We start from the raw sequence: 72,089 nt of genomic DNA on the forward strand, positions 1-72,089 counted from the left end.
TGTTGTGCCACCACATCAAGGTGCTCTCTAGTGTACGGCTCTTTGTATAAGTCCCCAAAGGCTTTTGCCTTATCCTCGTCGGCGTGCTTTAGGATTCCCCTGGAGTCCATTATACACCCAATGTACTCTTTTTTCTCTCTTTTCTCGCAACTGTCGTGTGAGATGAGAACCTTTCTTGTTGCCCTGTGCATAGGAAACATGACACATCCGTAAAAGGGTATACTCTGCCCTATTAGCATAGATTGCTTTCACTTTTCCCCTTAAGATACTCAGTTTGTGTTGCAGTGGGCGAGATGTGATAGCCACCCGCAGTTCATCCCTCATTATTTTGTTTCTCGTCAGGGAGACCGGAAAGTACAATTTTTGCGTCTTGGAAGATCCCCTTTCCCAATTTAAACTAATCGTGACTAAGTTGTGATCAGATATCGAGATTGGCAGGATTTTTGCACCTTGGAGGGACCCCAATAGCCCTTGACTTATAAAAATATAATCCAATCTTGAATAGTTTTTTTTTTTTTTAAGTTCAATTGCATTTAATTTATTTATTTTTTATTTAAAAAAAAATCTTTTTATTGCAAATGTTACAAAATTAGGTGGTCATCACATACAGGGAATACACTTTTTACATAGTCTTCATCAGAGAAACACATCAAACACGTCCGTCTTGCTCAGTATATGTCTAAAAGGTGCCAATTCAGCTACGAGTCACATTGTAATCAGCTCATCAACGGGGGTTGTTCGAGGGGGTTCACATAAGTTACCACGGAATTCATTCCAGTTGGACCACACCGCAATCTTGAATAGGTTTGATGAACATGAGAGAAAAATGAATAGTCTTTGGTGTCAGGTGTATTTACCTCCATGCATCTAATAAACCCATAGAGTGTATGGAGTGTTTAACAGATTTGGGGAAACTGCCTGTGGGAGCTCTATGTGGATAGGTGCTGTCCACGTCTGCGTGCCAAGTGAGATTGAAATCCACCATCAATATTGACGGACCTTCAGCACATCCACCCAACATAGTGAGTAGGGAAGACATGAACGCCTGGTGGCTCATGCTAGGGACGTATGCCGAGATGAACGTACACAGCCTTCCCCTCAGAAATCCCTTCACCATGATAATCCTCCCCTCCTTGTCTGACTTTATGGCTTCAGGTTGAAATTTCAAAGAATTGTGAAATAGTAAAGCAACCCCCTCTGTTTCGTAGTTGCTGAGGATCTGTAGAATAAGGCATAAGTTTTATGGCGCAGCCTGAGCTCCTCCTCCCGCTTTAGGTGTGTTTCCTGTAGGACCACCACCTCAAAGGAGTGATTCAACAGATATTTCCATATTTTTAGGCATTTGAGGGGTGAATTCAAGCCAATTTCGTTCCAGGAAGCTGTTGCAATCTGTATAATCCCAACTTAACCCCCACCTGGGGAGAGGTGTGGCGCCGCGGCCAGGGCGACTGACGCTGGAATCTGGGGATCACGGTTCGATCCCCGGCTCCGGCGGCAGATTAGCCCAGCACCATGTGACTCTGGGCAATAGCTCGCTTAATCTTCCCGACGGCCCCCAGCGCCTAGAGACCCTTACGGGTGATTGTGCGCTTTACAAATGTGGACTTTACTTTTACTTTACCTGTGGAAGCTGGACCTGAAGCCAGAAAATCAGCATCCCTCCATACTTTACTACGAAGGGAATAAACATTGCTTCTTCAGATTTTGAAAACACTTAGGGAGCCAGTGACGATGCGTGTCCAATGTCCCTAAGAGACTACATTTCACCCCCGTATTACCGCCCCACCCCAACAGTTAACATAGCTAAGTAGCTAAAACCTGCGCCGGGCAGCTCATGCTCCCTCGGCCAAAGAGTCTTGGAAGATAGAGTTCATGATGTAGGGTGTCCGACCCAGGTCCAGTGCCCCGGCTGTTTCTCAAAAACAATTATCGATCGCCAAAACATCTTATAGAACCGCAGAGTTTGAGTATAGGTGCTGGTAGAGACTTCAAAGCGATACCTGTCTTCTCACTGACCTCTGGGTGAGGTCTCCTCTCTGTAAAGATTGTGAACCATGATGGACTACTTTCACCATTTCCTTAACATCAGGAGATCCAGATTGAATTATTCTAGTCCTTCGAATGAAGACCTTTAGAACTCACGTTCCACTGGGAAGACTCGTTGCTCTCTTTCCCACTGGAAGGGCTTCCCGTGTGATCTTCTGGTCCCGGAGGGAGCCCTACGAGTTTCAGACCTTACTCAAACTCCGTAACATGCTTCTTTTTATTGTTTAATTCGAAGGCCGGACCGAAAGGGTAAGTACATCTATATTTAATTTTGTCCGCTCTTAGTTTTGTGGTGAGGGGTCGAAATTGTCACCGCCGAAGAATGAGATCTCGTCTTTTTCCCTAGCATCCTGCAGGATGGCCTCCTTTACTTTAAAGGAGTGAAGTTTTACAAGAATGTTGCGAGTGTGACGTCGCTCTCCACCTGGCTGAGGTCCCACTCAATGTGCCCGCTCAATCCTAATCTTCATCTGGTTCACCCCCAGGATTTCTGCGAAGAGACCCTCAAGAAAAGCCTCTAGGTCTGGCCCCTCCGCCCCCTCTTCAAGGTCCTTAATCCAGATGTTATCTCTTTGTGCTCTGTTTTCTATATCCTCGGTCTTTAGCAGCGCTGATTGTAACTGGGTGTGAAGCTCCTGCATTCTATCATGGGAGGCGACATTCTTTTATCTAGTTCTTGAGCTTGCACCTCAACCTCTAGAACTCATGTACCTACTAAGTCCAGGTCCTGTTGGAGCATTGTCATCCGCTCTGAGAGATCGGCTTTCAATTGATCCATGGAGGATTTGATCTCCACTTTAATCTCTGCGTGGAGCGCCGCCTTGAATTCCCAGAGGGATGCAATTAGATCCTCCTTGGTGAGAGCCATGGCCGTGGTGTCGTCAGCCCGATCCTGCAGTAATTTCTTCTCGGAGGTAGTGAAATAGCTGGAAAACTTAGCAGGGCCTTTTTTTGGTGGCATAGATGCAGCCTCCTCACCTCTTCCCTCCGTGGATGGTGGAGCCTTCACCCCTTGTTCGTGGAGTCTCCCAGACACCGTTCCCTCCTGCGATGCGCTCCTACAATTCCCTGGGGACGCTCTTTCCCCTCCAAAAGGACTACGCGTGAGCCCCTCACCAGCACTGTAGCACAGGGTAGGCTCTTGTCAACTTCATCAGAGTTGCACCGCTCTATTGTGCAGGGGTAAAGACATCAAGTCTCCTGTTCGCTGTCTACAACCACCGCTAGTCACTCCCAGGGGAAGTTTCCTATTGTGGTAGTTAACTCCACTCCCGCATGCACCTTTACTTCTTAGTGGTGGGCGCCATGTTGAAGTCAAGTAAACCGTGTCTGGGTGCACCTGCTGCACATCTCAGCCCCCGGGCTCCTAATCTTCATTTATAAGGGTTTTACCCCAGGCTGTCCTCTCCACGTACAGGGGTCGCTCGTGCTGGCAATCTCAGAACTTCTCCCGGCAGAGTTCATGAGGCTTCAGGTGCGCGTACACCTACTCACTTGTTCTGGCACGGATGCCTCCGGTCTCCTCAGTCTCACCTCGCTGCCCACCACAGCTATGCCAGATCCATGAGGAGTCCCACGTCGCAGGTCGGGGGAGTTGGTTGCTGCTAAGAATAGTATCAACGGGCGCCCTGGGCGCCGCTGCCATTTTGCGCAGCTCTGCATCTCCCGCCCGTAACTCACTGGGTGTCTAAATTCTGGTACTGCTCTCCTTCTTTACAAGGTACCTGCTACACCTCATGGATCCCCTCACTCTCTGCTCTTGTCTGGGATCAACAAACCTCTACAGAAAGCACTTCAGACAACTCTTGGGCACCGGAGCCAAGGTGAATCACGTCCACCCGGCCATCTTGCCTGGCCACCCTCAATTTTTTAAAATAAATCTGCAATATTGATTTAATTCACTATGTAGCCTAGTCTGCCAATGGACCTTCAAGCCAGTAGGCCTCCTAGTGCTAGTCATGGGTGCATGAAACAACTGTTTCTGTGGTGTCTGTTCAATTTGAAATATCATTTAGGCCATGGATGGATTTTGATTGAAATACAAAATGGTGTTTCTTTTGCAGTATTTCATGTTTTATTTTCCCTGCAAACAGTGTTTAGGTGGGTTAATGCCTTTGGAGGATGTGTGTTGCTGTAAACATTATTAGCCCTTTTAATTTTAATTTTTGGCATTGCTGAATTAATGCCATGTTCCCTGTGTTGCCAATGCCTCCTTTGGCCAGTGTGTGTTTGCCATAGGCCACCATTTGGCTTTGTTCCGCATTTTGTATAGTAAGCGCCCATAAGCCTACATGTGTTCCTTGTTTTCCATGCCTCTTGCTTGTTGTTATGGCCATATGGCTGGCAGCCATTTTATATAGCCAGCCAGTGTTATTTTGCCATATGCCTGCATGTCTTCTTTGTTATGGTCATGCCTCCTTGCTTGCTGTTCAACCATGTGGTCAGTGGCCTGCTGCCAGGGAAGAGGGCAGGTAGCACTGGACATAAAATACCAGTGCCCCCACCTCTACCTTTGAAAACAAAGCACAGGGCTGCACCCCTTCCTGGCGCCACCTTCCACAAGGAAGGCGACTGCTGCCCTTTTTTTCCCCCTGCTCTGCTGTGGGTGGGGGAAAGAGAGGAAAACAATAAACAGGAAAAATAACTAAGGAAGGTAAAAAAATAAGGAAGTAAAGAACTAAAAAACATCAACATGTACAAAAAACGTAGAGCCACACTCAAAAAGATAAAAGGAAAGATAATAAATAAAAATGAGGGGAAAAAAGATTTAGAAGACAAGGATTAAATAGATTGAAACAGGATCAAAACGTAGGCCCCAGCACTATAAACAGAGTGAGAAACATGATGGCTCTACCCATGCACACCATGTGGTGCAGTTTGTGTGATAACGCATTTCAGCTTGAAGTACGGCTTAAATGTCACGCGAACGGGCGGAACAAGGGAATTCCACCCGATTGCAGAACTCCGCATAGCGCAGCAGAGTTTTTTTAACAACTTCGCAGAGGCCTACCTTACTCTGACTAGAAGGAAGGGTCCCTACTTGGACAAATGTACATACTTCTGCCAGCTAGAGACCCCCGGTTCTAACATTTGCGGTCAGTGATGAAGATTTGCGAGCCCTGCTGTCCGCAGGGTAGATCGAAGGCAGTAGTCGGTACAGACATATGTCTGCGGAGCTGTGCCGCTGGGTTCACAGGGGGCCTGTGCTGAGGAGGCCCGCGGTCATGGCGGCAGCCACATGCCAGGGTGAGGGCCACCGCTCTGGCAGATTGGTTGGTCTTCCCACAAGTGACCCACCCCCAGGGCCTGGCCTATTTATTCATACTCCTACACTGGAGTGACGTATGTTGGACCAGCCCACTCTGCTTCCGCTTTCAGGGGGGGACAACACAGCTACATGACCTAGATCTTCCCCACTGCCTGAGGTAACATGGTTGCGTCCACTGTGCACTACACTACAAGTATCAATAGTATATCTTCACATGGAGAGATTTGTGCTTTGCATAGTGAGGCCTGTGCAGCGCATCAGCGTTACACTTGGCATTGTGTGCATTATTATTGATGGGTGACTTGCCTCCTTCATATATAGTTGGTTGCCACATCTCCCAACATTCAGCTATTGTGTGGCTGAGGGGCCATGGTGTTTTGGGAAGGTCCGTTTTCCTGTTTTGCGCTGCCTCGGTGGTAGTAGGAGGGGTGGTCCGGGGGGAGGTTCTGGTAATGGTGGCGCTGGGTATTGTGTCCTTGTTGGGTGTCGGAGCTGCATGATCAGTAGCTCTATCACGTGTTGGTCTTTAGATATGGCTGTGAGTTCACGCAGTAGATAATAAACCTCCTTACACCAGTTAAACGTTGATTTTAATTTGTTACTGCTAACTCAGCTAATCGCCTGCTTTTTGGATCGCATTGCAGATTTGGCTGGTCATTAAAAATATAGGGAAGTGGTATTTTCATGTTTTTTTGGCACGGGAACACCTACTTTGCATATCATTAGCATTAGTTGTGGTTCTCCTTTGTGGCAATTTTGTTGGCGGAAGGTATCGATGGAAAAGTGTTGAGATTTGCAGTTTTCACCAGGTTGAGAATGGGAGGATAATTAAAAATCACAGAAAAAAAGATAGGTTTAATGAACATTATAATTAGAAATTAGCATTTAAAAAACCTTTGAAATTCACTGAAGAAAACAAAGGTTTCAGGCACGTTATAGTTAGAAATTAGCATTTAAAAAACCTTTGAAATTCACTGAAAAACCATAGGTTTCAGGCACGTTATAAGGTGAGCTTAGTTGCCTGTAATTTTAAACAAAACATATGCCATTACCATGCTTGCCTTAACCACAAATTTTTAAGTATTGTACGGGTAAATATACATCTATTTTATTTATATATATATATATATATATATATATATATATATATATATATATATATATATATATATGAGAGACCACAAACTCCGGTATTGAAGGAAGCCGTCTAGCCGGGCGGTCCGTGTTCAGGGCACCGGCAGCCCTGTGTACTATCACTCAGCACTCCCCGACTCCAGGAAAGACAACACGGACACCTTGCTTGGTTTGCAGTAAGTTTAATCGAATATCCGACTGCACAGCTGTGCAGTCGGATATTCGATTAAACTTACTGCAAACCAAGCAAGGTGTCCGTGTTGTCTTTCCTGGAGTCGGGGAGTGCTGAGTGATATATATATATATATATATATATATCAAAGAAGAAAGGTTGCCCCCAATGGAAAGGTCGCTCAGTGAAGAGTTACCGCACTCGCATCCCCGGCGGTGACAAAGTTGCTGCCTTAGCTCATTCCCCTCGATTCACCAAACGCATTTCGGGCGGTGAGCCCTTGATCACTGGTGCAGACTGAGACACGGAGGCAGTGTCAGGAAACCATTTTATTTTGCTTGAGGACCCGCCCCAGTGGGCGAATTCAGGCATTGCATTGTGGTAGATGCAGTCTATATGCTTGTAAAGGACCCCAGGTTTGTCCAAAGTACACCCCAGTGGGCGTCGCTGCCCCCGTTGCAAGTATGAAAATGGGCTTAAAGCAGATCCTTTGGCATCAATATCCCCCGAAGATGAGGCCTCCTCACTTCCACATGGTGCTGTGTTTGAACACCAGGATCCGCTAAGATTAGCGGCGGGACCTCTCCGCGACCGGGCCGGCCGCATAACATCAAAGAAGAAAAGTTGCCCCCAATGGAAAGGTCGCTCAGTGAAGAGTTACCGCACTCGCATCCCCGGCGGTGACAAAGTTGCTGCCTTAGCTCATTCCCCTCGATTCACCAAACGCGTTTCGGGCGGTGAGCCCTTGATCACTGGTGCAGACTGAGACACGGAGGCAGTGGCAGTGTCAGGAAACCATTTTATTTTGCTTGAGGACCCGCCCCAGTCGGCGTATTCCGGCATTGCATTGTGGTAGATGCAGTCTATATGCTTGTAATTGTATTGTATATTTGTAACCCGGGGGCGCTCCCGGGGTGCGTACCGGTGAACGCACAGGTAAGCGCAATGTTACGGCGCGTACCGGGGAGCGTCCCGTTAGCGTTATTCTCACGAACGAAAACAACATTGTGACGTTTCGCGTAACCGCGTGATGTGTCATATGACGCAGAGCGTAATCGCAACCGAAAGCACGCGATCGCATACGATCGCGAAACGTCCTGACGCGCTTACGCTACGCACCCGCGGGCGCGCCCCGGAGCGCGACTACGGGCGCGCCCCGGTGCGCGTAGCGTAAGCGCGTCGGGTCATGTGTCCTGAAAATAACACGTTCTATTGGTGCAGAACAGTTTTGGTTTCCAAATGAGTATAGCCTGGGTCTTGTGACCAGCCTGGGTCTTGTGACCTGAAAATAACACTTTCTATTGGTGCAGAACAGTTTTGGTTTCCAAATGAGTAAAGCCTGGGTCTTGTGACCTGAAAATAACACTTCTGATTGGTTCAGCACAGTTTTTTTTCCAAATGATAAAAAAACCCACCTTTCTACCTCACTCTGACTTTGTCTTTTGACTGAGGAAGACCTGTTTCATCTACAGAGACAATTCTTTTGTACTTTGAAATGGCTACTGTAGCAGCAGCTGGAGCATCTGCACCACCACCACCACCACAACCACCAAGAGGACCACCACAACAATACATTGCTGGTGGAGAAGAGGAGGAGGAGGAAGAGGAAGAGTAGGAGGGGAGCAGATGGCTGCCGGAAGAAATTACCCCATACAAGCCAAAAGAACACATTGTACGGGAGTTTTTTCTATTCCAGAGGGCAAGAAAAAAGTTAATGCGGCCAAGGTAACGTGTCGAATCTGTGGTGCAGAACTCTCAAGGGGCAATCCAAAAAAAAAATATTCATTTGGGAATCATACCATGATTCGGCATATGACCCGGAAGCATCCTGCTAACTATTCTCGTGCAGAGATCAGGGAACTGGCCAGTCACCTCCCCCAGTGTTCAAGGACCAGCTCAAAAAGAAAGCAACCCAGTCAATCGGACCCAGAAACAACGGAGACGATGCCTTGCATTCAGCAACAATTTGGTACTTTTAGAATCACTTGTACTGAATGTGGCAAGCTCATTGCCTATGGTGAAAAGAGCGTAAAGCTGATTGTCCTTGCTGGTCAGAATCACATTTGCCCCAAACAAAAGAAGTAATTTTTTTCGTTTTTTGTTTTTTGCTCCAGTTGAGCCATTTTCAATTCCCTTTCTCTTTGTTTCTTCCCATAAAAAATATAAAACTGTTTTGAAAAGCCAAAAAAAGTACAAAATGTTCAAAAAACATAAAAAAAAATAAAACAACAAAAAGAATAAAAAAAAAGTTCTTTTCAGAACTACCTTTCATTTATAAAATTAAACCTATATTTTTAAAGGATCTCTGTCAATTTTTTGTCCTTAGGGTACGCGTACCGGGGCGCGCCCCGTAAAAAAATAGAAAAAAAAATTTCATGAAGCAGTTACCATGAGGGAAGGACACAAAGAGAGTTATGTTAAGAGAAAAAGAGCTACAAGATGACCACAGAGGGATTGTTTATTACATAGTAAAAAATAGAGAAGGTGTAATTGGATGAAAGTGAGAAAAGTAAAATGAGTAAAGGAGCGAAAGAAAGGAAGAGAGAGGAAGAACACTAAAGTAGAGATAGTGTGAGACTGTGATTGGCTGTTAAGAGAAAAAAAAGGACAGTAAAAAATGGACAATGAAGGGTAGTGGCGGAACCACGATAAATGAAGAACGATGAGGGAAAGTGAGAAAAGACCAGGTAGTATAAGTAAAGAGGGATGAAAGAGGGAGAAAAATTGAATTAGGATAACACATGGGGAGTGACAAAGAGAGAGGACAAAGAGAGTAAAGGAAACAGTACCTGAATGGACTTGAGTAAAACAGTAAAAAAAGATAAGTAATGCAGTGTGTGTGACTTATAGGGAGTCAGTGGGTGTAGGTCGGAGTGTGGGTGTGTAAAGTGTGTCTGTGGGTGTGGTTGTGTGCAGTGTTTTGGTGTGGGTGGAGGTGAGGGTGTGTGAAATATGTGTGAGAAGTGTATGAGTGTGGGGTGTATATGTTTTCGATGTATGTGTGTGTATGGAATGTGTGTGTTTTTGAGGAGTGTGTGTGGGAGGTATTTTTGTGTGTATGAGGTGTGTGTGTGGTGTGTGTGTGGGGTGTATGTTAGAGGTGTGTGTATGTGTTGGGAGGGGGATGAGGTGTATGTGTAGGAGTAAGGTAAATAATTAAGAAAAAGAGAATGAGTGAAGAAGCAAAGGAAGAGAACAGAGGGTAAGTGAAGTAAAGAATAGGGATCGAATGAAGTTGAATATGAGAGTGTAAATAGGGAAAGGGGAGTAAACATGTAGAATTAAAATAAGTGAGAGAAGCAGAGTAGAGACACAGGAGTGAGGTAGATTGAGAAAATGTTAGTGACCTTAAAGCAAAGGGTGATGACAAACTACATTTTTTTGGTCATACTTACCATATAATAAATGTCAGTTTAATTAAATTTTTTTACTACAGTTTGTATCTGTGAAAGAGAGAAGAAAAAATAAGTTATAATTAGTAAAATATGTATTTTAAATTAAAAGATACAAATGAAGAGGTTAAAAATCATAATGCTCTATTTACAAATAAAGTTAGAGTGAAGGACACAGAAAGGGAGATAAACTAAGGTAGAAGGACAAAAAGAGAGAAAAAGAAATAGAATAAGAGCAAATTACTAAGAGTAAGGCATATAGATTCACTGACACAGAGGAAGAGAAGAACAGAGAAATGAACTAGGGGAAGAAAGATACTAAAACAATGTGAGTTAGCAAAACTAAATCAGGAAACAGTAGTAAGTAAAAAGATAATGACTGAGACAGAAAACAGTCTAATTAAGGATGCATTTAGAAGAATGAGGAATAGAAGATAACTGAGAGTAAGTGAAGAATAGTCATAGAGTGAAAGGATGAAGGGAGAGAGGATAATATACAACGATTGAGCGAAATGGACTGAGGAAGTTAGAAGGCAGACACACTAAGAGAAAAACTGAGTGAGGTGGAGTACAATGAGTGAGAAAAGGAAATGAGTAAGGGAGCAAAAAAAGGAGAGGCGAAGACGACTAAAACAGTGGTACTGAGAGAAAATAATTTGGTGATGAAAGTAAAGAGAAGGACATTGAAAGAAAGAAAATCAGGGATAGTAATAGAATCAGAGTAAAAGAAATGGGATGAAGAACGATGAGAGAAGAGCAGTGAAGTTGTTCTAAAAGAAATGATAGAAGGTAGATAAACGCAAGTGAACATAAGACAAGGACAGTGAGGCACTGAGGACATAGAAGTAGTGAATGAAAAATAGAGAGAAGAGGTCAAAAGTAAGGATTAAACAAAGATAAGCAAGGAAGAGTGGGTGATTTATAGTGATAGAGTGCGACAATACTGCTAAAGAGGAATTACTAAAAGAGCAAAGGAGTAAAATACGGAAAAGGGAAGTAAAGCAGAGAGACTGAAAGCTGAAAAGTTATGCAAGGGAGAGAGGGGATGCACACAGTTGAAATGAGAATGAGGGGTTGTCAAAGAAGTGGAGTAAAGGAACGGGGGTTACAGACAGTGAGAGAAAGACATTATAAGTGAGTAAAAAGAGCTGAAAGAGGACGGAAAAAGAAAAGTGAGTGTCAGACAATGGGAATACAATTTAATTTACACAATCCAAAGTATACAATAACTTGTAAAACATGTTACATAGTTTATTTTTGCTGTTCTCAGAATATATTGAATTTCACTTAAAACAGTGAGTTCAAATTACTCATCATATGACAGCGGGAAAAAACCCCACAATCTAAAAGATTGTGTTTTAAAAAAAACCTTAGATACTGACAAATCACAAATGTACACTAATCTTGGATTGACTTACTTTTCCTTGAGGGCAAATAGTGTATCATGGAGGTCCTTTTCTCGTTGCAAAGTACTTTGCTGTTCACTTAAAAATCCATTTAATTGACTTTCTATAAGAAAAGCTCCAAGAACATCTGAAATATTTTCATTATTTTCATATACTCCTTTTTTTCAGTCATGACTCTTTACTCATTCCTGCACCTTTCCATTTGGCCAAATAGTGTCAGATGTATGAGTATATATGAGTACTCCTCCCGTCTGCATAGGCCAATTACCTTTACCTAAATGTTGGCTGTAAAAACACTAGGTATGAATTTATAAAGCCAAAAGGCAAACGTTGTTTGAAAGTCAAATGAGTGTCGTTACATTGGGTCCAACCTTTAGAAGTTTTTAAATAGCATGTGTAATGCCCTGATGTTGTAGAAGGACCGTCATGAAAAATAATAGCTACAGTTGTAAAGGTTCTTCCTGATATCGATAACTGAGAAGCCACGAAATTTTTAATAGAAGTTGTCAATTTAGTTCCATCAGGTCTACATCGTTGGAACATTAAAATGACATAGTGACCATAATTTTGTAGAAATAATGTGGACAGCATTGCAGACTTACATTGGGTAAACACCATATTGTGATCCGCTGCTTTAACTAGATTATTAAAAGGCACTGATTTGCAGTCTGGTAAAGTCAAATATATAAATCTTTCAGGGTCTATTCTAGTAGTACTTGATGAAGCACAGTTATCACAGTCATGTTGCCATTGATAAGAAAGGTTAAAAAGATTTTTTATATCTACTCCTTCATCTTGCAATACATCAAACATATACATTAAAAATTCCTGACAATCCTGCTGAATATTCTGTGAAAATTGATTTTGACCTGAACATATGTCTAGAAGATTTCTAATTTCTGAAACACTTTCTATTTTTGCTCTATCACTACTACATTTCTCTAACACAGAATTCAATAAACAGCACAATGTTTGTTCCCAATTTTCGACAATCTGTTTTTGTAAATTTTGAAGAAAAAAAACAACATTAACTACTACATTAGCATAGCAGTTGACACCAGAACTGTTTTCAAACTGAAATCCAACAACATCTTCAACAGAATCCTTTTTCTTTCTCTTTACTATTACACTTTTATCTACTTTATTCCTTTTTTCTGATACCTCACTGCAATTACTCTCATTTCTTCTTTTTCGGCCTACCACACGTTTTTCAATCAGAGGATATTGAGGCAAATGTGGAGCATACTCTCTTCTTAACCTATTGTATTCTTTAACACAATCTAGATCTGCACAAATCTTTGTTTCATCACACTCAATCAAGTACAATCCGGATAAAGTTCTGACTCGTGATAATGCCACATATGCCATACCCTCTTTAAACACAGAACTTCCAATGTTCACCAAAGCGCTATCTACACTTAAACCTTGAGACTTATGAATTGTCACCGCATATGCCAAACAAATAGGAAACTGTTTTCGGCGAACATATAAGTCTTTCACGAGCAAAAATCTAGCTGAACAACGACAAATTTGTTCTATTTCATCAATGCCATCAAATTAAATTTTTAAAATTTCAATTCCATCTCTATTTTTGTAATTCACAAAACCAACAACATGACCCATTGCTCCATTTACCAGACCTCTTTCAACATTTAAATTCCTTCTCAAAATGATACGACAATTTAAACACACATTCAGAGTCTTTTTAAAACCAGCAGTTTTAGATATAGTCTTCTCTAATGAATCCAATTTTGATTTCAAATTTTCAGACAAAATAATTGTTGCTCCCATAAGCTCTATTTTATCTGTAGCTTCCAGTTTCACTATCTCTTCATTTTCTAACTGTAACATTTTGTTATTGAACATGGAACATTCTTTCAGAGTTGGCATCAAACATATGCCAGATTTCTTCTCGTTAATTTTCTTAAAAATATTCTCTGGAAGAATGTTTTCATTTGGGTACAAATTTGAAATTAATCGTCCATGTAAAGCTTCTTTCCCTTGCTCACTTAGTTTTCCGATTCTTACATCTTGTAAAATATTTTTATAATCTTCATCCTTTGCCTGCCGCATATTTTGAAGCAGTTCTGCATATTTGAAGTTTAACCATATATTATCGTTTCCAATGCTCCCTAAGCACTTCCTGGTATCTTCATGCGTGAGCATTTTGAACACAGGTTGTCCTTTCACTGGAGTCAACTGCAGAAGATCTCCAAAAACAATAATATGTTTTCCTCCAAATAAGACATCATAGTCTGTTCTAAGAATTTCTTGCATTCTCAAATGCACAAAAGCAAGCATTATATTTGACACCATGTTTATTTCATCAATGATAAGAAATTTCATTTTCTTCAGGACTCCCGAAACTTCGGAACACGCATCTCCAGATAGCTTGTGATACTCCAATTTGTTATCATGCTCCAATGGCAGCATCAGTAAACGATGTAAAGTAATCCCTTTAATGTTATGTGCTGCCAGCCCAGTTGGAGCGGTAACAACACAAGACAGCGATGATTCAGTCCTTTTCTGCAGATAAGTTGCAATTGCTTTAATCAGAAAACTTTTTCCAGTTCCCGCTTCTCCACTCACGTACAGTTGGACAGCCTTAAATGATGTACATGAGCACTCTTTTTTCTTATGACTGAATCCATGTTCAATCTGTTCTGTGACTTCGTCATATATCTGTTTCTGCTCAAGGTTTAGTTGTTTCACCAAATCTTCTAAGTTAACTTCATCATCTTGAGCTTGTTCCATAGCTCTTTCCACCTCATCCATGGCAGTGGCAGCTTCATTTTGGATAATTGGCCCTCCAAGTGGATCCTGCTCAATGAAGCAGAACTCTGACTGTCTTGAGAACTGTCTCTAGCAATCTCTGCAGCAATTGTGGCTTCTTGCTCTATTTCTTCGTTCAACATTTGCAGATAATTTGGAAAACCAGGACATTCTATGGTATCCTTGGTTGCATTAAAAGAATCTTCGTAACAGAGAAAATCTCCAAGTAGTTCCTCTTCTGTATGCCATGGCTTAAAGAGTTGCAAAAGAGCTAAATAGTAAAATTCCCTTTTCTCTGGATTTTCGCAACTCAATTTTCGATGATTAATCAAATGGCCTTTTTTCTGTCTCACTAGACATCCTTCACACCCAATGATAGCATATATTCCATTGTTAATATCTTCTCTGATGGTTCTCTTATAAATATAGTTTTGCAGAACTTCATACAAACAAACGTTCTCAAGATGACTACTTCTATTTGGATAGTATGTATCCAACATGTTGGTCTTCAAAATATCTGTACTTTCTGGTTCTTTCTCCGCCAAATACTCTATTTCTTGTACAGATTTCAAAACTCGATTTCGTGTTGCAGCAAGACCTAGACTCACCCAAATGATGGTTCTAGATTTGGCATATAGATTTGCTGATGACAATCGATCAGAACATTCATATGCTCCAATTTCTTGATGCGACAACATCTTCAGACTGTAACTGTATAATTTCTTGCTTAGACTCTTTTCATGTGAAATGTCCTCCCACATTTCCTTCAGTTCTGTCTTTTCTTTTTTTGTGATGTAAGACGTCACATATCGAGCCACGCCAATAGAGTTGTCAGCAACGAATTGAATATCCATGTTAGCATTCCACATGGACAAAATCACTGGGTTGTAGTCGTTGATGTACTTGGACTCTTCATTTCTTTTTAAATTGTATGCATTTTTTAGTGATTTCCTCGTCACAGTATGTCGCAGAGAAGACATCAAATTATTTACTCTTCCTTTAGAAATCACTGGTCGTGGAAAGGCGAAACGACATTTTGTGTAGAACTTGTCCTTGTTTCTGAATTTTCGACGACAGTACTTTCCACAACGATGGGATTGAAAGCGTAAAACTTGTTGCCTTAAACTGTTTTCTTCAGTGGTTTTCGGAACAGCACATTTTGAATACTCTTCAATAAAGCTCATCATTGTCTCATCCGAATCTGTTCCAAATTTGGGTGCATCTTTAATCCACAACAACATATGTATGTGAGGAGCACCTCTCGCTTGATACTCCTTTCTCCAAAAGAAATCCAAAACCTCTCCAATGGGAGGATTTTTTTGTTGGTAATAAAAGACATCATAGCTTCAAATCTATGATTGAAATATCTGCATACATTTACTGGATCCAAAGAACACAGTTCTCCAGGTGTTTTGAATTCTATATTTTGTATATTTGCATTTGCCTCTCGTAGAAATTGAAGTAAGTCATCCCATGCATACTCGGCACAGCTAAGAGTGAGGAACCATGTAGGAGTTCCTAAGTTTCTTAGCATACATTTCAATTCCCCATGACGACGGTACCAATATTCGTTTGTACCACGCTGACATGCCATGAGATTGATTAGATGAGATTCCAAAATATTATCTTGCAGATTCACTTTCTCCATAAAGTCCCTCGCCGAAACATTTTGTAGATGTGCTCCACTTTTCAGTATATGGTTTACTGCATAAAAAAGCCCAGACAAGTCACTTTCATACAGTAGATGAAACAAATAGGGAATGCATTGGCGAAATCTTGGATCTTCAGCATATAATCTTACAGTTCGATATTAAGATGCAGGAATTTGAAGTGGTCGATCGTCATATCGTCCACCTCGACCTGTTGGAAATAGCTGTGGAAAACAACGAGCTTCCAAACTTTCTTCCCATACACTAACGGGACTTCCTTTTGCTGCTTTCATTTGAAACAATTCAATTGCATTCCCCATTACTTCTTTGGAATGCAAAGGATGAGCAGTATAATGTTCATATATTTCTTCACTTCTAGAGACATCAACTTTTTCAATTTGGCCGACTGAACAATCACTGTCTTCATCTGCAGCTGTTTCCTCTGCTGCAACACATACATGTTTATAATACTCATTGTTTTTGACTAAATACAACGTTGCCTTTTTGACTTTCCTAACATCCACTAAATCTTGCCAGATTTTTTTACTCTTTGTCGGAACCCCATTAACTAGAATAACTAAAGGTTCCTCTTCTACTTTTTCTATACCAATTGTATCAATATTTTTTCGAAATCTAGAGGCAAATAAACAACTCTTCCCTTTAATCCTCTCTGCAAATCTGTAGGAGGCAGTTTCCCTATCTTAGGCTCCATGCGAACAATTGCCTGAAAAGGGTGGACACATTGAATCAAAATAGACTCATATGTATTTAAATCCATCAATTCAGGGGGAATGTCTACCAACTCCAGATTATTATGAACAGCTCTAGCAGGCATTCTGTTTTGATTTAATTTATCATAACAATATTTACAAATACGCTGATCAGAACTCAAATCAAAACAATTCTCCACCCACAAATAAGTTGCAAAATCCTTCCACTCATAATTATACATCTTTTCACTTTTTACGTATAAATCAACTAATCTAGTTTGATGCTTATAATGACTTCGTCGACAACACACACAAGTAAAATTTGGCCTTTCACTTGATTTCACCTTAAACCTGTAATTTCCTGCTCAAACTTTTCTGTACTTGAAATATGTACATTGTCTTCCACATTACCTTGAATTGCTGTGTCAATTTCTACACTATCCTCTTTTTTATCAAAATAACAAATCTCAATTTCTTCACAAATCTTCTTCACATCTAATTCAGTTCCATGCAAAAGAGCACTGTTTAATTGTTGCTGGACTTTTTGCATAATACAACATTCTCACTAATTTCCTCATTTTGGTATGATGCACTGCTAACATCCTAAAATGATGAAAAACGCTCTGACATACTTTTCTAGAAAGACAAGTCAGTGAATGGCCTTGCAAACCTGTCTTTTCTCTCACTCTGCAAGGATCTAAGTCTTGCAACAACTTCACTTTCTGCTTTAGACTTTTCTTACTATATGTACGTAAGAAATTACAAAACAAATCAATTGATTCCTGTCGCACACTACAAATACGACTACACTTCCAAGTGTACACTGGACCCTTAGTACGTCTTCCTAAAACTTCATCAGTTAACACCTCTTCTGGTTCTCTAGGCACAAGTTTCTCTTTTTCAATCGGACAACCGTCTTTCTCTTCATACGCTCGACCACTGGTGTCAACTGCATGCACTAAATCATTCTCCTGGAAGTAACTCTCCTCATTAAAAAATGGCTCACAACTTGAACTGTGCATCCATTCTCCAGAAAAAACTTTACAAAAATTAGTCCAATTAATTACTCTTTTCCATCTACTGTTTGATTTGAAAACATCAATTGTCTTGTTAAGTGTCCTAATTCTATTGATTATTAAAATAAATAACTTTTTCTTAACTTCAAAAGCCTGATCAACAATCTTCTCTACACTTTTTTTTTCTTATAAAAAGCAGCTCTCTGTTTACCTTTCCTAATGTTTTTTAACAAATTTAAAACCACTCTATTGCGAAACATTCGTCTACGAATGTCTCTAAACTGATTCTGCCTTCTATTCCTATACATATTATTCTCTCCTGCTCCAGTTGTAGGATTCTTTGAGGTTCTCTCCTTCCTTTTCAAATTTACTCTCTCATTTTCTTTTTCTACATGCTGTCCATCATTTTTTTTTAAAAGTACATATGTTTCGAATAAAAGACTTAGTTGTCTTACCAGGAGCTTGGTTCCTGTTTTTTGAAGTATTTGTTGTGGAAGAGTGCTGTAATTCCTTGCTGTTTTTGATTTTTCTCGGTTACGTTGTTTTCTTGTCCTTTCCCTTGTGGGCATCTTTGCTTACTCTTGAAATCTTGATTTCAATCTGTGTTAAAGAAAAAATAGCACATTATAGACCACTATTACCAAACAACAAAGCAATGACAAAAAACAAACGATCTATTCAGGGTTACAGATCAGGTGAGGATTCTCCAGGGGTACACAAAAGGTGAGGCCTGTATTGAAGAGTATAGTGGAAGACAGCTCTGTCCACAGGTACAAAGAAGATGAGACCTATGTCTAAGTCCACTGCACTCTTATACACAGGCTTCACCACCTATGCTTCCCGGGAAAGCCCTCTCTCCCACTACAGTCTTGATCATAAACCTCACCTCCTCTGTCCCTCTGGACATGTCTCACCTCATCTGCACAATCTACTTCCTAATCTCAGGTAACACAGATGACATAATTGATCCTCATTCATAAAGCCATGCATCAGTTTTGCACTACTGAAGCGTCACTTTTTGTGACGCATTGGCATCATAAAACATGTGCCTTGTTGCACCATATTTAAAAAGTGACGCATGTAGGTAGATGCGTCATTTTTAAAACCTTTTGCACCACATTATACCTCTGTCAAGTGTAATGTACAGAGAGGGGTCATTTCTCTGCAAAAAGCCTCGTAATAATGACACAGTGAAATCTATAACATTTCACTGCGTCACTTTTAGGAAACTGTTATGTCAAAATCTTGCACCTGCCTCACAGTAGGGATAAGAATGAGGCAAATTCTTTCACATGGGGCTTTCCCCATGTGATACGATTCTCACATCTAAGCAAGAGTGCAGATGAGATGAAGACTCTCCAGGGGAGCACAAAACGTGAGGCTTGTGTCCAAGAGTGCAGTGGACAGGACTAAACTGGAGTAGTGTGCAAGACAAAGATGAGCCTCATTTATAAAGCCATGCGTCAGTTTTGCGCTACTGATGCGTCACTTTTTGTGATGCATTGGCAGCATAAAACATGTGCCTTGTTGCACCATATTTAAAAAGTGACGCATGTAGTTAGATGCGTCATTTTTTAAACCACTGCACCACATTATACCTCTGTCAAGTTTAATGTACATAGAGGGGTCATTTCTCCGCAAAAAGTCTCATAATAATGACGCAATAAAATCTATGAGATTTCACTGCATCACTTTTATGATACTGTTACATCAAAATCTTGCACCTGCCTCACAGCAGGGATAAGACTGAGGCAAACGCTTTCACATGGAGCTTTCCCCATGTGATACGATTCTCACACCTAAGCAGGAGTGCAGATGAGATGAAGCCTGTCCAGGGGAGCACAAAAGGTGAGGCTTGTGTCCAAGAGTGCAGTGGACAGGACTAAACTGGAGTAGTGTGCAAAAAAAGATGAACCTCATTTATGAGGCCCTGCGTCAGTTTTGCACTGCTAATGCGTCACTTTTTGTGACGCATCGGCGGCATAAAACATGTACCTTTTTGCGCCATATTTAAAAAGTGACGTATGTAGGTAGATGCGTCACTTTTTAAACCTCTGCGCCACATTATACTCAAAAATGTAAAAACCATTAATTTTCCCCAAAATCGTTTTTGACATCACATTTAGGAAACACTGCACAGGTTCTATGTACAAGCATCTGCCTCACAGCAGGGATAAGACTGAGGCAAACGCTTTCACATGGAGATTTCCCCATGTGATAGGATTCTGACACCTAAGCAGGAGTGCAGATGAGATGAAGACTGTCCAGGGGATCACAAAAGGTGAAGTTTGTGTCCAAGAGTGCAGTGGACAGGACTAAACTGGAGTACTGTGCAAAAAAAAAGAACCTCATTTATGAGGCCCTGCGTCAGTTTGCACTGCTGATGCGTCACTTTTTGTGACGCATCGACGGCATAAAACATGTACCTTTTTGCGCCATATTTAAAAAGTGATGCATGTAGGTAGATGCGTCACTTTTTAAACCTCTGCGCCACATTATACTCAGAAATGTAAAAGCCATTCATTTTCGCCAAAATCGTTTTTGACATCACATTTAGGAAACACAGCACAGATCCTATGTACAAGCATTCCATATCATTACTGAAACCTCACTATTTTACAAAATACAATTCCTCTATGCAAACAAACTCAATATGCTTCCTACACTGAGTTAACACAGGTAACATCATTGTAAAGAGTCAAATTGACACCTGTGTCTAAGAGTGCAGTTGGGGATAGGCTTCATGAAGCCTAGTCCACTGCACTCTTAGACACAAGCCTCACCACCTACGCTCCCCAGGAAAGCCCAAACATGTACCTTTTTGCGCCATATTTAAAAAGTGACGCATGTAGGTAGATGCGTCACTTTTTAAAGCTCTGCGCCACATTATACTCAAAAATGTAAAAGCCATTCATTTTGCCCAAAAACGTTTTTGATATCACATTTAGGAAATACAGCACATTTCCTATGTACAAGTATTCCATGTCATTATTGAAACCTTACTATTTTACAAAATACAATTCCTCTATGCAAACACACTCAATATCCTTCCTACACTGAGTTAACACAGGTAACATCATTGTAAAGAGTCAAATGTATTTCTTTAAACATGCACACATTCTTTATTCTTTTTAAAAAATGTAAAAGCCATTCATTTTTCCCAAAATCGTTTTTGACATCACATTTAAAAAACACAGCACAGGTCCTATGTACAAGCATTCCATGTCACTACTAAAACTTAACAATTTTACAAAATACAATTCCTCTATGCAGTAAAAACATTTTACCAAGCATTATCAAAAAGCATGACACAAAGCAACATTAAAAAACCACAATTTGCTTCCAAATCTTCTCCATAGAGTATACAAGTCTCTATGTATATTAAATGAATCATAACTCACCTTTACAAATGCTTTAGGAGATTCACAACAGTGTCAGATACACACACCAATATTTCTTTAGCAGAGCAAAAGGTATGTTCTCCAGGCACTGCAAACCTTAATGGCACAGAGAACCTCTAATTCTACACACATATTCCTCATGGTAACCAATCAAAACTCTTCCCTCTGTATTTTCAAACCAACACCCTTCCCCCCCTCAGCCCTTTATACCTGTTACAATAGCAACTCCCTCCTCACTGAGCTCTCAGGTTTAAAAGTTTATTCTACAATGTTGCAAATCACCTCAGCAAGGATGTTTGACCTGGGAATACACCAGCTTATCTGGTGCAATGTTTCTTTAAATGACTTTTTTTTAACCATTGAAATTACTTCTTACACAGAACACAACCATGCACCCTAACTTTCAGTTTTCAACTATCTCAATCTACCAATCATTGCTTGTGATTCAAGAGCACTGAAAGTCTACAGTTTTTTTTTGCAAACTCCTATTGTTCCAACTGCCATTTCTTTCCCACACTTCATCTGACTGCACCAGAATCTCCTCTCACCATGTATTCTGTCTGGATTATTGGACATAGCTATATCCACTGGGCTCAAAGGTATGCAGCTACCAGAATTTTTCACAACCTTGATTTACAAAATGTGAACATTAAATGGATTGGCCAGAGAGGATTAAGATGTCACCAATTGATTCCATTGGTGAAATCCTTTTTGCATTTGCCACACCCTAACCTCATAATTCTGCACTGTGGTGGAAATGACTTAGGCACTTTGACTGGGGTAGGTCTGGAAATGCTTTTAAAGGACACCTTTGGGCAATTGATGGCACTTTTTCCTCAAACTGCCTTGGTATTTTCCAATATTTGCCAAAGACAGAAATGGAAGTGGTCCAACCAATTTTGTCCACAATTTGAGAAAGCAAGGAAACATGTGAATAAATCTGTTTCTGCTTACATGAGAGACTATGGAATGGGTTCAATATACAACAACAACTTGCGTTACAACATGCAAGATATCTACAGAGGAGATGGTGTGCACTTCTCAGATGAGGGGAATAGAATATTCCTCCTGAATTTAAGACTGTGCATTGGTACCTACTTGTAGGTACCTAAATCAGCCACAGGACCCAAAAGCTCTTTTCAGAGCTACCCTACCTCTGATCACTCAAAATGATTATCTTTTTCTAACTTTTTTCACTATTTTTCACCAAAGTACGCTCCCCGGTACGCTTCCCGGTGCGCGTACCGGGCGCTCCCCCCGCGAAAATGTAAAAAGATGGGGTTTTTTTTGGTCTATATGGTCCTCCTAACACCCCCTCAGAAAACCTAGGGGGTCAGGGAGTGCCTACCGTGCCCCCTTATACCCTTTTCCAACGTTGTTTGTCCTCCATTTTCAGACTCAAATGTACCGAAACACAAAATGGAGGACTCCCGTAGCGCTGCCGGTACGCGTACCGGGGCGCGCACCGGGAAGCGCTCCCAAAAATGTTAAAAGTTAATTTACATAAAAACCACTGGAGACACTTTCACCAAATATAGAATAGGCCATACTACATACCAGTCCCTACCATTTTCCCAAATTTGGTGGAATTCCATTAGCACTATCTAAATATCCTGAGGTAAATTACATGACTAAAACACATATGAAAGTGTTAGAATTTGCAACCAATGAAAATGTTACTTTCATTTTGTATTTTTATGTGCTGACATTTCATTGGTTATGAACATGAATATATATGAAAAATGAGAGGGAAACACGGCCATTTTGAGTACCACTACCTGAGGTACATTTATAAAGGATTTCCTCTGAAAACATCAACTCCTTTCTGAAAGGTAATTTGTTAATGTTTAAGGGGAACTATGTTCTGCACTTTAAGTTAAATTGGAAAAACGTTTTCTGATAGTTTTGTACTGTCCCTCTGTTATAGTTATAGATTCAAATAGGCTTCTCTGTTATAGTTATGGATTGATTTAGGCTTCTCTAGTATATTTATGAATTTACTTAGGCTTCTTCACATGCACTTTTTTATATTTCTACTTCCTGACTGACACCATACACTGCCCAAAGATAACTTGACTGTTAAAAACTCAAAAGTACCTCTCTGAACTTAAACTCAACAGTGCCCTATCTCTATTGATATATTTATTTTTTATGCAATTTACAGCAACATAATGGAAGGAGATCAAAATAAATGTAAAATTTCATCCGAACTTGATCTTCAGGACAACCCAGAGGAAGAGAATAACGATTCAGATTTTTTGGATCAGTCTCTTGATGAAGAGTTTCTCAAATATGTGGAAGAAATGGAATCATGGAATCCAAATGAGGACATTCCCGACGACATAATGTTGGAAGTCTTATTAAATTTTGAAAAATCAGAGCAATAAATTTATATTTAATAATTAAAAATTGTTCCAGACATTATTCTTTTTTATATGTAATCAATGAAATAGTACCAAAATGAATTTAATATAATGTGAGGCTTATAGTATACTGTGCAATTTTTTTTGTGATACATAGTAAGTTTTAGCTCCTTGAGCACAACCTATCAATGTCAAAAATTATGATTTAAACCAAAGTTGCATCAAATGTTGTTCATGTTTAATTCACATGATTTAAATGGCATTCATTGTACGATTTCATTCCAATGTTTTATCTGTTAAATCCGTTATCATATATGCATAATATCACCATTTCCCGATGCATTTCGGACCAACGGTCTGTGGTATATAAATAAATAATACCGGATCTAGGTTTGACTAGGCATAGTAATAACAGATAGCTCAATAAATAAGAGTCAAGATTCGAGGTAGTAGGAGTTTGCAGGTTTATTACAGCATAAAGGACAGGAACAGGACAACCTGCATAGGAATAGAATGGCAGGGCCCGGCAGCTGCCGGGGCTGGATCTGGGATGAGCGCGCTAGCATTTAATAACAATACACAAGCATATATAGTAAAACAGTTGCATTACAGTACATATGATAGGCGGAGCGGTGGGTGGAGCAAAGGGTGTGACGCGTAGCAGTCGCGAAAGATAAGGGTGAAAGTGGGTGTAACAGGGCGTATACATAGATATGTGATGCAAACGTAACAGAATATGTCATGAATGGGGCGGAAACATGGAGGGGGCTACCTAAGGAGCCGGGACCTCTAACCTGATGGTGCGCGCAAACTGGCAATGACGTATTACTAGGAGAAGCTGGGGGCTACGAACTCTGTGCTAGGAGCAGAGACTGAAGTCTGGAGAGTCAGGGCGACATGTACCTAAGCAGTATCTAGTATCTGATGTTTAGAGAACATGTTGATAGAATCCAAAAGTTATCGGGGTAAAGGCTAACAGACTCTAAGACTGGAGCATGCATTATTCTACATGTAGTGCGTGATGAAGAATATTAAATGACCATAAATACAGTATTTCTCTTACATGGAGACGTAAAGGCTAGACAATGACGGAAACTATTGATGCGATTCAGTAGCTTAGGAATGCAGAGAAGGAGGGCTGGACTGATAACTAGAATCATAACATACTCTTGGCAGACTCAGAGGCAGAGCCAGGCTGAACCGGGCACTGTGAGGCAGGAAGTAAGTGAAGGGTCAGGAACACAGGTGGGGGCTGTATCACTCCTCAGCGAGGGCTCAGGAGACAGGAGCTGAATCTGGTGTCCGGGCCCTTTTGAGGCCTAGAAACGGGGACTTTACAATGGAATAACGTGCACACTGAGAAACGTGGCAACGTAGCTTTACATAGGCCTGATATTCGTAGTATTCACGAGAACTGGAAATAGACATACTAGAGATGGACACAACTGTAATTGCGTCTTTTAATCGAACATGGGGAATACATATGCATATTAATCATGCACAGATAACATATGATGGAGGACGCGTAGGGACACAGAACATGGCAAAATTTACTTTTCCACATTCCCTCCTTGTCACTACGTTTCCATCAGGAAACATCAATATTCATGATACCATCTATCATTTCATACAGCATCAATTGTTCGTCTCGAATTTTCTTGGAACGGGATTTAGAACGGGACTTGGGACTAGGAATACAAGAGGTAGCACAAATGCCGCAAATCGCAGGGCCACATTGTATACAGAGGCAGCAGCTGAATATGATCGCTACTGCGATACCTAGAAAGGACAATACTTTCCATCCCCAAGCGGAAATTATATTCCAGAACCAACCGGACCATGTCCAGGTGCCTGGATCTTGGTGTAACAGATGGGCAATTTTATGGAGTCTGGTTATAGCTGAATAAACAGACGGCGCGTTATTAGGAATGAAAATGCAGCAACTAGATCCAATGACTCTACATGCCCCGCCCCTATCGGCCAGTATGACGTCAAGGACGAGACGATTCTGGAGCACGACAAATCTCATAGCAGATTGCTCTTCGGTTAAGTTACCTAGAGCAGAGGCAGTCTCATTTACTACAGCTTCAAGAGTTCTGGTTAATCTACGGATTAGCTTACTATTCTGGATAGGGCCTATAAAGAAGAAGAAACCTCTATTGAAATCTGTATACTGTTCTAGAGCAGTTTCAGTATAATCGACAATCGGGGACTCAATCTCCCTTCTATGTCTAAGGTGTACTAGATGTGTGTTTCTATGATAATCAGGTGGGGCTAGGAAAACAGGTGGCAGTAGGAAGGCAATGTAACAGGTTCCCTCCCAATCGAGGGGCAGACGAACATATGCGGTTTGGCCACAAACAAAATAAGAATGACGTGAAGCTTTGAAAATAGATTTCCTACTGTCACTATACTTGACAATAGTAGTACAATCGCTATGTCCTACATGTACGGAACCATTATTTCGGACACATAATTCGCCTTTGACTGGTAGTACTGAAATAGCAGGTAAGTCTGGAGTAGTAGCAGACTGAACATTCAGGACCATAAAATTTGAAGAATAATTACCTAAGTTGTAAACTTCATTCTCTAGATCTAACCCTGTTCTGTGGGGAAGACCTTGCTTGTCTGGGAAACATGTACTGTTAAGGAAAGACATATCTGTTGAGGATGACGTTAACGTGGACCATGCTCCACATGAACCATTATGAGAAAATGGATAAGGAAAGAGTGGCAGAACTCCCTTCGGTGTCTGGAAAGGGGGGAGTCGACCACACACCCAACAATTAGTGGCATTGCTGGTCTGGTGTGAATAATGTAACATGCGGATAAAAGAATTGTTACGCATAGCGAGGCGATAAGAGAGTTCATGAGGAGGCAGATCACTAAACGTGTGCTCTACTGTAACATTAGAAGACTTATTTACATGAGAAACTGGAAAATACAAGTAAAATGCATAACTGGTGCAGGAAATCATAATGCTGAGAAATAATATAAAACTTAGAAAGACGATACATCGGATTGAGTTTTGACTAACTCTCTCACTATGGGGGTCTATTTTATACATGTCAGAAACCGGTCTAACCGTTTCACCTAGGGGAGGACTTAGACAATCAAACTGGCTGACTTATTTTACTAGACCTTAACTTTTTCTTATACTCCTGTTGCGGAGTTTTCTCTAACAGGGAGGGTGCAATATCATTGTCTTTTGCGGGACAGTCCTTAAGAATAGTACTTTGGCAGTCCTTTAAATGATCTGAAATGTTCTTTGAAACGGGCTTCAATCCATAAAACTTTTTGATATGCGAAAGATGCACCCAGCCTTTGCGTCCCTCCAACTTCACGGCTGTACGGGTGGCCAGGAGGACCTGTCGGGGCTCCTTCCAGCGAGGCTCCAGCGGACTTGAACGATCAAAATTTCGCACTAAGACCATGGATCCGGGAACGATTTCATGCGGTGCCACCTCGGTATTGTCTGGAAATGCGGCGGCAACCTGTGAACGACAAGAGTTGAGGTGCAGACATCAAGGAAGCTAGGTAATCTGTCAGCATATTACTTGAAACATCGGTAATACTTCGGGGTCTAGGAGTACCCCACATGTTAGGGGGGCGGCCGAAAACGACCTCATACGGGGACAGACCTGATCTGGAATGTGCGACCATGCGCATATAGAACAGGGCGACCGGCAGAGCTATTAGCCAGTCCACACCTTTCTCTTGACATACTTTGGCAATGCGAATTTTCAGGGTCTGATTATGTCTCTCTACGAGACCGGCTGCTTCAGGATGGCGTACACAATGGAACTTCCACTGGTACCCTAACAACAGGGAAACACGTTTCATCAACTCAGATGAGAATGGCTGGCCGTTATCAGAATATACGACTCTAGGGAGTCCATAACGGGGGAAGAACTCACGAACCAACTGCTTGGCAGTGGTCGCGGCCGTGTAATCTGGGACTGGATATGCTTCTGTCCACCTGGACAAAGCGCATACAACTACGAGGACATACTTGAAACCTCGACATCGCTCCATCTGAATATAATCCATCTGGAGGACTTCAAAAGGGTGGTTAGGAGGCTGGAATCCACCTTGTTCCACCGGGACACTTTTACCTGGATTAAACTGACAACATATCATACAGGTACGGACTTTCTGCTTGGCTGCAGCTCGTAAATGCTTGTTGAACCAAATGTTCTGGATACTGTCTAACATAGCTTTTTCTCCTAAATGTGCTGGACTATGTACGGTATTGATAATGACTTGAACCATAGAGTCGGGGAGAAACCATGTGGCTCTACCCTTCGTTACCGATCCCTGATCTGTCTGGACCCCTCCTTGTTCGGACCATTTCTTGATTTCATCGGGAGTAGCATGTAACTGGATATCTATGACATCTTGAGTAGGGTCCTTAACTGTCATACATGTAGTCGGATCTGGAGTAAGTGTCTGTGTTGGCTTAACTGAAATGTCTGGAGCCTGTGCTGTAAGCTTAGCTGTGCGATCTGCTAGATCATTACCCTGGGAAATAATGTCAGTAACTTTCGTATGTGCTTTGCACTTCATGATAGCAATGGATGTCGGTAAGTGTATTGCATCTAACAGAGCTTGAATAAGGAGACCATGCTGAATCTTGGTTCCATGAGAAGTCATGAAACCTCTCTCCTGCCAGAGCACTCCGAAGTCGTGTACGACTCCAAATGCGTAGCGTGAATCTGTGTAAACATTAACTTTCAGGTTCTTGGCGTGTATGCAGGCTTGAGTCAGAGCAACTAGCTCCGCCGCTTGAGCAGACAGGGTGTCAATACGGTGTGTCTCTATAACTTCAGTGTCAGTAGTCACTGCATACGCGGCGATTAGTTCTCCTGTACTTGTTCTCATACATGAACCATCCACATAAAGCGTCAGGTCGGGATCTGGTAATGGAATATCTGTCAGATCTTGTCTTGGCTTGGTCATGATGTTAACTACTTCCACACAGTCGTGTGTGGCAGGATTTAGAACGTTGCAGCGTCTGATTTCTATGTGTGGGTGAAACAGTGTCAATTCATAACCTGTTAAACGTGCAATTGTCAAGTGCTGAGTTTGTGTTCGGTTTAAAAGAACTTCCACGGAGTGTGGGACTTGTACTGTCAAGGAGTGTCCTAAAACTATGGAATCACTTTGTCTGATAGCTAGTGCTGTGGCTGCAACTGACTTGAGGCACGTAGGCAGAGCCTGGGCTACAGGATCTAATGTGCTCGAAAAATAAGCACAAGGCTTGTATTGTCCTGCTTGATCTTGTGTGAGAACAGATAATGCTGTACCTTCGCGTTCAGTGACGAAAAGTGTAAAAGGCTTACTGTAGTTCGGTGTAGCTAGAACTGGAGCTTGGCATAGGGCTTTCTTTAATTTATTAAAACTAAGTGTATGTTCAGATGTCCAAGGGAGGACAGTCGATACGGCTGCCTCCTGTGTTGTTAACTGTATCAGTGGCTTGGCTAGAAATGCATACTGAGGAATACATTGTCTGCAATAAGAAGTAAGGCCGATAAAAGCACGTACCTCCTTCTGGGTCTTGGGCTGAGGAAGACTCGCTATTAACTGAATACGATCTGGTGTCAACTGCCTACCCCTCTTGGACAGTAAGTGTCCTAAGTAGACCACTTGCTGGACACAGAATTGAAGCTTCGAAGGGGACACCTTGTGCCCCATCTCGGCTAGAAAATACAAGACTGTAAGTGATGCTTGTTCGCAAGCATGTTCAGAACGGGCTGTGATCAGTAGATCATCGACATACTGGAGCAGGGCAGTGTCAGTTGGCATGTGAATGTTGTCTAGTTGTCTCTTGAGTGCTTGACTGTAAATACTAGGACTTTCTGTGAAACCTTGAGGAGCGCGTGTGAACATATAGCTCCTTCCATTTAAACAAAATCCGAAAAGAAACTGGCTGTCTGGATGAATGGGGACACTGAAAAACGCGTTCTTGAGGTCTATGACTGTAAAAAATGAGGCTTCGGAATCAATGGCTGTCAATAGGGAAGAGATATCTGGGACAACTGGGTACTGGGGAATAATGCATTTATTAAGTTCTCGAAGGTCAATCACTAATCGATATACTGGAGGTGCATTTGGATCAGTACGTTTCATGACTGGAATGATCGGAGAATTACATACATTGGAGTCGGTCTCCACAATTACTCCCTGAGCCATGAGCTCGTCAATAATTTTGGATAAGGCTGCTACAGCCTCAGGTGGCAATCTGTACTGTCTGATTCGTGGTAACACTACACCTGGCTTGAGAGTCACACGATGGGGTGTGATTTGCATATAGCCAACATCAGTTGGACCTTGCGCCCATAGATGCTGCGGAACATTAGACAATCTTGGATCAAAATCTCGTAATACATAGTGACCCTTGAAGTCACGTAGGAACAATCGTATTCCCTCTGGGGAACAGCATATAACTGCACCTAATTCTTTCAGTGTCTTAATGCCTAATAGATTCTCTGGACATGACTTAGTAAGTAACAGATCAGTAGTGCGGGACAATGGACCTACTTCTAGAGTAACTGGCTTTGATATTTCATTTACAATAGGCTTTCCCGAAAATCCAAGGGAAACATTTCTAGAGCCTGAGAGCGGAGCCCCTGGAACTTTGGCGTGACTTATAGTGGTCCTACTTGCCCCTGTATCAATCAGAAACTTTCTGTCTTTCCCTAATACTTGACTATGAACATAGGGACCTTCTTGATCTACAGGTATCTCGATGAGAGGCAAGCCTACCTCCCTCTCCAGGCTGTTTCATGAATACGGTTGATACTCTGGATACTCTGACTGAGCATACTGGTACATCTGCTGTGTAACATGCTGTGTTGCAGCGATGGGCTGCGGTACAGTAACTGTCTGTTGTGCATTCTGTGGCTGAGAAGTCTGTGAAACTTGTTCTTGTCTAGGCGGACGTGGTCTTTCTTTAGTCTCACCGGTAGCTATGTTGTGTTTCAGAACTGCACACTCATTTATAAAATGACCTGGCTGTTTACAATAATTGCAGTTTCCTTTAACGGGAGCTGCAGGATGACTGGCTTGATTTGGTCCCCTCTTCTGACTGTCTTGAGGAACAGATTGTGCAACTAGTACTTTCATTTTCGTGTCTTTCATACGCTTTCTCTCATGATCTTGCTCTTCTCTGATTCTATTCTGGTGATATTGAAGCATCTGTAACATCTGGGACGGGGTATTAGCTTGCCAGGTACTTTCGACTTTCAAAACTCGGTTTTTAACTTGTGGACTTGAATTCTCGACTAGTTTAGTAACAAAAAGATGAGGGTATGACTCGCTACTCGTCTTGAGGCCACTGTTGATGCTAAAACATTTCTCAAATCTAGAATAAAAATCACTAATATCTTCATCTTGTTTCTGTTTACAGGCTGAGATTGCATCCCAGTCTTCCTTTTTAGTGGCTAATAATCTGGGCAAAACTTGTATTAACAGTTCAGGTAATTCTTTACATTCGTCTCCAAGACCGGTACCTGGTACTCGTGCCTTATCTTCAGCTTCTAGAACTGCCCAATCGATCTTTTTCTCTCCCACCTCCCATTCTTTTTCCTTGAGTTCCTCATATACCCCTGCGGGCAACAGGACCTTTAACATTTTAATAATATCTGGATACGTGTATTCTCCCATACGGAGCATGTCTTTTAATTCTCGGTGGAACCCTGCTGGATCTTTATCATGACAGGGAATTAACTTTTTCATCTCTAAGAGTTCCATCTTTGTGATCGGGGTGTAAACAAACACTCGTTGCATTTCACCACCCTCTGTCTTAACTGGATGCACTTCTCGTAACGGATTCTGTCTGTCTATGTAAAAGGGTTTACTTTCTGGGGGTGAGACATGAACAAAATGCGGGTTCAAAAACATACTATATTTGTGGCGCTGTTCTAGAATAACACTAATTAAATCGGTACCTAAACCTTTCCATTTATACTGGAGTAACTCGTTCAGGACATCATGTAACGGACCTGGATCAGAATGTTGACCCTCATACAATGTAATGAGGTGCTGGATCATATACATACCCGCCAGTCGCTGCTCGGCTGGGGGCAATTTCAGAAACATTTGTGCCACTATTTCGTCTGGAAAAGTGGTAGAATCAGTAATCCATCGGACTGCTGATCGGACTAGTTCTTGTTCATGCATAGTACTTAACTCGCTATAACCGATTCGTGATTTCAGAATGTGATCGGTAGCTTGAAATACTTGTTCCAGAGAACCTTGTTCTGGTGCTGGATGATGTAAAACTGACTTGTGTTCTAGGCGCAAATGGCGGTCTGGAAATCTAGATTTTCCTACATACGCTATTCTGGCGGGATTCTCGTCCTCTACCTCTTCAGTAGAGTCATTTTCTTTCTCGCTTACTTGTGCTGCCTTACGTTGATCATGTAACCTTATTATTTCCTTACGAATTTTCTTGTACATACTCTCTATACTACCGATAGTTCTATGCTTACCGTCGGCTATATTATCACTCCACCTTGTCAGGGTTCTCATTTCGGCTTGATCTTTGGTCGGATAATCTTGTTCTCTTATTAGACAATTAATCAGAAACTTTAATAGCATGAGCTGGACTTCAACTTTTCTTTGGCACATGGCGTCACTAATACTTTCTGGATCATTCCCTGTACGGATGAAACGATATATTCTGTCTAGATCTTCTTTCATATCTGGTAGGGTGTCTAAAAACCCGAGCACCCGTCTTACACGTATAGAATATAGAATCATACTATCATCACCTGTGACTGGATCATAGCGACATTCAGTAAGGACTCGTCGGATATCTGCAGCGGACTGATATTTGGGCGTACGTTGTGACGCACATTCATGTAACTCGGCCAACGTTTTACGTTGGTGCGGTGGCGGGGTACCAGGAGGACCTCCTCCTGCGGCCCCTAAACTGGAATCATCGACTGATGCTCTTCGTACTAGCGCGGCGGGAAATTGAAATGCGGGCTGAACTTGTATGGCGGGCTGAACCTGGGGGACCGTAGCAGGTACTGCAAGGGGTGCCCCGGTGTCTGGAGGAGCAGGAAGTGCCTGATTTACAGGGACTGGCGGAGCGGGATTTGCATATTCCGGGACTGTGTCGTCCAAATAGGACGAAATGAAAATATCAGCTGCGGTCGGTTTGTGACGTAGCTTGGTCGGAACTAAGGGTGGCGGAAAGTTACTGGATGCCTCCGGGGTCGCTTTTGGCAAGCCCTCGGCAAGAAGAGGATACATACCCTTAATAAGGGCGTTCCTCTGTCTGTCTGACTGTTCGGTTTTAACTCGTTCACCTATCTCGATTAATTCCCTTTCTTGGGCTCGTTCTAAGGATTCTCGACTTATTTCTGACTTTCTGATTTCTTTTTCGGTTCTTTTATGAGATTCTTTGCGCCATAACTCGATGGCGTCTTTCTGTGACTGTCTGGCTTTCTTTTTCCATAATGCTTCTTCTACTCTCATGATGCACTCGGCATCCCACGTACCTGATACGGGCCATCTATACTTTTCTTCTAACTCCTTGGTATACTCTACCCATAAATCTAGCTATAATATGGCGCTTATGCCATGCTTCTGATACATGAAATGACCTGGACTGTCCCTAGGCGGAACAGGAACTGCTTCTTCTAGCAGACTCTTTCTAGTTTTTAACTGACGTAATCTCGAAAAGAGGGACATTGCAAACTTGAATCTGAACACAATACAATACACGAGGAACAATAACAATTGAGAAAACAATTCAGGCATACCACGACGTTGAAAATACATTGAATAACATTATGAAGCAACAGTTCGGACAGAATACTACCTGGAACACTGAGAACAGAAACACATGAATTTCTCGAGAACGGAACAGACTAGAATTACTGGATGCGCTGCTGAAACAGCACGGAACATACCGGTCCCATAAAGGGACGCATCAAGACCCGTATCCACCTAGGTGAACACTTCGTTTCAGATCTGCGTACCCAGACCCATCGGACCAGAGACAATTTAGATTGACCCTGTCTAGATACTACCCCAGCAACGGTACTCACCGGGCAGCAAGAACGGAAGGCCTCGGACTGGACTGGACTGCTTCGACGCCGGACGGACGAACTTCGGACTTCTGTTACGGGTGGGCCTCCGGATACCTCGGACCTTGGACTCTCGGCTTGGGCTCTGGTCGGGACTCGCCGCGTTCCTCCACCGTCTCGTCTGGATGCTGGACCGCCTCCTCCGTCTCCTCCGTGGGCCTGAGGGATACTTAAAGCAGAAATATCTGCCGGTGCGCAGAAGAGTTCCGTCACGACTGCAGAGGGTCAGGGGGCCGGCGTGGCTTCACCGACGCGTGGGGAAAGGGCAAGTTCCTGTTCGGGCGCCATTATGTGGTATATAAATAAATAATACCGGATCTAGGTTTGACTAGGCATAGTAATAACAGATAGCTCAATAAATAAGAGTCAAGATTCGAGGTAGTAGGAGTTTGCAGGTTTATTACAGCATAAAGGACAGGAACAGGACAACCTGCATAGGAATAGAATGGCAGGGCCCGGCAGCTGCCGGGGCTGGATCTGGGATGAGCGCGCTAGCATTTAATAACAATACACAAGCATATATAGTAAAACAGTTGCATTACAGTACATATGATAGGCGGAGCGGTGGGTGGAGCAAAGGGTGTGACGCGTAGCAGTCGCGAAAGATAAGGGTGAAAGTGGGTGTAACAGGGCGTATACATAGATATGTGATGCAAACGTAACAGAATATGTCATGAATGGGGCGGAAACATGGAGGGGGCTACCTAAGGAGCCGGGACCTCTAACCTGATGGTGCGCGCAAACTGGCAATGACGTATTACTAGGAGAAGCTGGGGGCTACGAACTCTGTGCTAGGAGCAGAGACTGAAGTCTGGAGAGTCAGGGCGACATGTACCTAAGCAGTATCTAGTATCTGATGTTTAGAGAACATGTTGATAGAATCCAAAAGTTATCGGGGTAAAGGCTAACAGACTCTAAGACTGGAGCATGCATTATTCTACATGTAGTGCGTGATGAAGAATATTAAATGACCATAAATACAGTATTTCTCTTACATGGAGACGTAAAGGCTAGACAATGACGGAAACTATTGATGCGATTCAGTAGCTTAGGAATGCAGAGAAGGAGGGCTGGACTGATAACTAGAATCATAACATACTCTTGGCAGACTCAGAGGCAGAGCCAGGCTGAACCGGGCACTGTGAGGCAGGAAGTAAGTGAAGGGTCAGGAACACAGGTGGGGGCTGTATCACTCCTCAGCGAGGGCTCAGGAGACAGGAGCTGAATCTGGTGTCCGGGCCCTTTTGAGGCCTAGAAACGGGGACTTTACAATGGAATAACGTGCACACTGAGAAACGTGGCAACGTAGCTTTACATAGGCCTGATATTCGTAGTATTCACGAGAACTGGAAATAGACATACTAGAGATGGACACAACTGTAATTGCGTCTTTTAATCGAACATGGGGAATACATATGCATATTAATCATGCACAGATAACATATGATGGAGGACGCGTAGGGACACAGAACATGGCAAAATTTACTTTTCCACAGGTCCTTCGTCAGGGGAATCCTGAAAAAACAATAATTCGATCTAAGTATTGTTCCCCGAGGTTCAATCCAAATAATTAAATACATATAGGTGCAAAATGAATGAATTAATTAAACAATGCTAAAACGTTACAGTAATAGCGTATCAAAAAAAGTCGCGATGTGCAGTTATCAAAGGTTTCTATTCCCATTAATACGTGAATGCCTTAGTGATTTACGATTTGTCAAACGACTCTACCGAGCCCCGTGTCATTATAAAAAACGCTCTAACTGCTCACCAAGAACTCAACCACGTTCAAACCCTGTGTTCGGTGTTTGCAAAAATAATACCCAAGGGTGATATAAACATACAAATAAAGAGAGTTCGATAACTTACGAGAAGAGTAGAGTAAGAACCCGCGTCCCACTCGTGCGCCCTTCGCCGGTAAATGCAAACAAAGTTTTACGTGAAAACGGAAGTATATGAAATGGAACCAGAGACATGCAAAGCGGACTGTGCAAGTGGCGGCCATCTTGTAAAGGTGTTAAAAGATGAGTGTGGTAACCCACGAAAGTTGATCAACCACATAGTGCGCTAAACATACGGTGTGTCGGTATAGTGAAAAATCAGTTCTAAGACATGGAAAGATAATTATAATAAGGTGCCTGTGACGAGGATGCATAAAAACATAAAAAAATCCAGTGTGGTTTTCACACTGGATAAAATTTCTTCAATCCATGAAACCGTCCGGTCTCAATGACCGTATGGAATTTACATGTTACCTGTAGAGCACCTTATGGACGATGACATTTGCTGATATATTTATTTCATGTATTCAAACCAACCATTTTTATGCTTTCGTTTTTTTATGTTTTTATGCATCCTCGTCACAGGCACCTTATTATAATTATCTTTCCATGTCTTAGAACTGATTTTTCACTATACCGACACACCGTATGTTTAGCGCACTATGTGGTTGATCAACTTTCGTGGGTTACCACACTCATCTTTTAACACCTTTACAAGATGGCCGCCACTTGCACAGTCCGCTTTGCATGTCTCTGGTTCCATTTCATATACTTCCGTTTTCACGTAAAACTTTGTTAGCATTTACCGGCGAAGGGCGCACGAGTGGGACGCGGGTTTTTACTCTACTCTTCTCGTAAGTTATCGAACTCTCTTTATTTGTATGTTTATATCACCCTTGGGTATTATTTTTGCAAACACCGAACACAGGGTTTGAACGTGGTTGAGTTCTTGGTGAGCAGTTAGAGCGTTTTTTATAATGACACGGGGCTCGGTAGAGTCGTTTGACAAATCGTAAATCACTAAGGCATTCACGTATTAATGGGAATAGAAACCTTTGATAACTGCACATCGCAACTTTTTTTGATACGCTATTACTGTAACGTTTTAGCATTGTTTAATTAATTCATTCATTTTGCACCTATATGTATTTAATTATTTGGATTGAACCTCGGGGAACAATACTTAGATCGAATTATTGTTTTTTCAGGATTCCCCTGACGAAGGACCGTTGGTCCGAAATGCATCGGGAAATGGTGATATTATGCATATATGATAACGGATTTAACAGATAAAACATTGGAATGAAATCGTACAATGAATGGCATTTAAATCATGTGAATTAAACATGAACAACATTTGATGCAACTTTGGTTTAAATCATAATTTTTGACATTGATAGGTTGTGCTCAAGGAGCTGGCACTTACCTTAAGTGCCACTGACCATACATTGATTGCAACACCTTCTTGTCAGGGGGTGATATCTTTGAGGCACACCACAGCTTAATCAACTTATATACAAGGAGGAGTGCGTGACCCACACCACAATTGTAAACATAGTAAGTTTTCTCATAGTTACTTCCTTTCTCCCACTATATTATCTCCAAAGTGTATTTGACATCTGTTTTTCATCTCCTGCCTCCTTTCTCTCACAGTCTGTCTCTAATGCACGATATCACCGCCAATTGTTTATACATTTAGAAGAGATTAAATGTAATACTGGAAAACATCATAAGGGAGCAGGATAGACTACCTCTGATCCCCTAGACCTTCTCAGGGTGTGCTTAAAGGATCTGTTTCTACTTCCCTGACAGACTATGCTATGGATTCCATATACCACAATAACTTCTGTAACAACATACAAATTATTTACAAAGGAGACGGTCTACATTGAATTTAAAACTCTGCATTGGTACCTACATGTTGGTACTTAAATACGCCACACAACACAACAACTCTATTCAGAGCTACCCTACCTCTAAGCACTTTAAATTATTATTTTACTGTTTCACTGAGTTTTCCCCATGTGTGGAGGGGGAGGTGTGTGTGGGGTGTGTCTGTGAGGTGTGTGTGTGTGTCTGGGGGTGTGAGGTGTATAGGTGTGTGTAAGTGTGTGGGGTATGTGGGTGGGGGTGGGGGTGTGGCTGTGTAAGCTGTGTGTGTGGGTGTGAGTGTGTGGGGTGTTTGGGTGTAGGTGGAGGTGTGAGTGTGTGCGGTGTGTGTGGGGTGTGTGTGTGTGTGTGAGGGGTATGTGTGCAGGATGTGTGTGTATGTGTGGGATATGTGTTTGTGTCTGTGAGGTGTGTGTGTGTCTGTGGAGGGGAGGGAGGTGTGTGTGTGGGATGTGTGGGGTGTGTCTGTGAGGTATCTGTGTGTGCGTGTGTGTGTGTGTGTTGGGGGGTGAGGTGTGTGTGTGGGTGTGTGGGTGTGGGTGTGGATGTGTAAGGTGTCGGTGTGGGGGTGTGGGGTGTTTGGGTGTGGGTGGAGGTGTGCGTGTGTGAGGTATGTGTGGGGAGTGTGTGACTGTGGGGGTTTGGGGTTGTGTTCGTGTGGGTGTGTGGGTGTGTGTGGGACGTACTTGTAGGTACCTAAAACAGCCACAGAACCCAAAAGCTCTTTTCAGAGCTACCCTACCTCTAATCACTCAAAATGATTATTTTTCACTACTATTTTCACTATTTTTCACCAAAGTACGCTCCCTGGTACGCTCCCTGGTACGCTCCCCGGTACGCGTACCGTGCGCTCCCCCTGCGAAAATCGAAAAAAATGACATTTTTTTGGGGACCCGCGGGACCCTTTTATGGCCCCCACATCAAACCTAGGGGGTCAGGGGGGGTCTACCCTGCCCCCTTTTGGTTATTTCCCCCTTTGTTTTTGACACCTCTTGTGTCTCGATCCTACAGCGACACAAGATGGCGGCCGCTGCAGACTGTTTCGAATGTTTACAGACACCCGAGAGCAAATCAGCTTTCCGTGCGCAAGTCGCGTGGCGCGCCCGGAGCGCTCCCCGGTACGCGCACCGGGGCGCGCTTACAGATATATAAATTTTTTTGAACCTAAATGACTCAAAATTCTCTGGAGCACATATCTTGAGACATAGCAAAGGCACATCGGCCTACCAGTCCCTACAATTTTGCCAAGTTTGGTGAAAATCCATTCAGCCGTTCGAGCTAAAAGTGCGACAGACCGCCCTATGGAAATTAACATGGGGAAAACACGTTTTGGGACCCCCTTTTATCTCGGCCCCGGCTTGACGAATCCTCCCCAAACTTTCAGGTAAGAAGCGGAGCGCCGCGAGGCAAAGTTGCTGAAAAATTCAGGCAGATTCCTCAACCGGCGCCAAAGTTATTCCCAATAGAATGTTGCGATTTCCCTATGGAAATCAATCCTAACAATAACTACCTACTGGCGACCGCCAGTAGGTAATATATATATATATTCACTGAAAAAACCATAGGTTATAGACCATATATAGTTAGGAATTAGCATTTAAAAAACCTTATTTTACTCACACAAAACCATTGAAATTCCATATATAGTTAGTTGCACTAACTATATATCGCGCACCCGCAATCCACTGCTGATGATGTCACATATTACATCATTCATGACATGGTCAGTGACATCACTGATGACATCACTGATGACATCTCAAATGACATCACTGATGACATCACTGATGACATCATCCAGTGACTGTGTGTTTCTGTAAAGTTTAAATATGTTTTACATATTGAAGAATGAGTAGATGTATAACTGTCTGGACGAAGGATTTAGTAGGTGCATGACTGAATGTATGAGTGAGTGATTAAATGTGTCTCACTGAGTGCATGGGTTAGTGACTAAACTGTCTTAATTTGTGCATCATTATGTCTGTTGTTCTGTAAACTGCTGCATGTGTTGATCAGTAGCTATATGATTAACTATATGGGTTATTGATTGATTGTCCAAGTATTTGTATGGGAGACTGAGTGTGTGTGTGGCTGGCTGGGAGGTGTGTGACTCTGTGCAGATCAATGTGTACTTGTATCAATGATTGTATAAGAAAGTAAGTATGTGTTAGTATATGTTTGAAAATGTAAGGTGCTCTATGTTTAACTGTATAGACAAGAAAATGGAAGTGTGATTGATTCTTTACAGGACTGACTAGGTGTGTGAGTAACTCCATGGATGAGTGGCAGAGTGTGAGTGTCTGTATAGGTGTATGAGTGCATATGATAGTGTTGTAAAGATGAGTGATTGTATGTATGAATGATTGTATGGGTGAATGAGTGAATGTGTGTGTAGACGTAGGAATCAGTGAGTACGTATGTAGTAACTAGTATTGGTGTGTCAATGGTTTCCAAAATTATACTCTGTATTTAACACTGGGTGAAACAGAGGTTATATTAAAATGTGAGGAGATGCATTGTATTGTCACATGAATGATATCATCAGTGATGTGGTCATTGATGTCAAATGAGATGTCATCAGTGATGTCATTTGAGATGTCATCAGTGATGTCATCAGTGATGTCACTGACCATGTCATGAATGATGTAATATGTGACATCATCAGCAGTGGATTGCGGGTGCGCGATATATAGTTAGTGCAACTAACTATATATGGAATTTCAATGGTTTTGTGTGAGTAAAATAAGGTTTTTTAAATGCTAATTCCTAACTATATATGGTCTATAACCTATGTTTTTTTCAGTGAATTTTCAAGGTTTTGTAAATGCTAATTCCTAACTATATATGGTCTATAACCTATGGTTTTTTCAGTGAATTTCAATGGTTTTTTAATAGCAAATATCATAAGCTGTCGAATGTCGAGTACGTGGTAAGTGAAAACATTTTCGTGTTTATGCACACTGATCTGCTTTGAATGGTGCCCCCCCCCTCATTTCTATTAGGAGTACTCTCTCTTTGCACATAGTGAAGGGTAGTTAACGCAGGCCTTTGCCCCCGTTGTAATACGTCGTGCCTGCTTCTCTCTCCATTTGATTGATTGTTATCCAAGTATTTACTGTTTTAGAATTGGTTCTCTTTGGTTCATTCTCTATTTACAAACAAACACAGAGTCGCAATACTCTGTTTAGTCTTTGCAGATAACGAAAAATCGTGTAAAAAAAAAAGAAAAGGAATCGAGCAAAATCAGCAGGCCACTAATGGGATCTCTTTTTGACCTCGGTAAAATAGAAACATTAGGAACAACCCCTCATGACAAATACAAAACTAGTGAAATGAACTGAACTCCACACAATGATGGCTGCAAAACAGCTCGGCTCCGCCACCCACCCCGCCCAAAATAACGATAAAGAGCGGCTGCCATGATTGGTTGCGGAATGGCCACGACGGAGCTACGAAATGGTGCTGCTCTCATGCTAACCCCAGCTTCAGTCTGAAACATCCAGAAACACTGTAGACTACCAATTCGATCAGTTCCGGTAGCGCCCCAATGTAACCCGGTAGAGAAGAACTAGCCCTCCCCTCTTTGACTAATGGTTCTTGTTGCCTGTCCCTTCTGTTGTCATTTAACAGAACTATTTAGCCTGCTGAAAGGGGTTGTGTTCCGACCGCTGGTTGGTGGAGACATTTTGACTATATTCTGGACCTGCGTTGTCACGTAATGCGTCATATGACGCGCCTCGTTAGCGCATCCGGAAGTCATCCGGGGCGCGCAGCGCGTAACGTAAGCATAACAAGTCATGTGACTTGTTAATAAAACTTTTCATTGGTTCATTTTACTTTTCTTATTCTAATGATGAAAGGCTTGGTCATATGACCTAAAAATTACGCTTTTTATTACTTCCGAACATTATTTTTTCTTAAATATATGTTATAATGTTCCAGGCTAATGTACTTTCCCGGAAAATTTACAACTGTCCTGCAAGTAAAATATATTCTTTTTTCGAGAAAAAGAGCGTTTCTTCGTCCCATGACGGAGCCGTTGAGCAAAAGAGGGTCGACCTGCTGTCTTAGTCGCCGATACGCCTGAATATGAGATTCTTATCGATCACTTTATGTTGCAGGAATAGAAAACACAACAGCCCTTGACCATTTATCTTTACTGCGTTCCTTCGTATTATACCTTTTACCCTTCATGTAATTGGTCTGCTTTATTTCACTTGCCTTTTAATGATTCTAAAACAGTGACTATTATTAAAAACTTTACCAATGTATATACTACTACCATGTTTTCTTTTAAAAACCTTTATTGTGAAAATTTCATTATACAAATACGAGCCTATAACCACGTGGGCCGGCCACGGAGCAAACTGTAATCGTATATGATGAGTAGACATTTACACTCTAGAGGAACGTAACGGGCGGGCCATTAGGTTGCAAGAACTAAGGTGTCTAACAGTTACGGAATCGGTGGACGTACATTTTATAATTAAAATACGACAGGGCCAGTTACAATAAAATTATCTAGATATACATTTGCGGACAAGTACCATGGGTGACGTTAATTCGAACTTTCAATAGTACAGTAATCAATAACACATCAGAACTTAATATCAATAGGGATGTCGAAATATTCAATCAATTCTCGTCCCCGCCCGCCATGTGCTTCAAAACTGCATACGTATCTCGTGATTTCAAGGTTCTGCAACCAGTACACAACAAGGAGTTACGAGTCCCATTTATTCCGGCGCCATTTTGGGCGAGGACGGTCAGGTCCAGGATATAGTCAAAATGTCTCTACCAACCATCGACTATGATGATGTTCATATGCTGTATTTATTAGAGTAACACTCATCTGTCCACATGAAATTAATTTGCCACAATCTAAACATGTCATTTTAATCTTTCCAAAGTTCTTCTAAATATTTGGGACCGTTTCCCTTGCCTCTGATGCTGTCAGTGCCACTTCTTTGATGAATGTACTAGCAGGTCAGGGGTTCTCCTCCAAATCTCTCTTTTATGCAGCACTATAATTAATTGGTGCCACCTCTCCATATGACGATGCATGGTATAGTTACCATAACTATATTTTTTTTCAGTTCCTCTGGAGAGTTCATCGTGGCAGATGAAGCGTGTAACGTACCGGGCATTTACCTTTTTTTGCATGTACAGGAAAGGAAAAAAAAATCGAGCGTCCGAGTTCTAAGGTGTCCCAGGGCCATTTTAGTGGACCAGGCCCAAATCCAAAGAACAGGCCGCCATTTTGAGAGTCCTTTTGCAGCCGCCTGTCGCTGTAGCATCAAGAGCAGCCGAAACTCAGCTGAATGGCAACTGAAACGGTAAAGGGGCGCCCCACTACAGCAGACGAGCCTCCACCTAGGAAGGCCCGTTCACGCCGCCTCCCCCCCCCTCTTCGGGCACCCCACGCCGTTATTCGGAGCAGTATTGTAGGATGGCCACACCAGTGCGGCAACTTGCTAGACATCACCTCGGTGGTAACCGAATCTCAGCGCCTTTTGGTGTCTTCTCTTCAGAAAATATTGTTGCGCTGCCTTTGGCCCCATTCGCACATCGGTCCGCTACTGACGCCATCTCACAGGCTAATGGGGCGCCCCACGCCGAGTTTCAGCATTGTAGGATGACCACACCAGTACAGCAACTTGCTAGACACAACCTCGGTGCCATCCGGATTTTGGCATCTCAACGCCTAGTGGTGTCTTCTATTCGGAAAATATTGTTGCGCTGCCTTTGGCCCCATTCGCACATCGGTCCGCTACTGACACCATCTCACAGGCCAACAGGGCGCCCCACGCCGACTTTTACCATTGTAGGATGGCCACACCAGTGCCACAACTTGCTAGACACCACCTCGGTGCCATCCGGATCTTGGCATCTCAGCGCCTTGTGGTGTCTTTTATTCAGAAAACATTGTTGCGCTGCCTTTGGCCCCATTCGCACATCGGTCCGCTACTGACGCCATCTCACAGGCCAACGGGGCGCCCCACGCCGACTTTCAACATTGTAGGATGGCCACACCAGTGCACCTTACTAGACACCACCTCGGTGCCATCCGGATCTTGGCGCGTTGTGCTGCCTTCGGCCTATTCGCACATCGGTCCGCTACTGACGCCATCTCACAGGCTAATGGGGCGCCCCACGCCGAGTTTCAGCATTGTAGGATGACCACACAAGTACAGCAACTTGCTAGACATCACCTCGGTGCCATCCGGATCTCGGCGCCCCACTGCAGATGAAGTGCCTCTCAACTATGAAACCACCACGGTGACATCCGGATCTTGGCGCGTTGTGTTGCCTTCGGCCTATTCGCACATCGGTCCGCTACTGACGCCGCCTCACGTGCCAACGTATTTTCTCCGCATTTTATACCCTATGCCGCATAACAGGTCATGTGACTTGTTTATAAAACTTTTCATTGGTTCATTTTACTTTTGGTTTCCTAATGATGGAAGGCTTGATCATATGACCTAAAAACAACACTTTTCATTGGATGAAAACTTTTTTTTTTCCCAAACGATGAAAGCCCCACCTTTTTTCTGGATGTTTCAGACTGAAGCTGGCGTCAGCATGAGAGCACCACCATCTCGTAGCTCCGTCGTGGTCATTCCGCGAGCAATTATGGCAGCCGCTCCCCACCAGAAGCCTACAGGAGTCGGGGGCCCCCAAAACTTTTGATGAATCCTCAAGGCGGAGGGGACGCTTTCGAGAATGGGGTCCAAGACCTAGCAGACAAGCGTCCGATTTCCAAGGTGTCCCAGGGCCATTTCAGTGGACCAGGCCCAAAAAGGAAACAGCCTGCCGCCATTTTGAGAGTCCTGTGACAGCCGCCTATCGCTGCACCGCAAGAGTGGGCGCAACTCAGCTGAATTGCGGCTTTTGACACAGTGGACCAAAAGCGGACGGAATGGCAACTGAAACGGTAAAGGGGCGCCCCACTACAACAGATGAGACTCCACCTGGAGAGGCCCGTTCACGCCGCCTCCACCGGGGCGCCCCACGCCGTTATTCGGAGCAGCATTGTAGGATACCAAAACCAGTGCGGCAACTTACTGGACATCACCTTGGTGCCATCGTTCTGCTGCCTTGGAACTATTCGCACAACAGTTTGCTACTGATGACCCACCCCCCGCGACGCCCCACGCCAGAAATCTGGACGTTGTGCTGCGTTGGGACTATTCGCACAGCCGACCGCTACTTCGTTGTTTTTCCCTAAAAATGTTTATATGTTATTACTGTTTTTGTTTTCTTGTATATATTTATAAGTTATTAAAGTTTTATAATCTTACTACGTTGTTGGAGTGCTATATATTTTTAATGTGACACATAATTGTAAAAACTTTGATGTACAAAGAGTCATCCCTGGAATCTTCCGCTTCAGGCTCGGTCCCCTCCCCAATCACAATACAGGATGGTTTTCAGATAATAGGAACGCGTCTGCTGTGACGGATCTCATCGAGTGTGGGCCTTGATCTACTATAACTCCTTTGAAGAGGGGTGATTCTTTACAGCTGGGGCCATAAACTACATCTGCAGGGCTAGCTGATACCCTAGGACCGGCCTGGACAATCCGACACAGAGGAAAAGGAGTGTCAGAGGGTGCGGTAGTGAATAGGGCGAAAGGGAGGTGTCGGGCGGGCACAGGGTGTGATTCTCAGGGAAGAGCAGCGCAGATGGGGGGTGGTTTATTACCCATGCATAAGACAGAGAGCGGGGGTGACCACTGCCTGGGGGAGATGCTTGCGAGGGTGGGGAGCCATGCTAAGGATCGACAGCGTGCACAGAGTGGGTCTGGTCAAGGCATCTAAAATGACTGCCGTGCACGACAAAAGTGTGGCATTTGAAAAAAGGCAAGATGGCGCAGACAATGTTTTTCAACACTTTCTGATTTCCTTCGAATCGAACGTTAATAGACGTTGGGGCATATTACCAAAGTTAAGCGATATTTATCCCTAACGATGCTTAGCAACGATTTTTTTACCGCTAAGCATCGTCAGAAATTATCGCAGATAAACCTTGCTATTATCAAGGTTTATCGCAAATACGATAAAAAACGACCGCAATGCATTAATATCGCTGAAAACTCAGCGATATTCATGCATTACCGAGCTAATGCTCTTAGCCATGTTATCCACCTCCCATTGGATAACATGGCTAAGAACTGCTCAGGGCAGGTGCTAGCTTTTGGAGATATTCGCGCTTATCGCGAATATTTCCAAAAGTTGATAATAGGAGATAGCGATGTTAGCGACTGTTTCCAGTCGCTAACATCTTGGCATGCCCACTTTGCATGTCATTAGTGATAAATATCACTCACATGCAAAGTGGGGCCCAAGATGGTCGCTATCTCCTACTAGCCGTCGCAAACTGGTGTTAGCAACAGCTAGGTAATACAGATATAATTTTATCTCCGCGAAGCGGAGCGCTGTTACAGATATATATATTGTTTTTGAACGTTAATTTCTCAAAATCCACTGAAGCACATATATTGAGACCTAGCAAAGGCACATCGAGCTACCAGTCCCTACAATTTTGCCAAGTTTCGTGCAAATCCATTCAGCCGTTCGATTATTATTATTATTATTTCTTTTGCCCCGCGGGGCCCTTTTAAAACCTCCATATCAAACCTAAGAGGTCAAGGAGGATCTACTATGCCCCCTTATGGTCATTTGCCCCTTCGCTTTGGCCTCCTCTTGTCTCTCGATCCTACCGAGAGACAAGATGGCGGCCGCTACGGACTGTTTGCAATGTTTACAGACGCCGGAGAACCAATCAGCTTCGCAAACCTCCGTTACGCGAAGCGGAGCGCTGTTACAGATATATATCTTTTTTTGAACGTTAATTTCTCAAAATCCACTGGAGCACATATATTGAGACCTAGCAAAGGCACATCGGGCTACCAGTCCCTAATATTTTACCAAGTTTCGTGCAAATCCATTCAGCCGTTCGATTATTATTATTATTTGTTTTTTTGCCCCGCGGGGCCCTTTTAAAACCTCCACATCAAACCTAGGGGGTCAGCGAGGATCTACTATGCCCCCTTATGGTCATTTGCCCCTTCGCTTTGGCCTCCTCTTGTCTCTCGATCCTACCGAGAGACAAGATGGCGGCCGCTACGGACTGTTTGGAATGTTCACAGACGCCGGAGAACCAATCAGCTTCGCTTCACAAAGCTCCGTACCGCGAAAAGTCCGCGAACCGGAGCGCTGCCCGGTCCGCTGTTACAGATATATATCTTTTTTTGAACGTTAATTTCTCAAAATCCACTGGAGCACATATATTGAAACCTAGCAAAGGCACATCGGGCTACCAGTCCCTACAATTTTGCCAAGTTTCGTGCAAATCCATTCAGCCGTTCGGGCTAAAAGTGAGGCCAACCGCCCTATGGAAAACTCAATGTTAAAAACACGTTTTGGGACCCCCCTTTTTTCTCGGCCCCCCCTTGACGAACCCCCCCAAATTTTCAAAGGCTGCTCAGAAACAAAATGTGCCATTTTCCTGAAAATTTCAGCCAATTCCGTCCACAAACGCCAAAGTTATTAGACATAGAATTTTCAAAAATCCCATAGAGAAAAAATCCTAACTATATATACCTACTGGCGACCGCCAGTAGGTAATATAGATATATATACATATATATAGTTATGATATATATATCAGCATTCACTCCGTCAGCACTTTTGAATTCCTCAAAACAACGGAGCACAAAGACCTCTACAGCCAAGACGTGTTTCAGCCCGTCCTTGATTATATATATATATATATTTTTTTTTTTTAACGCCGCACTCAGGAACTGTAAATTACTGATTTATTAGGCAAACTCCACAGGCAGTCTGTCACACCGACGCGTTTCGGGCACACGCCTTTCTCACGGTAGGTGGCACTAATTTTTCTTCTATTTTTAAGGCTTTGCAATTCAAACCCCTCCCATAGAATTCTGGGATTGGTAGTTTATACATTTACATTGTCAGAGGCACCTTTTGTGACAGCAATTGTGATTTAGTAATTATTGTTTAACACGACACGTTTACCTGAAACAATTGCTTAGCGTTTTGCAGTTTTGCAAGTTTACAACTATAAATCATAGGTATAGTACTTTTTAAATCAAAACATTTTTTGATGATTTATACATTGATGCAGTTGTTTGTCACCCGATATGCCAACCATTATTATATATGTTTGTATTGTGTCCACTTAAGGTGTAGTACCTGATATTTTTTCATATTAACTGTGACACGTGGCTATTCTCGTACCTGAACTTAATCATTTGCTCATTTATATTATGTTACATGATGTTAAACATTTTTAGTTTATGTTTCTAACATTCACTTTTTTGAATTCAAGGCTATTCTTCAGTTTTGTGTTACAAATGTACAAAAAGTTCCTCGTCAAGGTTCATCCCCCTCGGGATCTTAGTTTTCATACGGATTATGTACTTTGATTCCATTTGGCGTAGTTTCAGTTTCCGATCACCCAATCTCTCATTTTGTTCAATATGGTCTATTCCAAAAAAGCAAATTTTCTTCCAATCCCCACCTTTACATTCGAGCAGATGTTTGGCTGTAGCATATGTCATATCTCTGTTCTTTACAGCTCTTATAGCTCTTCTTAAGGGCACAGATTGTGCTTCCAATGTATCAATCAATCAATCAGGTCATTTATAGAGCGCACTACTCACCCGTAGGGTCTCAAGGCGCTGCATCTGTGCACAGTCACATTGAATGATGTATACTACAAATTGAGTAGTACAAGTTATTTTTGTTTTGATTTCAATTACTCGTCCTTCTGGATCCCTGAAAGATTTTATATTTTTGCCAATTTTGAACGCTTTGCAACATCCACATTTGTTAAATCCATTTTGTTGCTTATCAAGCCAGTTCATAGATTTTTTGTTTGGATTTTCAAAATGACTTCTAACGAGCATATCCTGTAGCGAGGGTACCTTTCTAAATGTCAATTTTGCCACATTTCCTAATATTTTCTTTAGGTCAGCATCTTGTTGTAATAGTGGCCAATATTTTTGGATACATCCTTGTATTTTGTGTGCCTCTTTGTTATAGTTTAGTATTAGTCTTGGTGTCTCGTGTATGTTTTTTGTCACTTTTGGTTGTTGCATTAAAATTTCTGACCTTGTTTTTTGCTTGATCTTTTCCAAATTTTTCTTTAGATCTCTTTTCCTGTATCCTCTTGCTTCTAGCCTAGATATGCATTTGGCAATTTGTACATTGGCTTCCTCCTCTTTGGAACAATTTCTTTTCATCCTCACGAACTCTCCAAATGGTATTTTCTTAATCACTGATTTCGGATGAAAACTTTCAGCATGTATGATGCTATTAGTTGCAGTACTTTTTCTATAAAGTGTGGTGTTGATTTGGCCATTTTCAATATACACTGTGATGTCCAGATAGTCAATCCTACTTTTGCTTGTATTGCATATGAATGATAATCCAACATCATTGTTGTTTAGTTTGGCAAAGTATTGCATGAATTTTTTTTTGTTCCGTTCCATATAAGAAAAAGGTTGTCGATGTATCTAGACCAAAGCATTATTTTTTCCAGTTCTTTGTGATTGTTCTGTCCCCATGCTATCTCCTTCTCCCACCAACCCATGGTTAGATTTGCATAGTTGGGGGAGAAGGAGACGCCCATTGCACATCCGCGCATTTGTTGGTAGATGTTATGATTGAAGAGGAACACATTATTGGTAAGGCAAGTCTTGATCAGAGTTAGTAGCATGGCTGAGTGTTCCAATTGTGATATGTTTCTTTGTTTCAGGAAGTAGGCACAAGCGTTTAATCCTATCGTATGTTCGATTGATGTGTATAAATATACAACATCTATTGTTACTAGTAGGAAGGCAGGATTCCATGAGATGTTAGATAATATACGTAGGAAGTCCCCAGTGTCCTGTACATATGAGGCTAGGTTTTTCACAATTGGAGCTAGGTATTGATCAACATAGTCTGAAATATTCTCATAAATGGAGTCACAAGAGGACAATATTGGCCTACTCGGTGGGTCGATAAGAGTCTTGTGCACCTTCGGAAGGAAGTAAATAGTTGGCATAGTCGAATTCTCCTTCCAAAGGTATTTTAGCTCGTCAATGTCCAAAAGGTTTTGCTCATGCCATTCATCCAACATAGTTTTCAGATCTTTTAGCATTGTATTTATTGGATTGCATGTTAATTTTTTGTACTTAGTCTCATCATCTAGTTGTCGGTGTGCTTCCGTCATATAATCTTGAGTATTTTGGATAACAATGTTGCCGCCCTTGTCTGCGGGCTTAATTATTATTGCATTGTTATTCGCCAAAGCTTGTATGGCTCCATTCTCTTTTATGGTAATATTTTCCGATCTTCTGTTTCGCTGTTTTTCCAATTTATCTAGTTCTGTCATTACTGCTTCTGAGAATGAGTCTATTTTGTTCCCAGGGTATAGCTGTGGGCAGTATTTCGATTTTGGATGTACACTGCTTTTCTGATGTAATTTTGTATTTAAACCCATTTCTTGTAACATAGTCATTTCTGGGATTTCATCATTTTCATACTCATTGGCAAGATCATATAGAACTTTTAGGTGCAATATCAACTCAATCGTTAGTTCCGATGTTGTTTCACTTATGGTAGTTCTTATTTCTTCTCCTTCTTCTAATGCTTGTCCTACTTCTTCCTCTTTGTTAGCAAAGATTTTTTGCCAATTTTATTTTTCGTACAAACTTATAGATGTCAGTTTTTGTATTCGTATAATTGAAATGCTTTTGTGGACAGAGACTTAGGCCATTTATTTAGATCATTGATTTCTACTGTGGAGTGGTGTGGCTCACTGGTGTGGAGTGGTGTGGCTCACTGGTTAGAGGTGGCAGACCCGTAAGCAGAGAACGGCCCGGGACCAGGGTTCAATTCCCGACGCGGCAGGTTCGTGGACCAGGGTCAAAACGGACTCGATAATTCTCGCCTCAGTGCCTACTCTAACCAGGGAACACACTTGGCAACTCTGGGCATTAAGCTTGCCTCATCTCTACAACGGCCCCCCACAGATGCCGGGGATGCCTGGTTTCACCTTGGAGATACCCAGAAAGAGACCATCTCACAGGGAAAACCAGGACGGGTTCCCCAGCGGTCTTCAAGGCGCCAAGATACTCCATGGAGTCGGAGTGCGCTTTACAAGTACACCCACATTTACTTTTACTGGTGTTAATACGTGGTTTGACAGATTATTATCAAATTTTCCTTCTCTATTGGTTCTTGTTTCTGTTCCTCAGCGGATATTTTCTCCTTGTGGCTGTTGTGGTTGTTTTTTGATCTCCTGGTTCTTCTGCGGTTTTTGAAGACTTTGTAATATTTTTTCCAAATCCGCTGCCTCTGCCTCTGCCTCTTCCCCTCGTCTGGCCTTGTGTTCTTGACAGATTTTGATTGAGGTTCACTAGACGCATTTCCTCTAAAAAAGATACGATTGTTTGCTGTTTAAATCCCATAGTTGTGGATCCTTCGCCAACACTTACATCAGATTCGCTACCTGATCCACTTATTGGCTGGTATGTTTTCTTTGCAACATTTGATTTTAAGTCATCAAAACGTTTAGCGAATGTCAGAATGCGTCCGTGTTTATAATCGGCTTCATCTCTTTGAAACTTCCTATGTTTTCTTTGTTGGACTTCCTCCTCGTATTTTTCAAGGCGCTCTTCCATCTCCTTACGCATTTTTTCTGTTTCTTTTTTGTCTTTCAATGAGATTTTGCTCTCCAATTCTTTTATTATGTCATGTATTTCTTCTAAATCTTTATCCGCAAATTTAATTAAAATACGCATCATATTTTTGCTGCATTGCATCTTGTTTTCACCCCACTCTAGGAACAGTTCGGTTTTAGTGTCCGGATAGGTGGGCATTGTAAGAATTTGCAGTCCAAGTGGCACCCTATCAACTTCCAGATATTTTTGAAGTGTGATGGTTTCCCAGCTTTTATTTTTTTCTCGTGTATACTGTTTTTCTAATTGAAAAAAGAATTGCTTTAACGTTGTGTCTGGATTTAATGTTGAAACACTGTCATCTGAGTTTGTACTTTCTGTCTCGATGTCCCTTTGAAACATTGTGGCTACTTTTGCCATGCGTTTTGTTTTTCGTGCTTCCATGGCAGTTAGTGTAGTTTGTTAGTGACGTCTATGGAGCCTTGGATTTAGTTTTCGATCAAGAATGTAAACGGGATGTCACTTGTATGTTTATCCGTGTCGATAACTTGGTGTGAGTTTGCAATTGATATTATTATCACAGAACAGTTCCTGCTCTAATGGGCTCCGAAGAGAGCAGACCGGCTTCTGCTTTTACTTCGAGCTTTCCCCTTTACAAGTTGCTACGATTTAACAGATTAGCCGATAATGCTTTTCCGCATCAGTTGCTTCACTTACCCAGCGGCTGGTTCCCGTTTGGGCGGCGTTCTCCACCCCGTCCTCTGGGGTTCCGCACGGCGTGACTTGTTACTTGGCTGATCGTTCGAAAAGATTTCTCGGTTTCCTCGGCTTTCACTCTGTATAATCGGGCGCCTCCAGCAAGCAATTAAGGAACAGCAATGGCGGTTAGAGCTGGAGCGCTCTTCAGCGGGTGCGTGCGTGGGTCCAACCACAGGACCGAACATCTTTTTTATCCCAAAAAGCAAACGCCGCACTCAGGAACTGTAAATTACTGATTTATTAGGCAAACTCCACAGGCAGTCTGTCACACCGACGCGTTTCGGGCACACGCCCTTTCTCACGGTAGGTGGCACTACTTTTTCTTCTGTTTTTAAGGCGTTGCGATTCAAACCCCTCCCATAGAATTCTGGGATTGGTAGTTTATACATTTACATTGTCAGAGACACCTTTTGTGACAGCAATTGTGATTTAGTAATTGTTTAACACGACACGTTTACCTGAAACAATTGCATAGCGTTTTGCAGTTTTGCAAGTTTACAACTATAAATCATAGGTATAGTACTTTTTAAATCAAAACATTTTTTGATGATTTATACATTGATGCAGTTGTTTGTCACCCGATATGCCAACCATTATTATATATGTTTGTATTGTGTCCACTTAAGGTGTAGTACATGATATTTTTTCATATTAACTGTGACACGTGGCTATTCTCGTACCTGAACTTAATCATTTGCTCATTTATATTATGTTACATGATGTTAAACATTTTTAGTTTATGTTTCTAACAGTCACTTTTTTGAATTCAAGGCTATTCTTCAGTTTTGTGTTACAAATGTACAAAAAGTTCCTCGTCAAGGTTCATCCCTCTCGGGATCTTAGTTTTCATACGGATTATGTACTTTGATTCCATTTGGCGTAGTTTCAGTTTCCGATCACCCAATCTCTCATTTTGTTCAATATGGTCTATTCCAAAAAAAGCACATTTTCTTCCAATCCCCACCTTGACATTCGAGCAGATGTTTGGCTGTAGCATATGTCATATCTCTGTTCTTTACAGCTCTTATATGCTCAAGCATTCTCTTGTTAAGGGCACAGATTGTGCTTCCAATGTACATCTGTGCACAGTCACATTGAATGATGTATACTACAAATTGAGTAGTACAAGTTATTTTTGTTTTGATTTCAATTACTCGTCCTTCTGGATCCCTGAAAGATTTTATATTTTTGCCAATTTTGCACGCTTTGCAACGTCCACATTTGTTAAATCCATTTTGTTGCTTATCAAGCCAGTTCATAGATTTTTTGTTTGGATTTTCAAAATTACTTCTAACGAGCATATCCTGTAGCGAGGGTACCTTTCTAAATTTCAATTTTGGCTCATTTCCTAATATTTCTTTAGGTCAGCATCTTGTTGTAATAGTGGCCAATATTTTTGGATACATCCTCGTATTTTGTGTGCCTCTTTGCTATAGTTTAGTATTAGTCTTGGTGTCTCGTGTATATTTTTTGTCACTTTTGGTTGTTGCATTAAAATTTCTGACCTTATTTTGTGCTTGATCTTTTCCAAATTTTTCTTAAGATCTCTTTTCCTGTATCCTCTTGCTTCGAGCCTAGATATGCATTTGGCAATTTGTACATTTGGAAAAGATCAAGCAAAAAACAAGGTCAGAAATTTTAATGCAACAACCAAAAGTGACAAAAAACATACACGAGACACCAAGACTAATACTAAACTATAGCAAAGAGGCACACAAGATACGAGGATGTATCCAAAAATATTGGTCACTATTACAACAAGATGCTGACCTAAAGAAAATATTAGGAAATGAGCCAAATTGACATTTGGAAAGGTACCCTCGCTACAGGATATGCTCGTTAGAAGTCATTTAACCCTTAAAACTCTTCTCTTCCCCTAAATTGGCACCTTTCCTGTCCTTTCCCCTTCACGAGTAACAAGGTTTTAGCGCTGGGATACCCACTGGGTGACTACGCGCTCTATAAAACTTAAAATAAAATAAAATAAATAATATTTTGAAAATCCAAACAAAAAATCTATGAACTGTCTTGATAAGCAACAAAATGGATTTAAAAATGTGGATGTTGCAAAGCGTGCAAAATTGGCAAAAATATAAAATCTTTCAGGGATCCAGAAGGACGAGTAATTGAAATCAAAACAAAAATAACTTGTACTACTCAATTTGTAGTATACATCATTCAATGTGACTGTGCACAGATGTACATTGGAAGCACAATCTGTGCCCTTAAGAAGAGAATGCTTGAGCATATAAGAGCTGTAAAGAACAGAGATATGACATATGCTACAGCCAAACATCTGCTCAAATGTCAAGGTGGGGATTGGAAGAAAATGTGCTTTTTTGGACTAGACCATATTGAACAAAATGAGAGATTGGGTGATCGGAAACTGAAACTACGCCAAATGGAATCAAAGTACATAATCCGTATGAAAATTAAGATCCCGAGATGGATGAACCTTGACGAGGAACTTTTTGTACATTTGTAACACAAAACTGAAGAATAGCCTTGAATTAAAAAAAGTGACTGTTAGAAACATAAACTAAAAATGTTTAACATCATGTAACATAATATAAATGAGCAAATGATTAAGTTCAGGTACGAGAATAGCCACGTGTCACAGTTAATATGAAAAAATATCAGGTACTACACCTTAAGTGGACACAATACAAACATATATAATAATGGTTGGCATATCGGGTGACAAACAACTGCATCAATGTATAAATCATCAAAAAATGTATTGATTTAAAAAGTACTATACCTATGATTAATAGTTGTAAACTTGCAAAACTGCAAAAGGCTATGCAATTGTTTCAGGTAAACGTGTCGTGTTAAACAATTACTAAATCACAATTGCTGTCACAAAAGGTGTCTCTGACAATGTAAATGTATAAACTACCAATCCCAGAATTCTATGGGAGGGGTTTGAATCGCAAAGCCTTAAAAACAGAAGAAAAGGTAGTGCCACCTACCGTGAGAAAGGGCGTGTGCCTGAAATGCGCCGGTGTGACAGACTGCCTGTGGAGTTTGCCTAATAAATCAGTAATTTACCGTTCCTGAGTGCGGTGTTTACTTTTTGGGATAAAAAAGATCTTCGGTCCTGTGGTTGGACCCACGCACGCACCCGCTGAAGAGCGCTCCTGCTCTAACCGCCATTGCTGTTCCATATATATATTTATAACATGTTATTGAGTATGATGCGGACGTGTCTTACAAATAACTACTTCTTGTTCAACCACGTCATCTATTGCCAGTCCCGGGGGACCGCGATGGGAACCTGCTTCGCCCCCAGTTACGCTGGTTTGTTCCTGGGATGGTGGGAGGAGCAGGTGGCCGTTAACATCTTGGCCTTTTCCCAGAATGTGGTCCTCTGGGCCCGGTATATAGATGACGTCTTCTGTATCTGGCGAGGTAGCAAAGAGGATGCAATCCAATTTGTGGCTGATTTAAATGTGAATGTTTGTAATCGGAAATTCACATGTAATATAGACAAGAACTCATTGGAATTTCTGGATGAAATGGTATATTCCGAAGGAGATAGACTAAGAAGCAAGTTATTCCGCAAAGCCACTGCGGGTAATAGTCTATTACACGCAGCAAGTTGCCATCCACAAAAATTGATTAACAGCATCCCCTTTGGAGAATTACTGAGGGCCAAACATAACTGTGGTACAGACATAGATTTTGAAAATGAAATGTCCAACATGAAAGAATGTTTTAAAGAAAGAGGGTACACTAATAAAGTTGTTGAGCAGGCATGTATAAAGGTAAGAACAATAAACCGTACAGAGTTGCTTCATCCAAAGAAGACAAATAAAGAGGATAATGAACCCATAAGGTTCATTACAGCCTATAGCAACCAATCATGGGAAGTGAGGAGATGTCTAAAAAAATACTGGCAAGTACTGAATCTGGACCCCATATTGAAAAAGCATGTAGGCAACCATCCACAGGTAACATTCAGAAAGTGTACGGCTCTGAAGGATGTGTTGTGCAGTAATACCCCCAGAGAGAAAACTGATGTCAATTCAGTCAAGGGTTTTTTTACATGCCGTGCATGCAAAGCATGTAAAAATAGCACTAACAGGAAAGAATTAAGAATTTCGGACACCCTGAAACTATTTGAAATACAAAAACATCTGTCTTGCAAGTCAGATTATTGCGTGTATGCCTTAATATGCCCATGCCCATTGGTATATATAGGCAGTACGATACATCAGGTTAAGAAGAGAGTCCTGGAGCATGCGAGGGCCATAACCAATGATGATAAGAATTATCCCATTGCTAAACACTTCAAAGAATGTCATAATAAGGATGTGGGACTCCTCCAGTTCTGTGCCCTGGATAGGGTACTGATATCCGAAAGAGGGGGGATAGAGTCAAACAGTTGCGCCAATTGGAATCCAGATTCATAATTAAGTATGATACAGTACACCCTAAGGGTCTAAATAAGGATGAAGAGATGGAAGTACATCTGGGTTAAATCAAAACGGGTAAATATAGACTTGACAGTTAAGATGTAAAAGGATTATGTGAATGATGTGAAGTATTAGTTTTAACATGCACTGAATTTTATAATGATTACACACATATTATTTTTTGTAGGAGACAATGTAGTCCGCACACTGCTGAGATGGAAACAAAGCAGCAACTATGAAGAACACAGAATGTTTTGTTTATTATTCATTGTGGAAGAGATACAACTTTGATTATGTTTGAGATTGGTAGCCCACTGGGGCAACAATGAGCAATAATTTGCAACTTTAGTTATTGATAATGTTGAACACAGAGTTTTAATTTAAAAAATATAATTGACAGTGCCCACAGGGGCGCATTCAATGATAGACCCAGCTGATTAGAGTTACCTAATAAGGTTAGGTGCTGAGGCATTGTTTGTGATACAAAGGCCCACTGGGGCGCAATGGTTTGGAAACTTTCTTCCATGTAATTTCAATGCCCACTGAGGCAAAATCGTTTATAAATTATTGTTACTTTATTTTCAACAAATATTGCCTACATGGGAAGGATTGAGCGATAATTGAATTACTAATGTTGTTGGATGCATTGTAAAAATTTACTAAGCAATGTATCTATGTAAGCATATGTATCAACCACAGTATGTATGTATAAGGCAAACATAGTTCAGTGAGAAATTCAAATATGTCTGCCGCTGTAATGACCAAACAGCAATGTTGGGACTGGTAGTCCTATTTTTATGTTTATGTGTTACACTTTATATGGGTGATACTTACGAAACGAATTTACCCGTGACCAAGGTGCGGCTGCACCGAAACGCGTCGGGTGGTTTTTTGACAATGGTGTTTGAATAAATTCCATGTTACATGAAGTTGGGCTCGAGCGTTGCTTCTTTATTCCTGTAGCAGTAACGACTAATATATATATATATATATATATTTATATATATATATATATATATATATATATATATATATATATATATATATATATATATATATTCACTGAAAAAAACATAGGTTTTAGGGGTGTTATAGTTATCTGGACATTTCACTGAAATTCCTCCGTTAACTCGCGCGCCCGCAATCCACTGCTGATGATGTCACATATTACATCATTCATGACATGGTCAGCGACCTCACTGATGACATCACTGATGACATCTCAAATGATATCACTGATGACATCATCCAGTGAATGTGGTTTGGTTCGATATTTAAATAAGTATTATATATAGCAATCTGCATTGAAGACTGAGTGGATGTATAAGTGTCTGGATGGAGGATTAAGTAGCACTGTGATTGACTGAATGACTAATTTAAAGTGTCTCACTAAATATATGGGATAGTGATTAAACTGTATGAATATCTATACCACTCTATCTCTTGTTGTGTAAATTACTACATAAGTTGGTTACTAGCTATGTGAAAGTCTATATTAGTTATTAATTAGTTAAGTGAGTATTTGTATGGTATAGTGAATGTGTGTGTGGTTGTGTGGGAGGTGTGTGACTGTCCAAAGATGTGTAAATAGTTGATTTAGTTGGTATATGAGGTAAAGACTGTATGTGGAAACAGTTGTTTAGGTGAGTGAATCTCTTTGTGGGTGTGGTGATAACTAAATATATTTCTCAATGATACATGTCTAACAAAGAAGAAATATAAAAGGCAGTGTATGTGACAGTTGTATATAAATAAGTATACATAAGACCCAGTGATTGTATGAGCGACTGTATCGAAAACTGTATACTTGTAATAATCATTTTATAACACACTAAGTATGAGTTACTATCTATATGAATACATAAAGTGGTGTTTGTATAAGTGTGTAGCTTAGTAAATGTAAGTATGATCAATTATTTGCATAAGTGAGTAGGATGACTGCATAAGTGAATAGGATATGTGCTGGTGTGTAATGTCGATGTAGGTGTACAAGTATATTTAATAGTGTTCTATTGATCTTTGTTAGCATGTATGAGTAAATCTATAGGTAAGTATTTAGATGTGTGTGTAGATGTAGGAATCACTGAGTGGGTTTTTAGAAACTTGTATTGGTGTGTCAATGGTTTAAAATATGGTACTCCATATTTTATAATGAGTGTTGAAAGGTTATACTAGTGTATGATGCAATGTATCAGATTGTCACATGGATGATGTCATCAGAGATGTAATCAGTGATGTTATTTGAGATGTCATCAGTGATGTCACTGACCATGTCATGAATAATGTAATATGTGACATCATCCGCAGTGGATTGTGGGCGCGCGAGTTATAGTTAGTACAACTAACTATAACAGAGAAATTTCAATGGTTTTGTACGAGTGAAATGTCCAGCTAACTATAACACCCCTAAAACCTATGGTTTTTTCAGTGAATTTCTAAGGTTTTGTTAATGGCTAATTCCCAACTATAACATGTCTGAAACCTATGGTTTTTTCAGTGACTTTCAAAGGTTTTGTAAGTGACAATTTTTAAATGTAGTAATTGTTATATTTATTTTTTTCATACTGATTTACTATAAACTTTATTTTTAGATATTTTCTTTTTAAATTACATTACATATTTTTAATATAAATTGAAAAAAAATGTTTTTAAAAATAATGAAATTCTAATATGTTTTTCATTTGATATTTTTTTAAATATATTTATATATATTTTATATAGCAGGCAATGATATCCTATGGAAGGAAATTCAAGTTACTAATAAATACGGTTAGAATTACTTTTCAGGATCAGTACTGGGCTCAAAGATGCAGCACTGAGGTCTCTCCTGATAAGAGGTGAGTAAATCAGAATTCGTAGTTCGGCTGATTTTAGATCAATTTTTAAAAGTTCCAAAACTCCACACTTAGAAAAATTTCCAAGTGAAACCAGTCAATGTTAGCATATGGAAGGAAATTCAAGTTACTGGTAAGTACGGTTAGAATTACTTTTCAGGATCAGTACTGGGCTAAAAAATGCAGCACTGAGGTCTCTCCTGATAACAGGTGAGTAAATCAGAATTCGTAGTTCGGCTGATTTTAGAGGAATATTTGTAAGTTCCAAAAGTCCACACTTAGAAGAATTTCCAAGTGAAACCAGTCACAGAGTAGCAGAGAGATGTAAAAAGGGGCACAGCCTAGACCACCTCTCTGCAACGCAGTGCAGTGGCGCTTACTGGATGCACCTGGTGGGCTAGTTGGCCCCCAGGGTCCCTCAGGATTGAAGGGGAATTATTTCCCCAAATTAAAACGCGCCACAGGGCGTGTTTGCACACTTCATCTCAGGCCCCGTCTCCTCCCTTCACCACTGTGTAAACGCTCCCTGCGGCCATTTTAAGTTGTCTGATTAATTCCCCTTGAATCCTGAGGGTCCCTAGGGTCCAACTAGCCCGCTAGGTACCGCCAGTTAGCGCCACAGAGCTGCGTTGCAGAGAGGTGTAAAAAGTGGTATGGCCTGGACCACCTCTCTGCAACGCGGCACAGTGGAGCTTACTGGAATCATTTGGTAGGGTAGTTAGCCCCCAGGGGCTCTCAGGATTGAAGGGGAATGATTTCCCCAACTTAAAATGCTCCATAGGGCATGTTTGCACACGTCACCTCAGGCCCCATCCCCTCCCTTCCCCATTGTGTAAACATGACCTGTGTCCGTTTTAAGTTGGGAGATTAAGTCCCCTTGAATCCTGAGGGTCCTTAGGGGCAAATTAGCCCACTAGGTATCTCTAGTAAGTGCCATTGCAGAGAGGTGTAAAAAGGGGCACGGCCTGCACCACCTCTCTGCAACGCAGCGCCGTGGCGCTTACTGAAAGCACCTGGCGGGCTAGTTGGCCCCCAGGGTCCCTCAGGATTGAAGGGGAATTTTTTCCCCAACTTAAAACGCTCCACCGGGTGTGTTTGCACACATCATCTTAGGCCCCGTCCCCTCCCTTCACCACTGTGTAAACGCGCACTGTGGCCGTTCTATGTTGGGAGATTAAGTCCCCTTGAATCTTGAGGGTCCCTAGGGTCAAACTAGCACACTAGGTGCCTCCAATAAGCGCCACAGAGCTGCGTTGCAGAGAGGTGCAAAAAGGGGCGTGGCCTCAGAACACCTCTCTGCAACGCAGCCCCCTGGTGCATACTGGAGGTTCCTGGTGGGCTAGTTGGCCCCCAGGGACCCCCAGTATTCAAGGGGAATTTGTTCCCCCTCTGCAAACGCACCAGGGGGCACGTTTGCAGAGTGCTGCAAGAAGGGGGCGTGGCCTCTGGCGCGATACAGGTCTTTTTGTGGTTTTTTTGTTGTAGAAAGACGGGCTGTGTGGCCCCCCTTCTTTTCCTAATCTGTTTGCCGCGAGTGAGAAAATTTCACACGGCGTGAACAGTACCCGCGCCGTCCTGACCCAGGGAGTGAATTTCCTTTCTTCTATCTGTAACTTAGGCTGCTGTGATCCACATCGGGCCGGCACGGGCAATATCCGTGAGTAATTTCACTATATATATTTTTTTCATTTTTCACACTAAGTGCCTCACGGTAGGGTGTGCCTTAGCGCGTACATACCACCGGAGTGCAATTTGTCTGTGGTCCTGACGAATGCTGTGCGATCCTGCATTTTCACAGCAGAAACATGTTGACCTTGTATTTGAATTAAGGACACAGGTATCCTAATTCAGAACCTAGTTTTGTCCGCCTTCCACGTTTTTAACCTCAATACAGGTTGGCCCACATTAAATATTTTGTTGGGGTCTCAACCGTGTATTTTTCACTTCTGCACTCACTTATTCTGCAAATTTTTTGAGTTATACCACTGTTACACTCACCACCAACCCGCTTCGCTGTAAATCAGGCGTTGTAGCACGCTGGGGGGGCATTCGGCCACCCCAGCGGGGACCCAATGATGAAGCATGTAACCAACTAGTGGTGAGTGAAGGTCCTTTTAACATAGAGGTTTACTTGCCCTTCCCAGTTAGGCGTAATCACCCCAATTCTCTGGGTTGCTACCTCCTGGTTATCAAGATTGCAATTTCTGAAATCTTGTAGTTACCTTAAGCGGTAGGGGCCTCTGCATAACCTGACACACATATATTTCTTTTTTGTTGCACATATTTTTATGTTCCACTGAGTCACTCCTTGGTTGTTTAAGATAATTAACAACATAGCCCTTTGTTTTTTTTTATTTCGGCCGAAATTTGCACTGGGTGCGCGAATCTCGCCGATTTTTAGAATAAAATGCTTTTTCTGGACCTGGTGGTCCTTGTGTGACCCTCTGAGCAGGCCTAGGGGGTAAGGGTGTTTCTACCCTGCCCCCTTTTTGCGTTCTGAGTGTTTGTTTTTCTGCTTTCTTGTGCCTTGGTTCTACGCCACTGGAGTCAAGCTATCCTGGCTGAAGACGGCTGATAGCCAGAAACCGGTCCTAGCATGCTTGATTCCAGTCCAGGGAAGACATGGCTTGGCAGTTCGATCTGGACTGTCCCCATAAGGCACAGGGTCAAGACTGATTTGCATATGGCCGTGTCTGAACTGGGGTGGCTTGGTGAGCAAATTAACAATGGATTCAACCCAGATCTGTGACGGGGGGTGAATGTTTTGCCATTGTGCAACATTCCGTCCATCATCTTGTGTGTTTTGCTGTTCACCCTATGTGGGAAGGGTATGCCCAGACGTGGATCCCGTGCTCACCACGCCACTGGAGTCAAGCTATCCTGGCTGAAGACGGCTGATAGCCAAAAACTGGTCCTAGGATGCTTGATTCCGGTCCAGGGCAGACATGGCTTAGATGTTCGGTCTGGACTGTTCCCATGAGGCACAGGGTCAAGACTGATTTGCATATGACCATGTCTGAACTGGGGTGGCTTTGTGAGCAAAATAATAATGGATTCAACCCCGATCTGTGACTGGTGGTGAATGTTTTGCCATTGTGCAACATTCCGTTCATCATCTTGTGTGTTTTGCTGTTCACCCTATGTGCGAAGGGTATGCCCAGACGTGGGTCCCGTGCTAACTACGCCACTGGAGTCAAGCTATCCTGGCTGAAGACAGCTGATAGCCAGAAACCAGACCTAGGATGCTTGATTCCGGTCCAGGGAAGAAATGGCTTGGCAGTTGGGTCTGGACTGTTCCCATGAGGCACAGGGTCAAGACTGATTTGCATATGGCCATGTCTGAACTGGGGTGGCTTGGTGAGCAAAATAACGATGGATTCAACCCAGATCTGTGACTGGGGGTGAAGGTTTTGCCCTTGTGCAACATTCTGTCCATCATCTGGTGTGTTTTGCTGTTCACCCTATGTGGGAAGGGTATGCCCAGATGTGGGTCCCGTGCTCACTACGCCACTGCAGTCAAGCTATCCTGGCTGAAGACGGCTGATAGCCAGAAACCGGTCCTAGGATGCTTGATTCCGGTCCAGGGAAGACATGGCTTTGCAGTTCGGTCTGGACTGTTCCCATGAGGCACAGGGTCAAGACTGCTTTGCATTTGACCATGTCTGAACTGGGGTGGCTTGGTGAGAAAAATGACGATGGATTCAACCCAGATCTGTGACTGGGGGTGAATGTTTTGCCATTGTGCAACATTCCGTCCATCATCTTGTGTGTTTTGCTGTTCACTCAATTTGGAAAGGGTATAGCCAGACGTGGGTCCCGTGCTCACTACACCAATGGAGTCAAGCTATCCTGGCTGAAGAAGGCTGAAAGCTAGAAACCGGTCCTAGGATGCTTGATTCCGGTCCAGGGAAGACACGTCTTGGCAGTTCAGTCTGGACTGTTCCCATGAGGCACAGGGTCAAGACTGGTTTGCATATTGCCATGTCTGAACTGGGATGGCTTGGTGAGCAAAATAACGATGGATTCAACCAAGATCTGTGACTGGGGGTGAATGTTTTGCCATTGTGCAACATTCTGTCCATCATGTTGTGTGTTTTGCTGTTCACCCTATGTGGGAATGTTATGCCCAGACGTGGGTCCCGTGCTCACTACGCCACTGGAGTGAAGCTATCCTGGCTGAAGACGGCTGATAGCCAGAAACCGGTCCTAGGATGCTTGATTCCAGTCCAGGGAAGACATGGCTTGGCAGTTTGGTCTGGACTGTCCCCATGAGGCACAGGGTCAAGACTGATTTGCAAATGGCCGTGTTTGAACTGCGGTGGCTTGGTGAGCAAAATAACAATGGATTTAACCCAGATCTGTGACTAGGGGTGAATGTTTTGCCATTTTCCAACATTCCGTCCATCATCTTGTGTGTTTTGCTGTTCACCCTATGTGGGAAGGGTATGGCCAGACGTGGTTCCTGTGCTCACCACGCCACTGGAGTCAAGCTGTCCTGGCTGAAGACGGCTGATAGCCAAAAAACGGTCCTAGGATGATTGATTCCGGTCCAGGGAAGACCTGGCTTGGCAGTTCGGTCTGGACTGTTCCCATGAGGCACAGGGTCAAGACTGATTTGCATATGGCCTTCTCTGAAATGGGGTGGCTTGGTGAGCAACATAACGATGGATTTAACCCAGATCTGTGACTGGGGGTGAATGTTTTGCCCTTGTGCAACATTCTGTCCATCATCTTGTGTGTTTTGCTGTTCACCCTAGGTGGGAAGGGTATGCCCAGACGTGGGTCCCGTGCTCACTACGCCACTGCAGTCAAGCTATCCTGGCTGAAGACGGGTGATAGCCAGAAACCGGTCCTAGGATGCTTGATTCAGGTCCAGGGAAGACATGGCTTGGCAGTTCGGTCTGAACTGTTCCCATGAGGCACAGGGTCAAGACTGCCTTGCATATGGCCATGTCTGAACTGGGGTGGCTTGGTGAGAAAAATAACGATGGATTCAACCCAGATCTGTGACTGGGGATGAATGTTTGGCCATTGTGCAACATTCACTCCATCATCTTGTGTGTTTTGCTGTTCAGCCTATGTGGGAAGGGTATGCCCAGACGTGGGTCCCGTGCTCACTACGCCACTGGTGTCAAGCTATTCTGGCTGAAGACGGCTGATAGCCAGAAACCGGTCCTAGGATGCTTGATTCCCGTCCAGGGGAGACATGGCTTGGCAGTTCGGTCTGGACTGTTCCCATGAGGCACAGGGTCAAGACTGGTTTGCATATTGCCATGTCTGAACTGGGATGGCTTGGTGAGCAAAATAATGATGGATTCAACCCAGATCTGTGACTGCGGGTGAATGTTTTGCCATTGTCCAACATTCTGTCCATCATCTTGTGGCTTTTGCTGTTCACCCTATGTGGGAATGGTATGCCCAGACGTGGGTCCCGTGCTCACCATGCCACAGGAGTCAACCTATCCTGGCTGAAGACGGCTGATAGCCAGAAACCGGTCCTAGGATGCTTGGTTCCGGTCCAGGGAAGACATGGCTTGGCAGTTCGGTCTGGACTGTTCCCATGAGGCACAGGGTCAAGACTGATTTGCATATGACCTTGTCTGAACTGGGGTGGCTTGGTGAGCAAAATAACGATGGATTCAACCCAGATCTGTGACTTGGGTGAATGATTTGCCATTGTGCAACATTCCGTCCATCATCTTGTATGTTTTGCTGTTCACCCTATGCGGGAAGGGTATGCCCAGACGTGGGTCCCGTGCTCACTACGCCACTGGAGTCAAGCTATCCTGGCTGAAGACGACTGATAGCCAGAAACCGGTCCTAGGATGCTTGATTCCGATCCAGGGAAGACATGGCTTGGCAGTGCGGTCTCGACTGTTCCCATGAGGCACAGGGTCAAGACTGATTTGCATATGGCCATGTCTGAACTGGGGTGGCTTGGTGAGCAAAATAACGATGGATTCAACCCAGATCTGTGACTGGGGGTGAATGTTTTGACATTGTGCAACATTCCATCCATCATCTTGTGTGTTTAGCTGTTCACCCTATGTGGGAAGGGTATGGCCAGACGTGGGTCCGGTGCTAACTACGCCACTGGAGCTATCCTGGCTGAAGACGGCTGAAAGCCAGAAACCTGTCCCAGGATGCTTGATTCCGGTACAGGGAAGACATTTCTTGGCAGTTCGGTTTGGACTGTTCCCATGAGGCACAGGGTCAAGACTGATTTCCATATGGCCATGTCTGAACTGGGGTGGCTTGGTGAGCAAAATAACGATGGATTCAACCCAAATCTGTGACTGGGGGTAAATGTTTTGCCATTGTGCAACATTCCGTCCATCATCTTGTGTGTTTTGCTGTTCACCCTGTGTGGGAAGGATATGCCCAGACGTGGGTCCCATGCTCAGTACGCCACGGGAGTCAAGCTATCCTGGCTGAAGACGGCTGATAGCTAGAAACCTGTCTGAGGATGCTTGATTCCGGTCCTGGGAAGACATGTCTTGGCAGTTCGGTCTGGACTGTTCCCATGAGGCACAGGGTCAAGACTGATTTGCATATGGCCATGTCTGAACTGGGGTGGCTTGTTGACCAAAATAACGATGGTTTCAACACAGATCTGTGACTGGGGGTGAATGTTTTGCCATTGTGCAACATTCCGTTTATCATCTTGTGTGTTTTGCTGTTCACCCTATGTGGAAAGGGTATGCCCAGACGTGGGTCCCGTGCTCGCCACGCCACTGGAGTCAAGCTATCCTGGCTGAAGACGGCTGATAGCCAAAAACCGGTCCTAGGATGCTTGATTCCGGTCCAGGGAAGAAATGTCGTGGCAGTTCGGTCTGGACTGTTCCCATGAGGCACAGGGTTAAGACTGATTTGCATATGACCATATCTAAACTGGGGTGGCTTGGTGAGCAAAATAACGATGGATTCAACCCAGATCTGTGACTGGGGGTGAATGTTTTGCCATTGTGCAACATTCCGTTCATCATCTTGTGTGCTTTCCTGTTCACCCTATGTGGGAAGGGTATGCCCAGACGTGGGTTCGGTGCTAACTACGCCACTGGAGTCAAGCTATCCTGGCTGAAGACGGCTGATAGCCAGAAACCAGCCCTAGGATGCTTGATTCCGGTCCAGGGAAGACATGGCTTAGCAGTTTGGTCTGGACTGTTCCCATGAGGCACAGGGTCAAGACTGATTTGCATATGGCCATGTCTGAACTGGGGTGGCTTGGTAATTAAAATAACAATGGATTCAACCCAGATCTGTGACTGGGGGCTAATGTTTTGCCATTTTGCAACATTCCGTCCATCATCTGGTGTGTTTTGGTTCTACTGAGGCACAAGATGGCTGCCAACACTTCCTGGTTTGGAGTGTTGACAGCCAATTAGCCTATCGCTCGTGCTCGGCAGGGTGCGCGGATCCTGCGCGGCCATAGATATATCTATGATTTTACTTTTGATTTTCTCAATAACTACTGAATGGATTTACACCATTTAACCAAAAGGCATGACTCTGAACGAAGGGCTACCTTTTTGCCAAATTTAGTGTAATTCCATTCTGCAGTTCGGGCTGCAGCTGCGATTAAAGGTTCCTATGGGAAATTGCATGGGGAAAACACATTTTGGGGCACCCGTTTTTACTCGGCCACCGCTTGACGAATCACCCCGAGACTTTCAGGATAGGAGCGAACCAGAGCGGGCCACCAGTTTTCAAAATTTTGCGAAGATTCTTCAACCGGCGCCAAAGTTATTCCAAATAGAATGTTGCAGATTTCCTATGGATAACAGGTCCTAACTATAACTACCTACTGTCGACTGCCAGTAGGTAATATACATATATATATATATATATATATCACAAGAGCTCCTCCCCGAAAAGAAGAGCAGAGACCCAAGGGGAACAGTTGGAGGCCGTTTATTGAGGAGAGATGGCGGATGCATTTCTGGCCGATGTTTGCCGTCGTCAGCGCCCAAAGCCTCCACAGATGAGATGCATCTCGCTGGTAAGTTCTGCCGCTTAAGGACCCGCTGTTGTGAGTCCGCCCCGCCCTCTGTAGTTTCAACGCACCTGTGTAGCGTCCCATGGGTGAGGGAAGACTACAAGTCCCAGGATCCCGTGTGGTGGGACCTCGGGATGGTGTTGCTTGGGGGGAGAAATGGTAGCACAATCCACTGTGCATGTTGCAGAATCGTCAGCGTAGGTGTTCCCAAAATGAAAAATAAAACAAAATGCGATGTTTCAAATTTTCCGGCTTTGCAGTTCAATGTCACGATCTCCTCAGCTCCCCTGTACTGCCTCAGCCTCAGATGCTGCGGGGTCCATGAGGCGGAGGTTACACTGTCAGTGCAGGCAGCCCAGCGCGGGTTAGGATAACCTCGCTACCGCCGACTATTCTCCACAGCTCCAAGGCGGGCGCAGACCATTCAAATAACTTTGAGGAAAACAGGGGAAAGCTTGCGCCGTCCAAGCCAGAGCGGTCTTTGCCCAAAGCGAAGCAGGGATCTCTAAAGTGCGTTTCTGGCTCCGCACAATTTAATGCCACAAGAGCTCCTCCCCGAAAAGAAGAGCAGAGACCCAAGGGGAACAGTTGGAGGCCGTTTATTGAGGAGAGATGGCGGATGCATTTCTGGCCGATGTTTGCCGTCGTCAGCGCCCAAAGCCTCCACAGATGAGATGCATCTCGCTGGTAAGTTCTGCCGCTTAAGGACCCGCTGTTGTGAGTCCGCCCCGCCCTCTGTAGTTTCAACGCACCTGTGTAGCGTCCCATGGGTGAGGGAAGACTACAAGTCCCAGGATCCCGTGTGGTGGGACCTCGGGATGGTGTTGCTTGGGGGGAGAAATGGTAGCACAATCCACTGTGCATGTTGCAGAATCGTCAGCGTAGGTGTTCCCAAAATGAAAAATAAAACAAAATGCGATGTTTCAAATTTTCCGGCTTTGCAGTTCAATGTCACGATCTCCTCAGCTCCCCTGTACTGCCTCAGCCTCAGATGCTGCGGGGTCCATGAGGCGGGGGTTACACTGTCAGTGCAGGCAGCCCAGCGCGGGGTTAGGATAACCTCGCTACCGCCGACTATTCTCCACAGCTCCAAGGCGGGCGCAGACCATTCAAATAACTTTGAGGAAAACAGGGGAAAGCTTGCGCCGTCCAAGCCAGAGCGGTCTTTGCCCAAAGCGAAGCAGGGATCTCTAAAGTAATATAATATATATCCTCCTGGAAACTCCAACCACTTCCTGATTTCGCCGGCGGCGGTTAGGCGAGGAAAGAGACACAGACCTCCGAGGTATAGTGGGCAAAAGGTGTGGTTTATTTCAGTATATATATACAAAAAAGAAGGAGAGAACTCTGGGTAGGTCTCAGTTTAGGTGGAAAGCAGCTCCAGTTAGAGCACTCTCAACACCAGCGACACTCTAGATCTGCTCACCTCAAATGTCTGTTTTTCTATCAAAGTTTTTAAGCATAGGATTAGCACAGTGCTATCCACGCCGAGATAGAAAATGACAAAGTCTTTTGCCATTTAAACAGCAAAGTCTTTAAGCATAGGACTAGTACAGTGCAGTCCTTGCCGAGCTGTAAAATAACAAAAGCCATTTATCACTCCAGGCACAATATCACAGCTTTGAATTGGTAAAATACCAACTCAAGCCAACCTGAAATGACTGACACAGTGTTTCGCTCTAATTAGAGCTCTTCAGAGAGGTATAGCTTTGTCCAGACACAAGGGAGCACCCAGTATTAAGTCAAAACAAAACCCTTTCAGGCATAGAGTGACGCATAAATTATGCAAAAAAGAAGGAGAGAACTCTGGGTAGGTCTCAGTTTCGGTGGAAAGCAGCTCCAGTTAGAGCACTCTCAACACCAGCGACACTCTAGATCTGCTTACCTCAAATGTCTGTTTTTCGATCAAAGTTTTTAAGCATAGGATTAGCACAGTGCTATCCACGCCGAGATAGAAAATGACAAAGTCTTTTGCCATTTAAACAGCAAAGTCTTTAAGCATAGGACTAGTACAGTGCAGTCCTTGCGGAGCTGTAAAATAACAAAAGCCATTTATCACTCCAGGCACAATATTACAGCTTTGAATTGGTAAAATACCAACTCAAGCCAACCTGAAATGACTGACACAGTGTTTCGCTCTAATTAGAGCTCTTCAGAGAGGTATAGCTTTGTCCAGACACAAGGGAGCACCCAGTATTAAGTCAAAACAAAACCCTTTCAGGCATAGAGTGACGCATAAATTATGCAAAAAAGAAGGAGAGAACTCTGGGTAGGTCTCAGTTTAGGTGGAAAGCAGCTCCAGTTAGAGCACTCTCAACACCAGCGACACTCTATATCTGCTCACCTCAAATGTCTGTTTTTCTATCAAAGTTTTTAAGCATAGGATTAGCACAGTGCTATCCACGCCGAGATAGAAAATGACAAAGTCTTTTGCCATTTAAACAGCAAAGTCTTTAAGCATAGGACTAGTACAGTGCAGTCCTTGCCGAGCTGTAAAATAACAAAAGCCATTTATCACTCCAGGCACAATATTACAGCTTTGAATTGGTAAAATACCAACTCAAGCCAACCTTCTTTTTTGCATAATTTATGCGTCACTCTATGCCTGAAAGGGTTTTCTTTTGTAACCGTGATCAGTTTGTTTGTCCGAAACGCGTAGGTGGGGAACCTACAGAAAATAAACTTACAGATCAACATAATCGAGGTAGTGTGCGGCGTCTTCTTTGGAGAATCTTTGCTGTAAACATTGTTTGCGAGGGTGTCCTGAACCTCGCCGCCAGCACCAGCCACTGTTGCTCCTCTCATCTTGGGACATTTGCTATTACGATATATATATATATATATATATAATATATATATATATATATATATATATATATATATATATATATATATATATATATATATATATATATAAAGAAAGTTATTTCATTTTACTGTTAGATTCACGCGCTCCCAATGGATTAAATGTCATAGATGAATTGCACCACTTTTTGTAAATAAGACATTATTGTGTGAACTGTATATATATTCAAATTGGGGTCTGTGGCAAAATTTTCTGAGTCTGTCATAAGGTTGTTGTAAATAGGTATGTAAACAAAAAGTAATTATTTTTGAATAACAATTTTTGTATTGGACCTACAGTTTGCTTATCGGTAGTCGCAGCCGCCACTACTATGCTCTCATTTTATGAGAGATGTTTTTTCACTGTTAAAGCACTAGCACTTTAGTTTTATTTGGCCAGTACCAGACTGTGATTATCACTTCATTGCGAAAATATTTTTGGTAAGATGGACATATTAAATACTAAGAAATTGTACTGTACTTAGATCTTACCCCTTAAACGCATTTTTGCACTTAGCTGATTTGCACTTTACATCTGCACTTTTTTCCAGCGTGAATTTTAAGCTAGAAGACATTTCATCTTTATAGCTCTGGACAAATAAGTTGAGAATGTAATTTATGCACTTGCACTTTATTCTCAATGCTATTGCTGCTAAAAGTGTTGTTCTTGCTTGTATTTTTGGTCTTATCATTCATTTCTTTTTTACTTGAATCCATCTGCTTATCCTGTAAATAGAGCACTAAGCTCAAATTACTATGAGATTTGTATTAGAAATATGATGTGTTTAACCTATCATTGTTATTTTGGTCAGCTACTGTGCCACTGTATTCACATTCGCCTTTTCATCCATTTTTTGAGGCTGTTAGGGCTTTTAATCTCTTCAAATAGAAACACCTACTCCTGACGTGTCATGTGATCAAGCTCCGCCTGCGGAGCGAAACGCGTCATGGAGAGCATTTGCTCTGTTAATTATTGCAAATAAATCTGCACTGCAACACGAGTAACGGTGTGATGGCGACTTAATTCCTGTTGGATTAATTGTTTATTGGAGAATGGGTCTGTTCCTGTGGTATCCGCGTTTGATAGCGGTCAAGGACTTCTATGTACATATATATATATATATATATATATATATATATATTACCTACTGGCGGTCGCCAGTAGGTATATATAGTTAGGATTTTTTCTCTATGGGATTTTTGAAAATTCTATGTCTAATAACTTTGGCGTTTGTGGACGGAATTGGCTGAAATTTTCAGGAAAATGGAACATGTTGTTTCTGAGCAGCCCCTGAAAATTTGGGGGGGTTTCGTCAAGGGGGGGCCGAGAAAAAAGGGGGGTCCCAAAACGTGTTTTTAACATTGAGTTTCCCATAGGGCGGTTGGCCTCACTTTTAGCCCGAACGGCTGAATGGATTTGCACGAAACTTGGCAAAATTGTAGGGACTGGTAGCCCGATGTGCCTTTGCTAGGTCTCAATATATGTGCTTCAGTGGATTTTGAGAAATTAACGTTCAAAAAAAGATATATATCTGTAACAGCGGACCGGGCAGCGCTCCGGTTCGCGGACTTTTCGCGGTACGGAGCTTTGTGAAGCGAAGCTGATTGGTTCTCCGGCGTCTGTGAACATTCCAAACAGTCCGTAGCGGCCGCCATCTTGTCTCTCGGTAGGATCGAGAGACAAGAGGAGGCCAAAGCGAAGGGGCAAATGACCATAAGGGGGCATAGTAGATTCTCGCTGACCCCCTAGGTTTGATGTGGAGGTTTTAAAAGGGCCCCGCGGGGCAAAAAAAATAATAATAATAATAATCGAACGGCTGAGTGGATTTGCACGAAACTTGGCAAAATATTAGGGACTGGTAGCCCGATGTGCCTTTGCTAGGTCTCAATATATGTGCTCCAGTGGATTTTGAGAAATTAATGTTCAGTAAAAGATATATATCTGTAACAGCGCTCCGCTTCGCGTACTTTTTGCGTTACGGAGCTTTGCGAAGCTGATTGGTTCTCCGGCGTCTGTAAACATTCCAAACAGTCCGTAGCGGTCGCCATCTTGTCTCTCGGTAGGATCGAGAGACAAGAGGAGGCCAAAGCGAAGGGGCAAATGACCATAAGGGGGCATAGTAGATCCTTCCTGACCTCTTAGGTTTGATGTACCATTTTGCCAAGTTTGGTGTAATTCCGTTCAGCCATTCAGGCTGTAGACGTATGTAAATGTCCTATGGAAAATTGCATGGGGAAAACACATTTGAAAGTGTTGAAATTTAGAACCAATTAAAATGTTACTTTGGTTTTGTATTTGTGTGTGATGAAAGTTAATTGGTTATGTATATATCTCAAATGAGAGGAAACCACAGCCATTTTGTGATACTACTGTCTGAGGTACATTTGTGAGGAATTATTGGTGGTGAATTTCTGGTGTTTGATTTACACAGTACTAACACT

The sequence above is a fragment of the Lissotriton helveticus genome, chromosome 1_1, assembly GCF_964261635.1.
Source record: "Lissotriton helveticus chromosome 1_1, aLisHel1.1, whole genome shotgun sequence".
In the NCBI taxonomy this organism is placed as follows: domain Eukaryota; kingdom Metazoa; phylum Chordata; class Amphibia; order Caudata; family Salamandridae; genus Lissotriton; species Lissotriton helveticus.